The sequence below is a fragment of the Dermacentor albipictus genome, chromosome 1 (assembly GCF_038994185.2).
Source record: "Dermacentor albipictus isolate Rhodes 1998 colony chromosome 1, USDA_Dalb.pri_finalv2, whole genome shotgun sequence".
Lineage (NCBI taxonomy): Eukaryota > Metazoa > Arthropoda > Arachnida > Ixodida > Ixodidae > Dermacentor > Dermacentor albipictus.
In genome coordinates, this window is record NC_091821.1 from 104,880,625 (window position 1) to 104,952,713 (window position 72,089).

Below are 72,089 nucleotides of genomic sequence, written 5' to 3' on the forward strand. Positions count from 1 at the left end.
AGAGAGGACGAGCTACGCCGGCGGCGACAAGGCCTAAGATCATCCGGGACAAATTCGATTTCTCGGCATCCGGAGGCAATTCTCCGCCGCCCTTTTCTCTTCCGAGCAGCTCGCCGCGGTTTTCCTTTGCCCGTCTAGCTTCTTTCTACTCTCGCTCTTACTTTAACGAAGGACTCTCTTCTGACGACAACGAGCTGTACCCATCGGAAGAGCGGTGGAAAAAAAATGAAACAACGCGACATACAGAGAATTTCAGTTGCGCCTTGGCAACGAGAGGAGTCCGCTAACCAACTTTGTTCTAAATTGGCGAAAGCGAATCGAGATGTCGACCCGGTTGAGAAGGCCGTCTTCACAGCGTACAGGCTCACAAGCATTCGCTTGAGACATGCTTCTCAAAGCTTTGCGACGTATCAGAAGGACAGCGGGCAGACATAAAATACAAGTAGGGAGAAAGTAAAGTTCCTGACACGCTATGACAGCCGTTGAGACAGCACGCTACTACGGCGTCATGCCCCTTGAGCCAACTGTTACTATAGTCTTTTTGTCGGCGATAAGTAGCTCTACAGTCAGCTTTACTTGAAATTCAATTAAGGCTACCCTCAAATGGGGGGGGGGGGGGGGGTGACCATGCTTATATGCCTTGTACGAGCTGCTCAATTTCAGAAATGTCAACAAGCGGCAAATATTTATAACTGAAATATGCAGTCTAGATAACAATATTATGTCAGTATGCGTAGTCCTCGCACAGCATACAGCTACACAGGTACCACCATCAACAGGTAATAGATGAAGGCCCAACTTAAACGTGTTTTTTTCTCGCGATTTAATAAAGTAACTCTTTCCTATGCCCACGGAAAAAAGGAGGATAATAGAACAAAACCACAGCTACACAACGTTGCACCCTGTAAATATTAAAGTAAAATTAAAGTAAAAAGTAAATATTCCCTGTGATGCTCCCTTTCAGAGCTCTTTTATGAAGACGCAACCGTGTTTCATTCTCGTCGTCCACCAACTGCAGTGCCCTCGCTACGCGAATAAACGAGTGACTCTGGAGAGCAGACCACGTCGGCTTTTGAGGTCTCCTCAACCCAAGATTTTTTGCCGGCAAGTTAGTTTCTATAGCAAAGACAAAGATTGATCTACCCCTTTGTATTTCTACCTAATCACAAAAATTATCACGGTTATTTTTTTTTCTTCTTCTGAAGCAAGACCAATGCACTTGGCGTAGTTGATGTACTACATCGCTTGCATCCAATAGAAAACGTAATGTACACAGAGTGCCTATGGTGTGCAATGTGCAGTGCTAGCGTAATACTTTCAATTAGCATTTTTTCAGAAAGTTGCTTCTTTGTTGCGGTGCAAAACGCTACGTGTAGCATCTCCATTCTTCAATAGCCAGCTTCTCCATTCTTTAATAACTATATCTCCCTTTCAACCTTGTTACTTACCTTCGCCTTCGCCAGTACATTGCAATATCTTGCCTTTCCCCTTTCTCATATCTCTCTCTTTTAGTCCACTCTAGCACATGACCGTTAACGCGGGCAGCTGTTTTTTGCACTCATTCTTTGTATATATATATATATATATATATATATATATATATATATATATATATATATATATATATATATATATATATATATATATATATATATATATATATATATATATATATATGTGTGTGTGTGTGTGTGTGTGTGTGTGTGTGTGTGTGTGTGTGTGTGTGTGTGTGTCCGAAGTGATCGTTTTGCTGAGCTACGTAGTTATATAAGCCGCTGTGAGACGTCATGTCGCCTAGCATGAGACCTAAACGCGATGCTAGGGCTTTGCGCATTAACACCCATCGTCGGAGTACGCCTTAGTTAGTCTTTCGCAGTAGAGGTAACAGAACAAAAGTATTGGACCAGGGCAAAGCATTGATCTCACCACACTCATGCACTTAGTAATTTATAGCAGCGACAGAAACTTAATGCAAAGCCAAGAAGCGCCACCAAAAGTAAAAAGAAAAACGGGATTCATTTCGCTCCTCGGCTTCGATGAAGTGGCACTTACAGGGTTTCGCAGCTATCATGTACTAGGCTTCAGAAATCACCGAAGCACAACTAAGCAAATTAGAGTTAGTGCACGTCGTTAGCATGGCACGTGGAGAAGCCACCTTTGTTTTGTTTTTTATATCTCAATCATGATCATCGCGCGCCTATTTTGTTGTCCGCAGCAAGACGAAGACCTCTCCCACGCCATCCGATTCCACCCTGTTCCTGCATATATCTTCATCTCAGCCTACCCTGCTGCCCTAGACTGCGCTTCACCTAATTTGACATCCATTCTATTACTCCAATGGATCACCGATTCCCCGCTATACGCATTACTTGCCCTGCCCAACGTCACTTGTTCTTCCTGCTCTCAACAAAAATATCATACACGCGCATTTTGCCTCTAATCCATATTGTCGCCTTCTTGTCTCTTCACGTTACGCCTTCGATACTCCGATCCACCGATCGCTGTGTTCTCTATAACCTCTTACGTGGTCCTGCCTTCGTTCCTACGTTCTCCTCTCGACATATACCAATCTACGGCCCACCTCTACTGCTCCTCGGTTGACTCTCGTCATGCCTCTGAAGGATCTGCAGTACCTGGCCGCCTTCATCAATGAACCCATGGACGAGCATTCCTGGCGGTACCATGGACTGAAGGTCCACTTCCGCTACTGCTATTGCTAATTTAATACTGCGTATCTCATACCGTGTACCTTTAATACCGCGTACCGCGTTCACTATACAACCTGCAATATTTGAAAGAAGAAAAAGAAAGGCCGAGACATCTCTATCTCACTCCGCGACGACCGACATCTGCAACGTCAAAGAACTGTCTTGCTGCTTACTGCTGCGGATATTTTCTGCTAAGGAACTGTCGAAGATATCGGCATGCATCCCATCTCTGCTTTCCATCAGGCGCGCATTGCGCAGCATCCTTACCGCAGTACCATCGCATTAGGAACGCATTAGCGTCGACAGTCATCCTGAGATGGGCTTTGTCAAATTGTTATTGCTGCATTAACATTCTTTTGGTACTTCACGCCCTTTTCGTGGGTGATCTATCTATGCTTCCATCTGTCTATGTATGTTTGTATCTAACCGTTCTTCCGCCTACCTGGGCCAATGGGTAGGCCATGGTCGAATGGATAGTGCATCGGACTGCTGTGCGGAAGTAACAAGGTTCGAAACTAATTGGACCAACTTGGATCACTCAGTATGCGGCAATGTGTACATACGTGCCGTCCTTCAATGAACCTCTTTCCCGCAGACATGGGTCCCTGTAGGCGCAGGACTGGGTGAGTGTCGCTTTTCGAAGAAACTCTTCGACACCGACCTGGAGTATTGCTTCTGCGCAATTCGGTCTGTGCGGGTCTCCAATGAACCTCTTCGATGCCAACTCCTGTCACTGTGCACGTGCCAGTAAGTGTGTGCCGCTCTTCGACTACCATCTTTCACGCAAACTTGGGTAAATAGGTACTTGCCACTGGGAATGTACCCAGGTAACAGGTCACACCCACGTCACAAGGGTTTCTCAAGGAGAGCAATCCGACGATTAGTAGGCTGCGCCACAAATGCCCTGTATATGTGTCACTTTTCAATGAACGCCTTTCACGCCAATGTTTTAGCTAGCTGCGCCATGAATGCACTTGGTATGTGCCCCTGTTCAATGAACCTCTTGCCAGCTTGGATCACTGCGCGTGTGTCACTTTGTGCGGCAAGTGAGGGAACAATTCACAGAGTTCGCAGGCACCGGCCCGCCGCGCGTCTCATTTCTCTCAGGCCACGCGTGGACTCCACCGCAGTGCCCCTATAGATGGCGCAGCGTGCCCAGAAGAAAGCACGAGAGAGGAGCTTGGTTTCCACATGACGCGATTTCATGCGTTCGCATTCTTTGGGTACTTCACGCACTTTTCCGGGGCTATCTATCTATCTATCTATCTATCTATCTATCTATCTATCTATCTATCTATCTATCTATCTATCTATCTATCTATCTATCTATCTATCTATCTATCTATCTATCTATCTATGTTTGTATCTAACCATTTTCCCGCCTACCAGGGTAACTGGACAGGTCGTGTTTGGACGGGTAGCACCCGGCCACGGCGGCCGCATTTCGATGGGGGCGAAATGCGAAAACACCCGTGTGCTTAGATTTAGGTGCACGTTAAAGAACCCCAGGTGGTCAAAATTTCGGGAGTCCTCCACTACGGCGTGCCTCATAATCAGAAAGTGGTTTTGGCACGTAAAACCCCATAATTTAAAAATAATAATTTAAAAGGTGGACATCGTGATCGCCTACGCAAGAGCTCGAGAGGATGCAGATGTAGCTTCGCTCCTAGCTGTGTGCGGCCAAACATCCTGGGGCGTAATCTTATAACGGTTCGCAAGGTGAACCAGTCACCTGGCCAGTCGTGATTGGTCAAAACTTTGCTTGCGTCAGAGGCCGTCAGAGACAGCGAGGTGGCACCGCAGACTATGATTGCGTCACGTATCTGTCAGACATTTTCAAAGTGAACCCATCGATGGCTAAAAGCAGAACGGGCAAAGAGGCAGTCCACTTTGGGTTCCGTTGCTGTGGCTTGGCTGTTGGCTTGCGAGCCTGGCCACGCGCGCCGGTTGCGCCACCTCGGAGACACGCGGGCGTCGCGCGTGCGGGCGTTCGTTGCGCCGAAGGCTACCGCTTGCCCTTGTCGTCCGATTGGCGTTGCTCCTTCGGTGTCGACCACGGCTGGAAGTTCGATACGCATTCGAAGAGATGACGCAAAAATTATTTGCACCGCCCCTGCCGGCTTTCTAAGCATACCTTTTGCAGGCTACGCTACGAACTAGAGGAGACTCGAGTGCAAGCGTACCAGTGGTCATTCCACGCATAGGAAGGAATTGCGCGCTGCGGTTCGTCGCCATCGGCATGCAGGTCTGTCGGAACCGAAGTATCAATCGGAGTGGCCTAGATCTCTGTTTCCGGCACTGTCCACGAAGTTTCTCTAGCAATTACTGTTTTGGTTGGTATAAGGGCTGGGTCAGCTTTTCCGTGATCTCCGCTGTCAAAGCCAATGCCAAGGAAATATTTGCATGGTGAGATCAAATTCCCTGTGCTATCGCCAGCGTGAATACCTCGCAGATCGCCATTCGTCAGTCAGAAGGGTTCAACCTAGGATGCTCTAGTGCTCCCTTCGTGCGGCTGATAAAACTGTGCGCCAGGACGGAACGATATCGTGGAGATCTCTTATTTGGCAGCCCTAAAAGCTCTAGTTCAGGAGTGCCGCAAATTCGGCCTCAATTACACGGCACAGCGCACATCGTCAGCGCCACGCTATTCGATTGTACTTCACGCAGGTAATACAGGGCCCGTATATCGTAATGTTCGATTTCAAGTTCCATTGCTTCTATAACGCGACGCGCCGTGAGGCAGATCGCAGCGATAGCGGCAGCGCGGCGGCGAGCGAGTCATGTCCGAGCCGATGACAAAGGGCGAAAAAAGAAGGATAATTGATATAGTCGGCTGGTAATTAAAGGTGACCCTATAAGAACCGATTCCCGGTTTTGTTGCGCTCGCTACTTAGGAAGTGCTGGCAGTGCATTTCTGGTGCGTGCATCGTTCAAGCTCCTGGCAGCAGACGACATAGCGCTGCGCTCTGCCAGCTCATTTGCGCTTGCGATATCACCTGTCGGCTGAGAATGAAAAAGAATGACATTAAAGGGACTGACAGCTGGCCAGAATGCGTTGTGAGACATTGATGGAAATGAAATGACTATGATTTATAGTGATAAGAATCCAGCACGCTGTTCGCGATTTGAGTAGGAATTATAATTTTAAATTGGCAAAGAAAGTCTCAAAACTAGTAAGTGGCGAGATCTTGGTACTTCGGATGTAATCTATAAGATTACTGTACTTAAGTCGACTGTTATTCAGTACATCATAATTATTACTTAAAATTGCAATTTGGATATTATCAGACACTCCCGCATTATTCTATGCCTCGGAAATCAAAAACGCACGCGTGGCTACGACAACACGCTGAACTACGTATCACGTGTAAATGCGTTGTTTCGTTTTCGATCAGATTGGTTTCGTATTGACTGGTTATATACCAAAGCAGTTGGACAGGAAACCACGAAAACACGTAGCTATTATCGCAGAAATCATTTACCAATTCGGAAAACATGAATCGCAGGAACATTGACTTGATCAACAAAATTACGGTTTGTTGCAGCACGGCCACGCTTGTCGTCTGCCTCCAACTAATGCCGGCGTATAATCGCTATCGCGCTCACCTATCAGCGTTTTCAACATGCTTCTAGTGAACGATTACATCATCACTGCAGATCGAAAAATTGTGATAAAAAAATGTTCAGTGGCATTTCCCGCCTTAGCATTTCATGATTAAACACTCTGACCGGTAATCTTTCCATTGCACTAAAAAAATGGGTACCATGAAAATTGGTTGTCAGATCCTTTAATAAATTACCTTAAGCATTGCGTAAACGCCCGGCACCGCCTGTTCATACTTTATAACTTGCCAGATAATATTTCATTTGCATTCTATATTTAATTAGCAAGCTGAATCATTCTGCAGTTAGTCGATTAACTCGTCATTTGATGACCTACACTTCAGAGGCGGCACCCTCTCGTCTATTGGTCGCGTCCTCCCCTTCCACCTCCGGCTTGGGTGTGGCCCGTTTAGTGATGTAAGCGGCGAAGTGAACGGTTCACTTTCCGAACCGCTATAAGATTCCGCCCGAGATCGCCGTGTGCCGGTGCGTGCAACGTTCAAGTGCCTGCAACCGCTTTCGCTCCATCTGGTCTGTGCAAGTCCAGAAAAGAAAGCGTCCTACCAACGAAAGCGACGAAAGTGACATTGATGTTCTAGCGTTTGGAGGCAATAATCCCCAAGAAAGCGAAAGACACATCGCAAGGGGCCCCGGAAAACGCGAAACTTCCGCTCTTTATAGGCACAGGTGTCAGCCATACAATCTATGCCTGCATGAAGAACTGAGAGCAAGTGACTTCCAAGATGGCATACCGAGCTGGACAGATAGAGCCTCTCGAGAACCCTACAACAGTGGAGCCGACGTGTGCGGAAATATTAAACTACTATAGAGGGCAGAGAATCAAGTATCCTCCGCCACACACACTACTTACACAACAGGAAGCAGCCGACTGGAGAAGGCTACAAACCGGAACTTTCTATAATCTACACATACTAAGTAAAATGTACCCGACACAATACTGAAACTCCTGCCCATGGTGCGGAGAAATACCAACTCTTTACCACATAACATGGGAATGTAAGCATAACTACACATTCCATAAACATAAAAACCCGAGTGCGGAGCAATGGGAGGGCCTGCTCACCAGCAGCGAGCTCACCGCCCAAAGGGCAATCGTGCAGCACGCGTGCGAAGTGGCCAGGCTCAGTGGAGCCCTGGAATAGGGGCACACCCGTGCTGAGAAGCCAGGCAGCAAGCGCAAGACGGCTCGCCGCTAAACCCCTTGATAGACCAATAAAGTTTTTCTCTTTCTCTCTCCAAGATGGCCAACACTTTTGCAAATTTGTGGCTAATTTAGTGTTGCCCTAATCCGGTAGTGTTTACAAAATGTTATTTGAACTGATGAGGCACAGTTTTGTAGGAACTGCAATGTTAAATTACGCAATGCGCATTGTTAATGTATCAACAACCTACATTGCCTTCAAACATAAGCATGAAGTAGGGTGGTCAGTAAAGCTGTGACGCGGCATTTGTCAAGGTCGCGTTTTTAGACCCTGCTTTAGCGATGGAACTTTCATCACAGGCAAATGCACGGAGTGTGTATTGAAGGGCTTGTTGTCAAAAATAGAGTGAGCCAGAAAGCTCTTTATTGAAATGCAGAAAATTCTGCAGGTATAAGTCGGCGCCTACATGGTACTCTGCATAGGGAAGGGGATCGGGGATGGAAAGGACCTAGAAGGAGGGGCCTTTTAGGACCTTATATATATATATAACAAGAAGTCAACAAACAATGACACCAAGGATAGCATAGGGGAAATTACTTGTAATTCTTTAGTGAATTAAAGAATGAAATACATGGAAATGAAAGTAGACGAAAATAAACAACTGGCCACTGGTAGGACACGAACCAACGTCTTCGAATTGCGCGTGCGATGATCTTACCATTTGAGCTACCGCGGCGCCGTTTCCCCATCCACATCTACTAGAACTTACCCTAGGAGGAATTGCCAGCAAGTCAGTCTTTACTCAAATGCCAGTCACCCCTCTTCTCCTTCAGCTCTCTCTCTTCACACACACACACACACACACACACACACACACACACTCGATCAAATACTCGATCAAATCACAATACTCGATCAAACGTTCTTGGGACGTAGAGCATATTCCACTGCAATCACAAGTTCTCTCGACATTTTCCCCCATTCCCCAGTTTCTATCGCAGCCCAGCGTTTAAGGCTTGGCTGTTCATTAAGCAAAACTTTTCAGACCAGTTGATAGGATGGCGTGGAAATAACCAGATTCGAAATGGTGGTGGAAGTGGTATATAAAAAATAAATTTTTGGAATCCTAAACTGCCAGCATCGACAATCTAAAGCGGCATGTGAAGACATCTCTCCGGAGCATTCTGCCGGGCATGCTGTAGTGTTTTGCCGACGAAATGAAGAATTGTTTCCTCCTTTGTGTTCAAACAGAAGGAAAACACTACGAGCACCTAGTGTGACTGTGGTGCCCCAAAGGTAAAAGAATAACGCTTCTATGGATGGTGACTATTAAATGGGCCAAGTGGCAGCCTACAAACGCCTCGTGTGTGTGCAATGTGAGTACAGCGTGTTTTGCTTTCTGTTAAGTGGTTTGTAACGACGAACAAAAATTCAAGAAAACAGCGCGTGTTGACACTGCGACATTGGGAATAATTGTCGGACTTGTGCAACCTTGCGGAATCAAATCCAAGTTTCAGCGATGCTGTTAGCCTGGATATACACTTGCAAACCCCCTTTTGAAAAGTTATCAAACCAATACACCCTTTAGTTCCTTTGCGCGTCAAGTGTTGTGGTAAAGCATTGATATTCTGAGGGAAGCTTGCACTACAAAATTCCAATTTCATCAGCATGTTATCCAAGGCATGCTCCCTATTCGTAGGAGCTTTCCTGCTAATCTAGTTGTTCTCTCGCGACCATTCTATGAAGTCGCGAAATGGATCCGAGCAAGACTGCAATTAACGAAACTGACGCAATTTCTCACAACGCGGGTAATTTGCGTCGCACTCGTAACCTTGCCCCCATCCAACTACATTTATCGCTCCCAGATTAACCGCAATTTCCAACTCGCTGAGCGCGGGATGAAATCTCGGCCACGGCGACCGCATTTTGATGGAGGCGAAATGCGAAAACACCCGTGTACATAGACTTAGGTGCACGTTAAAGAACCCCAGGTGGTCGAAATTTCCGAAGTCCTCCACTACGGCGTGCCTCATAATCAGAAAGTGGTTTTGGCACGTAAAACCCCATAATTTAACTCGCTGAGAAATTTGGTTGTTATTATAGGTTTCGGCTTGTGCTTATACGTTGCTGTACACGCGTTCGTTTTTACGTGTGTTTCGTTTACTCTTGGGGGTGTCAACTTATTTTTCGAGCGTTTATTTACGATAACAGGTTCCCTGTAAAATATGAAATCGAAGGTAATTATTGGCAAACTGCACTGCAGCCACAACCAGTCTTACTCTGCAGTGCTCGTGGATTTCCATGGATGAGTGCTAATCACTACAAACAAAGCCTGACAAGCACGCACGCGTAATCCGACACCACCGAGCACTGTTTTCAATGCACTGCAGGTATTTCAATTAGCGGTAATATAGGATAATCTATTTATTTTTTTTAGTGCGAAGGTAAATGCCTCAGGGCATACAAGGGTATGGGACGGGGGTGAATAAGGATGATTACATGAATAAAAAATATATAGGATAATTAATTAGCGCTCAAAAGCACGTCAAAACGTTAATTATATGGTACATACCACAGTGAATCACAGTGAGCTTGTGGTCTTTGTATTCGTCGCATATTAACATGGGTCGCTTTTTTGTAAACCTGCAGGCTCACTTGAAGAATCCAGCTTCGAGCAAAGTCGAGAGAATGGCTGGAAAAAGCTGACGCCAAACTCTCGTCGTCGTCGTCGTCGTTGTTGTTGTTGTTGTTGGTCGCCAAATGCTGTGCCAACAGTGTTTTCATTCAGAGTTTTCCTTCTCCTGCAGGCCTCCTTCGAAAAGGATCCGGTAGATAATAAATCAGTGTATGCTATGCAGAGCTGCACTTTTGGCGAGCAAGCCTACCTGTCGATCCTGGAAGAATATTTTCGCGAAGGCAACGATCTTTATTACACAAGCGAAGAAGTAATTAAAGTTCTGAAGGCATGTGAAGACCACTTCAATCACATTGTTGCTTGTACTCACACGGTCTTCAAAGTGAGGTTGCCGGTGCAGGCTAGTGATCAGGCATCTCACTAGAACTCTTTCTAACCCGTGTGTGGAGGCATGCCGCCAGCACAAGAAGATTGTTGAGAACATTCTGATCACCAGCAACGCTCAACTGAGCTTGCGCATACTTCTGCTTGAAATTAAATTAAGCACGAGTGTTGATGGGCGTGGGCGCAGAACGTGCTCGGGAGCCAGCTTCCAATAAATTTTGATGGATTCAGTGCAACTATAGTCTACGTTTGCAATTTGTTTAACGTTTTACTTCCGAAATAAATGGCTAGGGGTGGTGGTTGCTCTCCACGCTGCATCATGCAGTGTGTATAGCCTATAACTTTAGAACCCGCCATGGTTGCTCAGTGGCTATGGTGTTGGGCTGCTGAGCACGAGGTCGCGGGATCGAATCCCGGCCACGACGGCCGCATTTCGATGGAGGCGAAATGCGAAAACACCCGTGTGCTTAGATTTAGGTGCACTTTAAAGAACCCCAGGTGGTCAAAATTTCCGGAGTCCTCCACTACGGCGTGCCTCATAATCAGAAAGTAGTTTTGGCACGTAAAACCCCAAATATTATTATTATTATAACTTTAGAAATTCAAGAAGTGATTTAAATTAAGCCTGCAAACATTGTGCGTGCCCGGTGTCCCCCCCCCCCTTTGCTCCCCGGCTACGCCCCTGATCCAACCGATCCTGGTGATAACAAAGGCGGAGCGTCGCTCGGTGCACTGACCAAGCGTCAAAAGGAAATAATTGGAAGAAAATCGTTACTCTATCCCAGCTTTAGTAACTCGCACGGTAGCAGAGGTATAGACACCTTGCGCTAAGTATTTCGACAGTAGCGTCAGAACACACAGCCTAGCGAGCGGTGGAAGTAAAAATGGAGGGATGCGCTTCTCGGCCCGTATTCACGAAACTATTCATTCGTAAGCACTCTAGCCATTGACCGCCCGTCTAAGCTAATAATATGTCCAGCATCAGGAATGGCTGGAATTTGCCCTTAATAATAATTACGGCGTGAGAGCTTTTTGTGAATGCGGGCCCTGATTCCCGATGACGCTTCGGAACGCGCGAGGCAAGGGGTGCGCTTGAACACGGGAGCACGAGCATCACCAAGCGTGGCTTTTGTACTGGGAAAATCTCAGCGTTAAGCACTCATACAAGCGCCTCTTGGCATTTGGATGGTCGTCTCATTCTTTTATATATATATTTTTTTTTGCGCAACCCTATCGACTGGCGTCGGCGACACTGGTAAGATTATTGAAAGAGTCGCAGCACGTCCTCTTGCTGGTGCAGGGTATATCTATAAAGCATAGTACAAAAATATATTTCTCGAAGCCCGTGATTACCTCACCGAATGTTACCAAGCCACTTGCGAAGTTGCCAGTTCTGTTGTGACTTCACAAACGAAGCCTGAAGGTAATCAGGCCAGAGCTGTTGAAACTCGACAAAAACTACAGATAATTGTATTTTTCTTACCACGTTGGCTACATGTACTGTCCTTGTTACTATCCTTTTTCCTTCTGCTTTCTCTTCTCGTTCTTTTTCGTGCGTCTCGTGTTTATGTGTGCGGTGCCTCCTCAATTTCAAGCTTCTAGTTACGAACATACAACCTTCAGTTCCGAAAAAAAAAATTGCAGACAGGCTTGTTCCCGAAAAAAGTGAAGAAAAATAAAGGACTTTCATGATTTTCATAGCCAGCGGTGCGCAAGCAGCCCTACAGAACTTGTCAACACTAGTTTCTGCACCAGGTAAACGCATTCGGACGAAACGGAATACCTAGGACATTACGCAGCATAACAGTTTGCATCGTCTGCAAACTCTCGTATACCGAAATGCCTGCAGGTGCAGAAAATATCAAGCCTCAAACGTGGACTACGCTCGCTACACACGCATCTGCATCATGGTGTGCGGTCCTGGTTATTTTTTTTCTTTCATGTCTCTCTCTTCTTTTTTGGCGTGCGCGAAAAGATTCACGCGACCGTGGAACGCGCCACAGACCGCTGGCGCGCGCGAGAACGCTCGCTATCCCGCGGAGACAACTAGAATGCAAAACACGGCGCGCCCGCGCGTTCTGATCAAGCCGAGCATTCTTGCAGAAGAAGACCGCGGTGGGCGTTGTTTCCAGTCGACAGGCAACCGACATTGCGCCTCGCGCAATACGCGCTTCGGAGCTGAACACTCGCTGGATGGGCCTAACGAGAAATCATTAGTGCCGCTGCCGTGCCAGCGGCCCAACTGCACACGCGCGAATAAACAAATTCCGTCCATTTGCACGCTGGCCGCGCTGGCCGCAACGTAAGACACAGTACATAATTAACAGACACGTAGCATAATTAGGAGAAACAGCATTCATCTACGCAGTCTCTAAAAATTGGCCAAGCTTAATTTAGCGGTCGCTCGGCGCCACCTGTTGCCCAAGTACGCCTGAACTGCTCGGGCGCGATGCCAAAGTAATCGGAAACTCATCGGAAGCCTCACGCGCGCGCGCCAGTCGTTAAAGTCGGCGCTGCACTTAACGACGCCGCTCTCGCTGCGTGCAACCGCATGTCTCGCGGGCGCGCTCGAGCCGACCACGTCGCGATGCTCAGCGCGCGACGAAAGCGGCATTGAGCCGAAGACGCAGCACCGCGGCTCATTACACGCCACTGCTACACGAAGCTGCCGGGCGAGAACACAGGCAGAGGAGAAAAAAAAAAAACGTCGCGCTTTCAAAGTGGGACCAAGTGACCAAATTTCGTGGCTCGTGCGCCGCGCGCTATTCGTCACGCACACTGTGTATGCGCGAACTTGGCCGCACAACGCAGTGCCGCTGGAGCCACGAAATACGGTCTTTATTCCGCTGTCGCCGCCAGCACAAAATTTTCGGAAGCTCCAAGACAGGTACACAGGATTGCAAGCGCCAGCGAAGCTGCTGCGCCGAATAACCACTAGGGCGCCTCGCAAGATGAATGAAAATGCTGTCTGATTATTTAATGCGATCATCAAGCGCAGGCGCGCAAAACTGCCGCGACTGCGATATTTTACACGTAGAGACGCCGGCGACTCATACTCGGTCAGAAAAAAAGGAAAGCAACATATTCTTTTTTAACATCCGTGTACGCTTGAAATTCCAAATTTAATATTAAACGATCTTCACAAAGCTGACCAGCAGTGTCGTTTCAATCGGAATCATTAATATGCCTCTGCGTGCATGCAAGCGCGTGTGTGTTTGAAGATTGCTGGTTACAGATAGCGCAGTGTCATTTCTTCCGCTGAAATGCGTTAATTACTCGCCCTTCAAACTATAGTATACAACTAAATAATTCACATAGTACTGCGAACAAATTTCTAGCTAGTTAATTTATTTATAAAGTTGGCAGAACCCATGTCGCGATGACTGTACGGTACTGCGTTTAGCATTGAATCAATACAGCGACACAACGTACTGTCATCGTCGAAACGAGTTTGCACTGCAGCGGCACTCCTCTTTAGCGTTTGGATGGATGGATGGATGGATGGATGGATGGATGGATGGATGGATGGATGGATGGATGGATGGATGGATGGATGGATGGATGGATGGATGGATGGATGGATGGATGGATGGATGGATGGATGGATGGATGGATGGATGTTATGAGCGTCCCCTTTGGAACGGGGCGGTGGGTTGCGCCACCAAGCTCTTGCTACTATACTGCCTAATATTCTACCTAGTTTAAACAATGAAAAAAGACACAAAAAAACACTATGAACTACCACGCCCAAATTTTCTGATCCCCTATTGCGAACTGTGCTTTTGTACGTCTGCGTCTTTTGTCGTTTCCCTACTTTTCTTCCACCAATCCTCCAGTCGCCTCTTACTAATGTCTATTGCGGACATGTTTGCTTTACCACTGCTCCCTCTGAACCCAAGGGCTTCAAGGAGGCCAGTGGTGCCTTAAAAACACTTGGCGCCATCTAGCGGCGCCGCCGCGAAGCCTGTGCGTGGCCACCGAAATGCGTGGCGCGCCGGTGCCTGCGAATGCTGAGAAACGTGCCATGCGGCAGCCGGGCTCACCACCCGCGCTTCTCTCTAAACATGGAGCTGCCGAGAAGTCCGCGCGTGACCTCCGAGACGAGACGTGGTGCACCGGCGCGTGCGAACGCTGATAATTGTGCCCTCGCTTGCCGTACATTCAGTGACACATACTCAGTGACCCAAGTTCGCGAGGGGTTCTTTGAAGAATGGCACATGTCCAGTGCATTCATGGCTCAGCTCTCTAAAGCGTTGGCGTGAAAGACGTTTTGAAAAGCAGCAAATAAGCACTTCATTTGGGACGAAGCTTGCTAAAGTGTCGGGTTGCTGTATGTGAGGAATCCGTGTGATCTCGGTACGATTCCACCCAGCATCGGATAAATTTCAAGGGTCTTTTCGCTCATTGTGGAGCGACCCACGCGAACTGGCACATACCCAGTGACTCAAGTCGGCGTCAACGAGCATCATTGAAGAGCGGTACATGCCGGTCAGTCCCGCATCTACAGTGAACTATGTCGGCGGGAAAGATCATGATGATTTGGGATTTTTATGGTGCGGGAGCCGTGCAGGCTATAATGCACCAAGCACATGCTTTTCAGATTACCTTATTTGTTCAAATGCGGTAAAATGGTGTAAATGGCCAAGTAAAAATATAAAACATGAAGGGTGCTACAGTTCTTGTAGGATTCCTGTGGCTTTTAAAAAGTTAAAAGTATCTTCATATGGCACGAATGGTTCATCGCTCAATAAGAACATGGGATGAATAGGGATTCTTTTTTCGTAAAAAATCTTAAAATATCTTTGCCTCCATTTTTCTAATCCGGGACATGTTATTAAAATGTGTAGCACGTTTAAAAATTAACCGCAGCGTTGGCATGTTGATTGTGGTTTGTTATTTATTAAGTAACTATGAGTCAGCCTTGTGTGACCAATTCTTAAGCGGCATAAAATAACCTCGTAAAACCTTTGTCTGTAGCGACAACTCCGCCATTCTCGTAAAATAAGTTTTATGCAATATGAAGCTCGTTATGCTTTGCTGATCCCGCACTTTCTGCCAGTATATCTCAACTGCTATTCTTAAAGTAGCTTTCTAATCTTGCCAAGGTAGGCCAACATCATGTAGCTCCAAATCTTTGGTACGGGGTGCCATAAAATCTGCTCTTTCATTCCCGGGAATTCCTACATGACTAGGAATCCAGCATAAAGGGACATCTAAAGCTCTCTTGTGATATTTGGTGCGTTGATTCTGTATTTTCTTCAGTAAATTATTTCTAGATGGTACCCTAGATTCGTGAGCTTGAAGAGAGCTCAAGGAGTCGCTAAATATGACAGATTGATCATTTCCGCTTTTTAGGATGTCTTCAAGCGGCGGGAAAGAGCTTCGTTGAAGAGCGGCACATGTGTATACATTACCACACACTCATTGACTCAAATTGGTCCGACGGATGGCTTCGAACCCTGTTCCCAAGCACAGCAGCCCGATGCTCTAAACTTTAAAGCGTAGACTACACAGTGACCCAGGTTGGCGGGAAAACGGTTATATACGAACAGACAGATAGCTATCTAGGTAGATACCTGGCACCGGAAAGTCCGTAAAGTACCCTAAGAATGCTAAACCATTAAAGGTGTCGCAAATTGTGCAGCTGAAGCCACTCACGACTCAAGCCACGTTCATTTCTTCGAAGCCTTGAGACCAGACCCCCTTACGATGTATCCGTTGTGGAAATGTCCGGCGCATTGCACTGGCATCTTGTGCCATTTTCAAAAACGAAAGAAAGAAAGAAAGAAAGAAAGAAAGAAAGAAAGAAAGAAAGAAAGAAAGAAAGAAAGAAAGAAAGAAAGAAAGAAAGAAAGAAAGAAAGAAAGAAAGAAAGAAAGAAAGAAAGAAAGAAAGAAAGAAAGCCTTATGCATCGCCTGGGAAGAACAAAGTGGAATACCAATGTATCTCGTTGAAAGTGTGAGGACCAATATCTCAAATGTGGTGCTGGTCTTCAGATTCCTGCCAACTGCAATGTTTCGAGTACTTCTCGGTTTCACTTCAGCACTGCCCCTTCAGTTCTGTTTATCTTTTTATCCCCCTTAACCCTTCCCCCTGCACAGGGTAGCCAACCGGAACTACCTCTGGTTAACCTCCCTGCCTTTCTCTGCATTATTCTCTCTCTCTCTCTCTCTCTCTCTCTCTGCACTGGCAACATGTGTTCTTATGTAATCAGATTGAAAAATAATTGGCTACATATTGTAAATTGGCTAACTGCACATTTCGATTCCAGTAATGCCACCTTTCAAAGTATTCCAGCAATAAAAAAATACAAGCTAGCAATTTTTCAACGACCTTCTTCTTTTCTATTGATTTATTTATGTATTTATTTATTTCCTTGTTTGTGTGTTTGTTTGTTTGTTCCTTCCTTCTTCCTTTCTTTCTTTCTTTCTTTCTGCTTTTTGCAAAGGATACAAGCAAAACAAAAAGGTCGCCTGATATAATTTTAGGGCTTTAATCTCAGCTAATCTTCATGTAATTTTGCCACCTTAAATCTTGTTATGGGCGACAGAGATCTATACATCTACTGCAAGTTTGCCAACAAGGGGCGCGCTGGCGTACGCCTGGGGAGGTCTGGGGTGTTAGCGTTGCCGTTGTCTGCTACAGTTTAGTTGAATGGAATTATGGGGTTTTACGTGCCGAAACCATGAATCGATTATGAGGCACGTCGTAGTGGGGGACTCCGGATTAATTTTTACGACCACAGGATCTTTAACGTGCTCCCGATGCACGGAACACAGGTATTTTTGCATTTTGCTCCATCGAAATGCGGCCGCCGCGGCCGGGATTCGATCCGGCGACCTTATACTCAGCAGTGCAACATCATAGCCGCTAAACCACCACTGCGAGTTACCGTTCCGCTGCAATCACGAAACCTCAGCAGTCATGGAGGCATTACGGAATCAGGGTGTAGATGAGCCATATGTAAAAATACTGGAAGATATCTATAGCGGCTCGACAGCCACCGTAGTCCTCCACAAAGAAAGCAACAAAATCCCAATAAAGAAAGGCGTCAGACAGGGAGATACGATCTCTCCAATGCCATTCACCGCATGTTTACAGGAGGTATTCAGAGACCTGGAGTGGGAAGAATGGGGGATAAAAGTTGATGGAGAATACCTTAGCAACTTGCGATTCGCTGATGATATTACCTTGCTTAGTAACTCAGAAGACCAATTGCAATGCATGCTCACTGACCTGGAGAGGCAAAGCAGAAGAGTGGGTCTAAAAATTAATTTGCAGAAAACTAAAGTAATGCTTAACAGTCTCGGAAGAGAACAGCAATTTACAATAGGCAGCGAGGCACTGGAAGTCGTAAGGGAATACATCTACTTAGGGCAGGTAGTGACGGCTGATCCGGATCATGAGACGGAAATAATCAGAAGAATAAGAATGGGCTGGGGTGCATTTGGCAGGCATTCTCAGATCATGAACAGCAGGTTGCCATTATCCCTCAAGAGAAAAGTATATAATAGCTGTGTCTTACCAGTACTCACTTACGGGGCAGAAACGTGGAGGCTTACGAAAAGGGTTCTACTCAAATTGAGCACGACGCAACGAGCTATGGAAAGAAGAATGATAGGTGTAACGTTAAGGGATAAGAAAAGAGCAGATTGGGTGAGGGAACAAACGCGAGTTAATGACTTCTTAGTTGAAATCAAGAAAAAGAAATGGGCATGAGCAGGACATGTAATGAGGAGGGAAGATAACCGATGGTCATTAAGGGTTACGGACTGGATTCCAAGGGAAGGGAAGCGTAGCAGGGGGCGGCAGAAAGTTAGGTGGGCGGATGAGATTAAGAAGTTTGCAGGCACGGCATGGCCACAATTAGTACATGACCGGGGTTGTTGGAGAAGTATGGGAGAGGCCTTTGCCCTGCAGTGGGCGTAACCAGGCTGATGATGATGATGATGATGATGATGATGATGATGAGCAATCGCTACTCGTTCGGCAATTTACTCTCGCCCACGATGATGAAAGCATACCAGGTAAGCGCCAAATGTAGCGATATCAGGATATACCTCTGTTACTTTACCTGAACGCTTCTCACAGCGTAAAAATGAAAGGTAGCAAGAAAGAAGCAGCTAGTTTCAAAAGTATCAGCTAAAACTAAGAGAGAAACGTTTGGAGCCGACTTCTGGTGATTAAAATTTTTCTGTTATTCTTTATGAAATAAAAGAAAGGAAAAATATAACAAAAAAGGGGAGCACGATGGGCGCACAATACGCTTTGCTCTCGGTCGCTTTTCTCTTTCCGCTTCAAACAACAGACGTATAGTAAGGCATAGGTAAGGGACCGCTCAACGACAACTGCGCGCAGATAAACGTGTCTTGTCGCCCCAGTAACAAAATACAGTTAATGATGAGATGCCACGGCCGTTGAATGATTTGAAGTGTATGGAGCAGTTTGGGGAAAAGGCAGGAGCGGGGGGGGGAGGGGGGGGATAACCAAGTGAACTCCAGTTAAGTCCGCGTCAAAGGAGTAGCTTTTCTCTCAATGACGCGAGCGGTTGATCTGGCGAATGCAACGAAGATATACAGCATCGAGAGGGCCAGCAGCTACCACTTGCGGGCAGCTTTTGCGTCCAGTGTTGCACGAAGGCGTGCGAAGAAATCTAAGACTCCACCGAGCTTTCTTTTCATTCTTGTGTAAAGAACCGGCGTCATCCAGCAGTTACCCGGCACTTTTACCGGTGTTGATACCACAGAAGTGTCTACGTGTCTCTGTTCTATTATGCTGTTTCTCATGGGTAATATGTTCACCGTTTTGATAGTTCATTGTGCGGTGGAATGCTCCGGACCACCGTCACCTGCACTTCGCTACTGGAAAAGGCAGGACGTGTGTCAAGTGAGCTCCTGAACAAGACTGCAATGTGGTGAACGCGGTTCAAATCATGTATCCGTGAGCTCAAAGAAGTCGACGTAATGTTATAACGCATTTCTCTCGCATTTACCGCTAAATCGCTACTGATCTTTTTTGTTTGCTTTTTTCGTTTCTCTCTCTCTCTCTCTCTCTCTCTCTCTCTCTCTCTCTCTCTCTACATTTTCGTATTTTCCCATTGGTGAGTACTGCGTCCTAGGCTCCATTCCTCCCAGCACGTCATTACCAATTTTGCTACTGTCTATTGACACTTTCCAATCAACTGCGTTACCGTTGATACATTTTGCACACATTGATGCGACATGCGCTGAGCAGCTGTTGACAAAGCGCCTGCATTATTGGTCAATGTTGAAATAAATTAAAGCGCATCTGAAGTGCTTGTCAACGTGCATTCCAACTGGCTGGGCGCATTGGGCTGGTCTTCTGCCGTCAGACATGTGTCTTAAATACACACCTGGATTGAAATACTGTTGATCCGTTCTGCGTGGTCGCCTAAGAAGTAGAATATTTTCAAGAAGTGCGCACTTCAGAACTGCGATGAGTAATAAGATTTTAAACTGAAAACATTTTTGTCCCGTGTCGAGGAAAAGCCGGTAACCCCACTCGGACATCGCTTGTCAACACCGCCACCGCAAACTGCTTGCGTCAGCAACATGCAGGAAGTCAGCACGCCCTCATCACCAATGCCGTCGTGTGTTTGACTGCAGTGCTGTTGCCTTTGTTTTCAACGTTCAACGGCTTCGCTTCCTGTCCCTCATTTATTCATTATCACAGCCTTCCTTGTTTCTGCGGCTTCTTTAGTCAACATGTATCCACGCTCGGGTATCCCGCTCGCTCAGCACTCAAACGCCTTGACCGATGAGTCTCCATTGCGTGCCTTGACCATATATATAGCGATTGTAGGGAAGACTGCTGCACATTGGCTGCACCATTTTTGCTGAAATAATTGGCTTACCGAAACCTTTGTACGTTTCCCGCCCTTCCTGCGTGTTTGGAGTGTTACGATCAAGTTGGTTAAAAGTTTAGTGGTCAGCAGAGTGACATACTCGCTACCTTACCACTTGATGAACAAGCTAGAAAGAGAACAAGCAGAAACCATACTAAGGAAGGCGTACAAAACGGCACTGCACCTACTGAGGAATACTTCAAACGACAAGCTACTACAGCTAGGAATACACAACACGTTCAGCGAGCTGGCAGAAGCGCAACTAAACACACAAATAGCGAGACTTTGGCAGTCGGCTACAGGAAGAATGCTCCTAAAGAGACTAGGATACGATACGAAAGGGGCAATAGATCGTGAGGCAGACATCCCAGACAACGTCAGACAAACCCTCAGAATAAGTCCAATTCCACGCAACATGGATGCGAACCTACACGCAGCCAGAAGGCAGGCAAGGGCAGATTACGCGGAAGGCCACCTGGCAACACAGGAAAACACGGTGTACACGGATGCAGGGCTATACCCGTGGGACAAGCACACTAGAACACACAGAGTAGCTACGGCTGTAGTAGACTACATGGGAGAGACAATCAGTTGCGCAACCATAAGGAATTGCACGGTAGCGGAGGGGGAAGAGGTCGCCATAGCGCTTGCAGCGACCGAAGGCTACCGAAGTAACAGATCACTAACCATATTAACAGACTCCAAAGCTGCATGCAGGCATTACATGCAGGGGAGAGTCTGTAAAGAGGCCCTGCGAATCCTCCTCAGAGCAGGAACCCTCGGAAATAAAGTGAAACATAAACTTTTCTGGATACCGGCCCATACCGGGATAGAAGGGAACGTGAGAGCAGACAGTCTAGTTCGCGAGATCACATACCGAGCTGGACAGATAGAGCCTCTCGAGAACCCTACAACGGTGGAGCTGACGTGTGCGGAAATATTAAACTACTATAGAGGGCAGAGAATCAAATATCCTCCGCCACACACACTACTTACACAACAGGAAGCAGCCGACTGGAGAGGGCTACAAACCGGAACTTTCTATAATCTACACACACTAAGTAAAATGTACCCGACACAATACAGAAACTCCTGCCCATGGTGCGGAGAAATACCAACTCTTTACCACATAACATGGGAATGTAAGCATAACTACACATTCCATAAACATAAAAACCCGAGTGCGGAGCAATGGGAGGGCCTGCTCACCAGCAGCGAGCTCACCGCCCAAAGGGCAATCGTGCAGCACGCGTGCGAAGTGGCCAGGCTCAGTGGAGCCCTGGAATAGGGGCACACCCGTGCTGAGAAGCCAGGCAGCAAGCGCAAGACGGCTCACCGCTAAACCCCTTGATAGAACCAATAAGTTTTTCTCTCTCTCTCTCTCCGTTCACTAACTTGCGCGCGCGACGCACATCCATGCGAATATAAAGTACCGCACGTTTCGCCTCGCATGCAAGCTATGTAAATTACCATTTGCTTCCTTCAGTAAGTCCTACGCCTTAAGATATTCATTAGGGGTGCGTTACGGCAACGTTCGTTTTCTGAGCCTTACTTTCTTTTACTCCCTACTTTCTTTTCTGCTGTAGGCCAACGAGAAATGAAGAAGTCGATAGATATGTTTGACATTAACCTATCTACAGCAACCCACCTAAATGACAAAGGTGCTACAGATGAGAAAATGATATATCCTTGAAAACTAGGCACAAGAAGCCTGGCTCAGATGCAACATAGCTGGAAAATATTTATACCATTAAGGACTCTGTTACATCGAAGCTTTCATTGCGACTAGATGCGCAGAATCACTTCCTATCGAAAACATCTGCGAAAAATATCGACGGCGACTCGTCGGGAGGACCACTGGACGCAGCGCAACGGTATTTTAAATTAAGTGCCAACACCAGAATCTGATCATGAAGCACGCCGTAGTGGGGGACTCCGGGTTCATTTTTACCGGCTGGGGTTCTTTAACGCGCACCCAAAGAATGGTGTACACGGGTGGTCTCGCATTTTGCCCCCTCCGAAATGCGGCCGCAGCGGCCGGAATTTGATCCCGCGACCTCGTGTTTAGCAGCGCAACTCCAAAGTCCTTACCCCACCACGGCGGCTGGCACAATGAAATAATGAAGTGAAAAGAGTGCCACAATATTAAGCGAATACGGGGAAATGTTCGGCATGTCTGTGGGAAGTTCTTAAAAGTGTGTGAGTTAACTAGAAGTGCTGTAGGAAATTATGTTATATTACTTGCGTGTTACTACCACCAAGGCGTTTGAGTGGTGGCGCTGGCTAACAATCTTAGAGTTAGTTCTAGTAGACTAACATACCCGCCGTGGTTGCTCAGTGGCGATGGTGTTGGGCTGCTGAGCAGGAGGTCGCGGGATCGAATACCGGCCACGGCGGCCGCATTTCGATGGGGGCGAAATGCGAAAACACTCGTGTACTTAGATTTAGGTGCACGTTAAAAAACCCCAGGTGGTCAAAATTTCCGGAGTCCTCCACTACGGCGTGCCTCATAATTAGAAAGTGCTTTTGGCACGTAAAACCCCATAATCTAATCTAATCTAGTAGATAAACATAAGTACCCCTGAAAGTGGAAGGGGAAACGGCGCCGCGTTAGCTAACTTGGGGTGCTATGCAGGACGCGCCGAGTTTGGCGAAACTCGGGATCTTCACGAGCTCTGGCGACACCCCAAGATGAAAGCACGAATGGTACCGAGACACAGTTTATCTTTCGACAAGCCTCCAGTTTCATTGGTTTATCTAGATTCACTCTGGCTGGCTATCATTCTTTGGGCGTTGCCTTCAGGGCGGTCGACAAACTGGGGCTCACGTTATCATACCGTCGGTGCATCGTCGTGCCTTCTTTCCCTTGTTTGTCGTTCCACCGAGTGCATTACATGCACAAGCGAGTTATAAAACAAACGCATTTAGTACAATATTATTAGTTAGTTAAACGTGGTTTAGAAGCATTTTAAAACTTAGAACATGCACACTGAATGTGCATTAGACTAATTTGTAATTTAGTACGCTTCGCATTATACCACGAGGAGGATGTGGTGGCGTCATCACATCCATTCACCGGGCGAGCATGGCGGCTAAGCATCGGAGGCGCCCAGTGTAAACAAACTCGTACAACGAGCTTGCAGTGCGCGACGTAGTGATCAGGCTCGACGATTACCACTATTTCTTGAATAATTCTGTTCCTCCGTGAGCAATCTTTCCGTGCACCCCGAAAGACTGCCAATAGCTTCGGCGATTTTACAGATCGCAACGCGCACCTACTGTTCACGACGCAGTGCTGAAAAAACAAGTTGTCCGGTGCTGCTTCTGCGAGTGCGCTGAGTTCCTCCATTCTGCGTGCTGCGAGCGTCACGAACATTACATAGTGTGGGCAAAAGGCAGACATCCTATATAGCTACAATGCCACAAGGAAGTAGTGCCGACGATGGATCTCGCTACCAACACAGTGAAGGAGACATCGACAAACTGCAGATAAGTATATTTCTACTGTTTCATATTTAGCCTAATAAGAGTGCACGAATTAAACCACTTTCGTAGTAACGAACTGAATGTCCAGCAGTTTAAAGAAGGCAGTGAGAACCAATGAGTGTTCGTGCTTTTACATGCAAGTGGGCCCGCGAAAATATGGAAAAGATGAAGGTAACCTTCACTAACTTGGTGAGATAACAGAAATTTATGAGTGACATTAAGCCCGTAAAATTTATGGAAGAGTATCTTTATGCAGGTGAAATATGAATAGCAGGTACTGATATAAAGTAGGGAGCTTATACGAAAATTTCATGGGTTGAACAGCACATGGAAGGCATTACCGAATCGTGATCGCCACGTTACCCATATCCTTGAAAAAAATGTTTAGAATCATTGCATGCTACCGGTTATGCAATATGGGACATAAACCTGGAGGTTAACAAAGAAACTTGAGATGTCAAGGACTGTGCAGAAAGCGAAGTAACAAAAGTTGTTGGAGATAGCATTAAGGCAGGAAGACAGTGGCGTAGTAAACCGTGGCAACTGATATGCTAGTTGAGATTAAGAAAAAAAAAGAGGAATCGGCAGGCAGGCCATGCACGTATTCAAACACTTGTTGCCGATTCATAACAGGTGATTACATAAGCATGACAGAATGGATGTGAAGAAGAGAACTACAGCCGAGGATGGTAGAAAATTGTGTAGTGGGACAAAAATATGATGTTTGTAGGCATAGGATGCAATGAGCTCGTATAAGACGGGATTGTAGGGTGAGGCATTTGTTTTGTAGCGAACAAAAAAAGGTTTGTGGTGCTGACAGTAGAGACTCGTGAAGGTGCTGGCACACTAATCAACATGACAATTGGCTCTGAAGAAAACCCCAGTTATGAAAAATAAAGCAACGTTGTCCCAACGCATTGTTTTATTATGCATACTACACTAGAGGCTTCCACATTTAAGGGCACTTAGTACTAATAGTGCAACGAGCATTTTTCTTTGTAAATAATGGGTTGTATGCGGCTGATTCATTCCAATACACTTTTTTGCAGCAAAACATTCTGCTGCTGGAGGCACTCACCCGCCTGGTGGCAGTAGGCGAGCGCCAGGCACGTGCTCTTGAGAGTGTGGAAGAGGTCCAGAGGGCTGCTCTGCAACAGTAGTATCGGTGCTCCCACTGCTCTCCTGTCGAGCCCACAGAAGGCACCTTATAAAGGAGCTTTCAGTTTAATATTTTGTTTATTATTCAAGAACATGAATAAAATTATTGCAGTAAACATTGTGCTGTGCATATTAGGAGACTTGTAACATGCACTTGGTGTCCCTTAAAATAGGCAAAAACGTAAGACAACCTGTGCCAATCTTGGACCATGTAAATAAAAAATACACTAATGCAGCATACACGCCATCGTGCTGTTTGTTCTTTCTATGTGCAAGAATACAGTGCGTGTTGATTAGCCACAAGATGAACGGTGTGTGTAATTCACAATGAAGACAGGAAACAGCAGGAGCTTAACAATGCTATCACCTATAGACTGTGCATATGACTGCAACACTCCCCGATTCAAATGTGCCATTACTTGCATGTTCGATACCACATATTCTTTAACATTGTCTGATAACTGCATGTACTATATTTCACACATCTTAAGCACTTGCATAGCACACTTCTGATGTATCCATTTCATAGGCCAAATAATTGTACACTTTGTCCTTTTGTGTTGTATGAAAAGCAGCATCCTTTACAGTCGGATAAAACTTCAGAAGACAGGAGAGGCCCCACCCAAATGACCAAAGTGCAGCAGCCGATTGCCTCCACGTCTAAAGAAATAGTCCCTCTCCAACGAGCAGGTATTAGTCTGTCCGGCGGCACGATGTCAGTCTAGAGTGCGTGCCCATTGGTGCAGGCTTGTGTTCACCTGCGTTAAAGTGCAGATTCCGCAGCCTCCTAAAGTTGTATCCGACTGTAGAAACATGTAATGCCTTGCACCAGTTGCATAGACTTTTGCAACTTGATAGCACACAATGATCAGGAGCAGAAATCTATAAAGGCATCCAAGCAAAGCTGGCTGGCCACACTTCCATTATGAGGGGCTGTAAAAAGGTCTCGCCAAATATTCCCATGACATCCTTGAAAAAGAGGTGGTGTTTGGCACTTCTTTAGAATCAAAAACAGATTGCACTGAATCTTGTGTAGCACGTTAAAACAAACTGAGCTTGGTTATCTGCACAGCATGTAATTGGAAGTTGTGCTTCACATAGGAAACAAACTGCTCTGTCCAGTACAATATTGAGGCCGGTATGGCACGTATTATGTCAACAGTGTCTATATACAAATTACACTTTTCACAGGCTATTGATTTCACCATTATTTTTGTATGATGGTTCTTTCAATCAGTGCTTGTATTACATGAGCAGGTGGATTTGAAAGCAAAGCTTTGTTTGCAAACCTTCCGACTTCCATAATTGTGTGGCAAGGAACTGGCATGTTGTCGAATAGCTAACACTTCCTCGGTCCTGCACCAAAGAAGCCCAATGCTCTATTTGAAGTTGGATCGCACAACAATTCAACGGCACACAAAGAAGAGTAACACACACAACAAAGCATTCTGCTGTGTGTATTTCCCTTCTTTGTGTCCCGTCGAATTGTTGTGCAATTAAACTTCAAGCTTCTATACCAATACACCGTCTTCAACCTCACTAATGCTCTAGTTATTAGGCCACAATGGTGCACATCTTTGAAATTTCCCAACACAAATTAGCTCTCCAAAAAAACACAAATGTTAAATTTTGCAGCACAGGTGTATGTATGCACGTGCCATATTCTTTACCACTAAACACATAGGAATCAAAGGGGCAAGCATTAACCAGCCGTGCCGCTGCCGTTACCATTATCATCATGACACCAATGGAAAGACAGTGCCACGTTTCAGTAAAGGGAGTGCCGGATGGAAAGGTGTGACAGCGAGGGCTTACAATAAAAATAACTGTTACGAGACATGTTGAATGCCAATATAAGCTGCATGTCGCTCAGCCTACTTTGGCATTGCGGCAAGCGTTTACTCATTTGCGCATATCACGTTTTGTGTAATCATTGCTCTAAAGCTGTACAAATGGTCTATTTGCTCTGCAATTTTTATTTTTATCATGGTGGGTTAAAGACCCACTTTTCATTGGCATCTGCACCACATTTCTCCCGATATGTAATTTTGCCTTGGCGGTTCATGACATCTTCACGTACAGAGAGTTATGCAGAGCATTGGATGTGCATTGTTCTACTGCTTAAGAATTAGATCCCCATTATGAGACGACAACATACAATTTATCCATCCAGAATAATGCCACCCCCCCCCAAAAAAAAAGAAATACACTGAACCTCTGGCACATGCATCGACAGTGAACAGAGCAAGCAATCTGAAGTATTTTCTGCATGCAAGCAAACACACTAAGATTCTCAATGCATTTTCATTTCGCCACAAATGCATGGGCACAACCGGCTTGGCGCAACATCCACATCTCGCGCTGCAACAAATTGTGCAATGCCTCGCTGATTCATAGTGTGGCCGATAGATTACGCATGACCAAAATTCAGCATTGCGCATACTTAGTAACTTCACCAATGAAGAACCCCAAGTTCTTTATGAGATTAAGATTCATAGGTTACTTCACACAATTTGTGATATCCATTTATCTATTTATACTTAATTAACCTCTTTCCCAAGAAAGTGAGCCATTTGGAAGGCACCCTGACAAACAAGTAGAACAATCGGCAAAAAGTCATCAACTAGCGAAAAAGTCAGTATCATAAGCAGCCGCATGTGAGATGTCGCTAACACATAATTTAAGTCGGCTACACAGAAGTGACAAATTTGGCAATATGGCGTGTCTAAACATTGCTTCAATGTTAATCACAGTAACGCTGACATTGAATGCGCCTTAATTCCTATGTACGTTCCGTCGACACACCCGACTACGTTCGTAATGTTCGCACGAAGTAAGAAGCATTCTTTTATATATGCACGCTCAACTGCAGTATTCTGGAAAACTAGCCACAGCTTACGCACTGCCGCATCGATAAGCGCGTCAGACACATCTCTGACACAGTGGCTAACAGTAGTCTGATGGCGTCTAATCAAACGCTCGGCGCCGACGCTTCCCTGAAAACTCCCAGTCCCGTAGAAACGGAGGGCACAGATGACTTGCTCTACGACGGTGAGCGAATGAAGCCCGCCACGCTGTCTCCACAGACGAGAGTCTTCGCCTAGCTCGTCACACAGCCAGCGCACTGATGTCTTCCACAGGCGAAAATGACGATGAAACTCCCCGTCGGTCATGTAGGTGAACGGGTCCGGACGGTCATACTGACGCTTGCTGCCGCTGGATGCAATGAAACATGCTGCTGCAGCCGCCGCCATGTTCCCGAGTTGAACTCGGAGGGGGTTTCGCGATGTACGAGTTTAGCACGAGTTCGCCTGTCAATCAAAACCAGGGGTCACGCCCCGCGCGAGGCATGTAACTCTTGTGCGCGCACCCACTACAGTTGGGCCACGCCCAACTTAACTTCCGGCAACAGCGACGCGGTGTCGAGCTGAGAGGCATCAACAATCTTGACCGCCGACATAAAACACGCACAACGCACTGTCATCGGTGATGTACTGAGCACCACTATCAAAAACAAAGCGTTTACTGTCGCTGGCTTATGCATACATCTTCTCGGGCTGAGATGACCGCACAACACGGTTTTATTGCCTGTATTGTGGCGCGTAGCGCACAGTAAATAATTATCGGCACGTCTCTGTAGCTGCTTGCAAGGCGTCGATGCGCCGAAGGGGACGACGATGCCGAGGAGTGCGTATTGCAGCAGTCGTTTGAGATGGCTGCTCTGTCATCGGTGATGAAACGGAGCCACAGCGTCGTAAACACGATCAGCGTCCGAGAATCGCTCGCTCTTCTAGACCCAGTGCAATGGCATTTCTTCATCACAAGCACTGCGCACTCAACGGTTCCAACACCTCTCTCCGTTCGAAATCCGATTTCATAACTGCACACAAGAGCCCTCACCTGCCAAAATGCGAGTGCTGCGGTGTCGTTACGATATCCACCTGCGATCGCTGCTGGTTCCAGCAGAGGTAATCCGCAAGCACCTTCGACTGCACAACGCACTCATATACTGCGTACATGCGCTCAGAGGCACCTTCACTGGGCAAGCGATGACAAGCGATGAATTGTGTCGCTGGGGAAGCACGCACTTTTTGCAATGTATCGCAGAGGCTTCGCGCACAAAGATAAACTGGTACATTTTCACTGAACTGAGTCACTACGCAGTCTAAAATAACATACCGCCATTTTGCAGCGACAGTCATTGTGTCGTTTTTAGTTGGTAAAGCAGGGGCCTTAATAGCCTAGTGAAGCGCCTGCAATGAACAGCCGTACCACGGCGCTGCGTTTCTATTCCCCTAATAGAGAAAGAGTGGCCATGACCCTCCATGGATCATGACCGACTTTATTGAGAATAGCACTGCAGCGCCCCTAGGCGACTTATCACCGTATGAACGCCCTCGTGCGACCCGCTTCAATGTACCGCTTCTAAGCTTTCGCCTCACTGTCGCCACTCGCGGCAAGAAGTGCAAAATTTAATAATTTGCTCGATCTCCGTTTGTCATCACAAATTTCTAGCGTTGGAAACGAAAAACAGATACCCAAAGAAATAAAAATGTTCGTTATTTTATTTGTTGTATTTTAACGTATTCGTTTGAGTGAAAGTGTAGGTGCAAGAATGCGCCGCATGTACCCTATTCGCATTCGATGGAGGAAAGAAAGATGGAACCCGAAAGAGGAGGCACGCCCTTGACGCGCCCGGGAAAGGCGTGGCAAGCGGCTCACGGCAAATGTGCAGACAGACAGCGGGACAGTCACGGTATCGCTAAGTTGCGATAATCCGTTGATAACAATACGAGGCGCTGGCGCGTTTCGTTGTGCAGCCTTCTGCGCTTGAAACGTGGAAGCAGCGCGCCACGCAGGGCGCGCTCATGTTGTCATACGCGGCTTTTTGTCCACATATTTTTTTGCTTGCACCTTCGGCGCGTTCCGCGCTATCTCCGTTCACTGACTGCCGTCGAGCAAACTCGGGTAAAACTCGGGTGAACGAGAAACTCTGCGCATCCTGCATAGCACCCCAGGTAAGAGCATCGCACGCGTAATGCGAAGACGGAGGTTCGTATCCCACTTGGGGTCAGTTGTTTTTTCATCCACTATCATATCTTTAATTCAATTAATAAGTACAAGTAATTTTCCCTATGCTAGCCTTGGTGTCTTTGTTGGTTTCTTTGATATGACTAATAAAAATCGGTCCCCTCGGTTTCCTTTCTTGTAGTGCGTTAGATGTGGTTTTTAAGAGAGTGTCGTTTCATAACTATTGCTGGCATTGGTATGAAACTTGGTGAATACTAAGTTAACCTTAAGAGAAACATTTTAGTGAAACCTTGAAATTTTATCTGTTTTGAGGTCGCCATAGGTAGTTATCAAGTTAGTGCTAGTAGCGCCTTTCTCGATGATTTCTTGGTAACTGAAACGTTTGCGAACTACCGAGCACATTAAGGTTACACTTTGCAAGAATAAAGTACTCGTTCAGAGAACTGTATTCGGGAAGTTTCAGAGTTGCAGGCGCATTCAGGCCACCGTCGAAAATTCCCGAATGGCCATCGAAACCTTGAAAACGATGCTTGAGCAGTTAAATAATTTTTCGAATTGTTGCTGTAAGCAAATGCCTAAACGTTTCTCTTCGATACGTTCTGCAGGTATACAAGAAGTTCTCCGCGCTTATAATCTGCCGCTACAAGGTTTTTTTTTTCTTTCTGAGTTTAGAAGCGGCAATTTTACAGCTGTAGTTGTAAACAGTAGCGCGTTTAAAGACTCCAGCGTCAAAGCAACACCCGTGGTTATGCGTGGCGCGCAAAGGCGGCGAGGGAACAGGGTGCACGAGGCGTTCGAAATATTCCCGCAGGAACCGGAAGCGCAACTTTGGCAGGAAACCGCTCTGAGGGTATACAACAAGGCATCCTGTCAGCCGTCACGACCTCTTTGCTTCTTCGCTGGAGTGTGGGTCGCGATTCCGCAAGGTCGCAAAAATATATACGCTTTTTTTTAAATTATTTGTGGTTTCGAGAGCCCTTTAATATAGTAAACAATATCCGACACAGCAGACTTGAAGAAAGTATGTCTTCAGAAGCGAAGAGAGAAAGCAGCGTTTATAGCGTGCGCTGGACCAATGTAATGGAAATATTTTTTTCACTCGATTCGGTTCTTTTCTTATCATCCGCCGATCCCAGTGACAAACGTGGGTGGTGTGCCGCTGGAACAAGTGCCGAAAGGCGTAAAAGAATACCATTGGAATATAATCGTTACGTTACACCGGCCGTGAAGTAGAGGGAGACGCGACATGCTCGTACCACTGAAAGCGTAGTACGGGCAGTAAGTTACAATGGTACGTACTATCGTGAGCAATATGAGCGGGTACAAGCGAACGCGTGGCAAATATCCTCGAACCCGACATACTCTCGACCTGCAAAATGTATAGTGACAGCTCGGTAAGGCGAAGGTTAAGGGAAGCCGCACTTCGAAGTCGCATCGCCGCTCAGAAGCACCTTCTCACAGCTGCCAACAAAACTGCTCGCCTGAAGTTCGCTGTCGATCATCGCAGCTGAAGGGTGGCGGATTGGAAATATGTAATCTTCTCCGGCAAATATACTTTCTCGAGCCACTGGTACCAGCCGAAAAGAGTGTGGCGCATGGAGAACACACGCTTCTGTCCGCAGAACCTCAAGGAGGTGGCTGCAAGCGGAAGCACGTCAGTAAACGTGTGGGCGGCTATTTTGCGTGCCGGCCGAAGTTTCCTTGTAAGATTCTCTGGGAGAGTTACGAGTGCTGCGTATTGCACATTGCTGGAGCACGAGATGACCCCGTGTGGATTGAATGGTCCACACCCGGATGGGTACTGTATCAATTCCAATAGGACTTGTCTCCTGTGCATACAGCAAAGGCCACGACACGTCTTTTAGATGAACGAGGGGCAATGCGCCTTGAATGGCGCGCGGAGTGCGCGGACATGACCATAATAGATCATGCTTGTGCACGTATGAACGCTAACCTTTCCACGCTCTCCTTGGACTTGGCGACAATTGATGAACTGTGGGAAGCTATACAAGACGAGTGGAAACGTCTTCAAGGTGACACAGCTTTCGTTGAGGCTCTCTACGGGTCTCTGCCAGAAAGAATGGAGGCCGTCATTCAAGCCGGCGGAGCCATGACCGGTTATTAGCCCACCAAACGCGCAAGAAAAGGGCAAGCTAATGCTGATATAATGGTGTATTTTTTTATGTGCATTCAAAGTTTGTTACCATGTAGCAAGCGCTCAATCAAAACTTTTTAATCGACTGCTGCATGCAACTTCTCTCCGTTCACGAGAACCAGGATAGAGTAAAATAGGTATAAAAAACATTACTGCTTTTTCCTGCGCGTGAACGCTGTTACAGGCGCTATAGTCTGGCAGGTATCACTGCCAGACGTTCCGTGCGTGTCATAGAGATAAAGAGAGAGAGAGAGGCATTTTGCGCAGAACTATAAGCAACGCAATACCACACTAGCTCTGCGTGCTATAAGCGCCTTGCCATCGCTAGTGGCCGGTGAAACGCAATCAGCTGTCGTTAGAGGAGTGCGCCGTGTCTGTTTCGACCGGCGGTGGCGGGGTGGTCGTTTCTATTCGGCGGCGGCGGTGGCGTGAAAATCGAAACTGCAAATTTAAAAAGCCGTTCCGCTACATTCTTCTTTGCTAAAGTGGTTGAAATTCTGGCCTTTTCACACTAAGGACTGAAAGACCCGAATCTGTACAGAGGTGTTGAGAGAAATACAAAACTTTTGTAAGCCTCTTACTCATCAGCCGAGATATTAAAAAAAATGTTGGACACATATCTAAAAGGGTCTGTGTTGAGCGTGTTTGTACATTCCTTTCTCCACGAATATGCAGAGCCTTGCTGTTGCGTCGTAGATGCAATTGTTTTCTGTTTTACCATGCCTGTGTTTCAATGAGATATTTTTCCATTGAGCAAAGAGTCAGTGGATTCGTCTAGAATTGCTAAGCCAGCTTCGACGCCGTGACACTCTCTAGATATGTTAACCTTGCTTAAATTCCCTTGTTCTTAATGAGAATAAGTTTATACGATATGTTTTACGTAAAAAAAAAAGACCTCTTCTATGACCAACTTTTGTTGGGTTCAGCCCTCAAGCTGTCAACCAATCAGAAGATGTTATAACGCACCTTCCTGGACAAAAATGGAAATAGCTTGTTCTGATTATTACTCACCCTTTGCTTATGTAACGTTTCTTACAACGTCATTTTTCCCCGAAGAAAAAAAGAAGCGAAATAATTTTTTTTCTGGAGCAGGTGAGAGAGAGAGAGAAATAACTTTTATTTATATAGCCGGCAGATTGGTGGGAGGGCCAACCCCGCCTAGATGGCGGCCAGAAGCCCTTGAGCTCTAGCGGCATCCTCGGCCTGCTGGACAGCCAAAAGTTGGTCTTCGGGGGCCGAGCTGAGCAACACGGTCTCCCACTGCTTCCGATCCTGAATTTTTTAGCCCTGTTGGGGCGCCCGAGGGCAGGCCCAGATAATGTGATCCAGGTCCGCCCTTTCTTGACAAAACTTACAATTGGCCGAATATTGGTCTGGGTAATAACGAATATAAGTCACCGGATTTGGATATGTGTTTGTTTGAAGTAGGCGCCATGCCACCACCTGCTGCTTATTAAGTGAAGGGTGTGCGGGAGGAAAACGCACCCTCCCCAATCTGTAATGATTAGTTATCTCCCTGTAGCCAACCATCCGGTCCCCTGTCAGCCCCAGCCGCGGCGCCCCGGTGGCTCGGCTTGTGAGTCCTCGAAGGTGAACAATTTTTTTTTCAGCTGAGGTATGTTATGATGCGGTAGAAAACAAATTTGCTCAATTTGTTAACTCATCACAGGGTTGAATTAACGAATTGTGGATTAGTGGAGATGCAGGAATGCTCGGATGCACAATTATGTCCGAAAAAAAAGAGTTCGTTTTGAACTTGAGCGACGAAACTATACTATAATTCAAAACAGCTATCAGTGTCAGTTCAATTCAATTTTTTATATGAATCCTACAAACAAACAGCACCATGCAGGAGACGAAAAAATATTTTTTTTTTAGTTCTAGAAATTTACAAGAACTCCTTCGAATGCGAAGGCCGGAATAATGCGAAAACTTCCAACCGTCATCTTAAACACATCGGGGCCAGAAATTTCTCTTGCTACAAGTTCCATCTCTCACGTTGAGGCCGCTATCAGACATATCGCCGATTCTACCTGCATCTACACTACCCACGACCCTAGAGCCTTGATTCCAGCGTTCCGAGGCCGGTGTTTCTTCTAGTTGCGCCATATTACGCTTTTGAAGGAAAATTTCGGAATCCCACGTTACGCTGACTTGTGACGACACGCATGCGCAGTCGCGTGGAGAGCAGGGTTACTTTTGTTTGTATTGTGTTGCTCAATGCTTCCCTGCTTGACATGACTCTATGCTTCAGGCAGGCAAAAGAATTAAAAAAAGACTACACAAAATGTCAAACGAAGCTGCACTGATTTAAAACAGAAATCTTTAATCCTACTCAAATGGCGCGCCGATCTCGCCGACAAGAAACATCGGCGGAGGCGGCGGAGAAGCCAGTACAGTCGGCGGCGGCGCGCCACGAGACGTTCGTTTGAGGGATCGCCAACCGTTTGTGCGCAGGCGCGAGTAAGAGCGGACGTGAGAAGAAAATCTGGAGGCGTTTGCTCCTCGAATATATATGGGGAACCAGCGCTGGAGTTTTCACGACGCCTGCAGCGGCGCCCTGGCGGTCAGAACGTGCACAATGCAGCCACTCCCGCGGACGAAAATTGTTACTGGTATAGTGGCGTTGCGTGCACTGAAAGCCGAAGGAAAACAAAAGGACTCCGACGATACTGTTGCGTATACAAGTGCCGCAACTACGTCGGGATGAGAGAGGATGTATCCTTCTGCGTCTTTCCATCTAAACCCTACGAACAAGAACAGAGGTGGCGTTGGATCCAAGCAGTCAGGCGAGCGGAGTAAGTTCCCGTCTTGTCGCTCTGTCAAGCAGGGACGGGCTGGTTTCTAAATCGAATTTCGCGTGTGTGCTTGGTTTATGCGATAGTGAAGACGGTCAGTCGTGGCAGCCAGTACCAAACAGCAGAATCTGCAGTCGGCATTTCATCGGAAATAAAATAAGCAATAGCATGCACCATCCGGCATACGTACCAACCATTTTTCCTTCGCAATACCACCGCCAAGCCCCTTCCAATGCCACCGCACCAAGCGAACGATACGAAAGGTAAATATTATCCATTCATTGCCAAGAATTATGTGGGAGGGAAGCTGTCCTGTAATACGATTTGTGTGCGCATACTGCCGGCGCACGCGCGACTAAGCCGCCAGTGTGTTTTTAAAAATGCGCAAGCGGATGAGGACTCGGCGCTGAGATGCATCCGGTAAATTTATGTAAACAGTGCTAAATGTAGCCAGGATGGTCACAAATGTAGCCAGGGTTGTTACGGATCAAGCAGCGGAGCACTCAAACCTTTGCTTGCGCGAGTCAGCTGATGCGATAAAGCTTTCTTCTCTATTGACTGCTGTGGCGAAGTAACATCAGAATTTTTTTATGTCCAGCCAGAGAAGTATGGAATGTCTTCAGGCCAACTAATACTTCCGAAACCATAGCGCAGCACGACCGGCGCCATAGCTGCTAGATTTGCGAGGCCGGCTGCCACACAAGCATGGCAACGGCACACGGCGCAACCGTTAAAGAAACACACGTGCTCGCCGCGACACACCGTGAAAAATATATAAAGCTTAAAAAGCTTCTTTCGTCATTTCACTTTATGCCGCTAGCTTCTTTACGAAAACTGTCCACTTGAAGTGGCGCGAAAACTGAAACATACAAATGGCCGCGGACGTGTCGTCTGTCGAGCGGCTGGAATATGCCTCGTTTCGTCGCCAGGGCGGCGTACAACACACTCTTTTCGACGCGCCGCCTATCCAGCGCTGATTCCCCATATGACTCTGCCTAGGCACTACGGAGGAGGTTTCTTCACGCGTGTTGATTGCATTTGTCCCCTAGACATGCCGGCATTGCGGAGTGCGGTCGAGGATTGTTTACGCTCCGCCGCTGGCTGCCCGCGCGGTGAGGCAGTGGGCACGGACACCCCATTTGGTGATCGCTTGGTCTTAAGGGGCAAGGTTCTGACTGGTGTTGTATAAGTGGGGGTCGCTTTTTTTTTGTCGCGACAACAGATTGGATTTTTTACAAGCACTGCTCCAGGTGGGCACATGTAACCGTCAAACGGAGTCCTCAGGAGAGCACCTGAGGTTATAATGAAGCAGGTGGCGCAGGATCTCCAGGGCACCCAAGGGGTAGCGGGGGGATCAAAGCTGGAAGCAGGGCGGCCCGTGGGTTGGGGCCGCGGAGGCCGAAGCGTGCCAGGGGCTGTTCGCTTAAAAAATTGGCTGTCAACGATAGCGGAGAACCGATCTTATACACCCCTGGCACGCGCAGGCCTCAGCGAGCCCCAACCCACGAACCAGTCCGGGTTCTAGCTTTGGTGTCCCCGTTGCTTCTTTGGTGTCCTGGAGGCGCCGCCAATAATGTCAAATAATCACACGTTGTTACAATTAGCAAGAAACAAAATTGAATAAATATAATTATATCCATCCGCCAACTTGTGGCGCTAAGTTCAGCATTTCAGCAGCCCCGCGACTTCTGCAATACCATTCCGCTAGAACTGCCTCTGAAGGTACGTCGAACAGACTTTATCGCGCCTTCGGCGCTGTTGCTGAGTCAGTCATCGTCACCGGGGGCCTTTCAACGACTTGCGTTCAACCGTGGTTGCTAAGGCACTCTGCCTTCTAGATTTCCAATATATGCGGTTCGGACTCTACTACGGTCACTACTGCCCCCACAGAAACATCTGTGATGTTATTGACAAGGTACATCTATGATCAGCAAGCTATGACAAGCTATGACAGCTATGACAAGCTATGATCAGCTATGACAAGCTATGACAAGCTATGAGCTATCTATGACAAGCTATGATCCGCCACGACTGACTTAGCACGAGCGCCGCAGGTGCGAGACAGTCTCTCCGACACAGCGGTCACCAAATAGGGCGTCAGTGCGCGCTACTTCACCTATTTTACCGCGCCGGCAGCCAGCGTCCGAGCGTAAACAAACTCGACCCCACTCCACAATGCCGGCAAGCCTAAGGGCAAACGTCTACAACACGCGCTAAGGAACCTCCTCCGTAGTGCCTAGGCAGAGCCATATAATTAAGGAGCAAAAGCCCCCAAATTTTATCTCTCGCGGCCGCTCTTACTCGCGCCTACGCACAAACGGCTGCCAATCCCTCCAATGAACGTCTCGTCGGCGCGCGCCGACGTCTCCGAGCTAGTGTTGCCATGTCAGACGAGGCGGCGTAGCCCAAAGCTAGAGAACTTTTATCCCAAATGTAGCCAAACGCAAAAATAGCGAAAAATATTGTAGCCAGATATAGCCAATTTTATTCAGAGTTTTATTTGCATATGCATTTTCGCATTCGACTACGGCAATCCTTTTTTGCACAGCCCGTCGTAACAAAATGTCTGTGATGCCGTGACGGTCGACCCTTGACATCAACAACAGCTACCTGATGCTTGCCAGTATTTTCCTTCCTCCATGATGCTTGCGCTAAGAACACTTTATGGTTGGCCCCGGAAATTCTTAGGTTCAAGTGAATCACTGTAGAGGGCGAAAAAAATCGACCACGCCAAGAAAACCACGTCTACTCCGCAGGGCAGCCATAGTGAGCGCACATTTCCCCGCTAGAGGCCCCGTAGCAAGCACAACTTTAACCATAAATAAACTTTCTCTCAAGCCTATAACAATGTTTTTGTTATATCACGGATAGTACTCCGTTATTATTTTCAGTTATATAGAATAATATTAACTACGAACTCTGTTATTTCGCTGTCGCGCGAACGCAAAATATTGTTCAGCATCATGCGCCCAGGGTAGCCTAGGATAGTCCCATGCGCTCCCACCGCTTATTTTCCAACCACGGTGGCAGCTACAGTTTCCCTTTTCTGCACTTGCATTGTACTTGTTGATCGTACATCACGGCAGTGTTAAATCTGGCCAGAAAGCGGTCATCTGGCTGGAATTTTTCGCAGCTAATTTAGGAGTCGTAGTGCTTCTGGGGAGTCTCGTATCGCAGTCTTGGAATCCCTGATGGTTATGTCCGCTTGTGTTTGTCCGCTTGTGTTTTATGTCAGCAAGGTGGAGAGAATTACTTCTCTCCACCTTGCGTGTTTCCACAGAAGTACTACGTCATCCGCTTGTGTTTGTGCAATGGCTAGTTAAAGCATGCATTTGCAGTCCAGCAGACAAGGAGGTCATCAGATTTCTTCACCATATTCCAGCAAGCAACTTCGCCGCACGAGGCATTGACGAGGTATCCGTTGACCGGCCAATAGGACAGGCTGCCGAGATGGCTCGAAAAAGATGGACCGTCCAGAACACAATAGATTCCGGTGCATGCAGCAATCTGCAAGGCAGAGCATGAGATTTTGAGGCGTGTGCATTCCATGCTGCCGCCTACGACTACGTACTGTTGATGATTCCTCTGAGGGTTCGCGAAGAATATCATATTTTTTCATACTTCTTCAGTAATATATTACGATTCACAAGATCAAGAGCCTTCGATAGGTTCATGAAAGAATCAGTAGCTAATATTTCTTTCTATGTTTGCTTTCGTTTTTTTCTACGGTCTTAGGTAGGGCAGTCTCTGTTGACTTTCTCTTTATATACCAATATGGCTCTTTTGCATCAATTTTGTGCATTGCAAAGGACTTGTGTACGTCCTTGCAATACACAAATGAGTCAACAGTACCTTTTAAAAATTTTGGAAAACGGAGAAAATATGGATATCGGACCCTAAGGCGCCGAATACGAGGGGGCTCCTGGGCCCGAGCCCCCACCGTACTTTTCCGGAGAGGGCTCAGCCCCCCCCCCCTCGGCGATGCCGAAGCTTACCCTCCACCCCTCCCCCACCTAACGTGTCGTTGCAGAGTTTTGTCAACCACATCATTTGAGGTTTCATTTGACTTGCCTCGACCTTTTCACTTAAAATTTTATTGTCGCTAATAGCTTACAACATCACTGTTGGCGCGGACATGCATGGATTTCAACTCATAATTTGCTTTATTTCTGCAAACCCAGACAGTTGGAGAACAAGCGCATTATAACTACCAGTGGTGGCTGCCTTATCCGTATTTTCTCACTTCAACACTGTTTAAATTAACACTGTAAACACCATGTACATATACAATATATTGAAGTAAATACACAGGACCAAAGTTTATTATATTTTTGAGGAGAAGGAGGTAGCCAATTAACAATTATTTCTAAATGTATGGATAGCTTATGCCGAGAGAATGAATATGTTGCTGTATGCTCACCTCGTTTCAAGATGCTTTGCGTGGTTTTTTGACCCTGAAAAAAACATGTAGACTTTAGTGACCCCTTCGGTAGAGTCTTTTATCAACGACGTGTGAAATTCATGTGATTGATATGTACGTGTCTCAGCCTCGCTTCTACTTCCAGTAAATTATAACATTTATTAGGGATGGAAACATCGCCACTTAAATGCAGAGGTCATAAATATATACAGGGTGCCCCAATGAACTATCATGCACCAAAATTTTAAAAAATGCAATGCTTTACTCAAAGAAAACCTACTGCATATTGTTTTCAGCACAGTGGAGTAGCGGCCAGTAATTTTTTCGTTACTGAGATTTATTAGGTAACTGTAATTAATTATCTAACTCGAGACGTACTATCATAATTATCAAAATGTCAATGAGACATTTGTCGGCACAGCCAAGGGACATCTAACGGCGGTATATTCAGCGACTTACTCATTGCGTACTATTTTTTCTCCGAGTAGTAAACAAACCCTGCGAAATATGGCGAGTACCACTTGACTGCGCTGCCACCCGCATCATAAAGCAGCGCCCTCGAACAGGCTCCTTCTGTGTTAGGCGGAACGAAATGAAGGAAATGAAGAAAAAAATCACCGGCCTAGCACTTCGTACAGATGGTTAACCAGCGAAGCTGAAACGTGCGGCCCCGGTGTTTATCACTGGGTTATTCCCGACGGTTCATTAAACGACGGCTTGGTAGGAGGCCGGATCCTCGGTACGCAGTTGCTGCTTGCGCTCGGCTGCACGAGCGTGTTCTCGTGCCCGGGCTGCAGCATTGGGACGGCGTATACGAGCTCGTTCACGGTTCTCTTCGCAGCATTGCTGATCGAAAACTGCCTGCTCCTCGGGAGTACGTATGACGCGTGGCCTACCCATTTATGTAGCCGGAGAGAAACTGCTGCGCGCCCACTCGGCTGCGACGGAGAGCAACGACGTCACAGCAGCACACAGCAGAAGCCAAGCACGAAACTGGCTGGATGCGACTTTTCATGCGCAACAGGTCGGAAGGCACGGGTCTATAAATTGGCCGGCCAGGTCACCTGATCTCTCTCCACTCGATTTCTTTGAGGTTACGAGAAAGATAGTGCTTACAGGACCGAGACGGACGTCACATTAGTTCAAGGCACGAATAACATATGCCTACCGTCGTATTCCAGAGTCGCTCATCAAGAAAGCCGCTAAAGATGTGACAAAGTGGACTCAGTACTGCGTAACTGCAGAAGGAGACTTATTCGAACATCTCCTCTTGGCAGCAGCTGATGTTCAACGGTGCTTACGAATTCATAAATAATAAGGGCACATTGAAATCTGATGCATATTTGTTGGTTTGTTTTTGTGCAGGCGTCCAGATTGTCATTTCGGCTCATTTAGAACTGCTATATTTGCTTTCTTGAACGCATCGATTTTGCCTTTTCTCTACAGGTGGGTCGCTTCCCAGTCTGTTTATTTCGCTTTTATTTTTTTCCACGACACTGTGTTTTTGCGGCACCTATGCACTATCATGAAAAATAAAACCGTCACTTTAATTTGGCTTTGGTGCGAAGCTAATTCCCGCCGCAAAATTAGCTGCGCGCGCACTCTGTCGATGCGGTGCAAGCAAAGCCGGGACTTGGAACAAGCCATGTCTATTACATTTCTTTTCGCGTTTCGTGCTTGGTCAGAGTGGCGCTTCGGCCACGCCATCAATAGGCTTTTGTTGCCGATGGGATCAGTCGGCCTTGAGAGACGGATAAGTGTGACGTAGATAGGGAGGAATAGCTGCAAAGCCGCGAAACCTGCTGTTGGTGCTCCTTCCGCACCATTATCAATGGGGATGCGCTGTCTCTTCGGATTTGCGATAGGCAATGCAGTTGCTTTCAATTAGCTTATTTGAGGGCATTGCTTTATAAATGTGGGTGGGAGCGCAGCCGCGTGATATTTGTCATATTTCGTGAGGTTTGTTTGCCAGTCGGAAAAAATTGCACGCGATTACTACGTCACTGAAAACACAACAGTTCTTCTCGAATTACATACTTAATTTCAATCGTCGAATTGAATTTCAGGAACGGAAGAATTACTGGCCGCTACTCCGCTGTACTTGAAACAATATGCACTAGGTTTTATTCGAGTAACGCAACTGCTCCATCTTTAAGTCTTGGTGCATGAAAGTTGAGGCACACTGTATAATTCACTCAGTACCCGAAATGAGACCAAGCCGGGTCCACTCGAAATCAGAATCAACAGCAGTCACGCGCAGGAGCGCTTATAATTGAACTCGCAGAAACATAAAACAAAAGACAGAGAGAGGCTGCAGTTTCGCCGGTAAAGCGAAACACTATTAGTGATAGCGAAGTATACGACAATTACGCGAAGGAAGATTACACCACCGAGAGGCGGCAGATTCTTGGTGGTGGGAGAGGACACAGGCTGTGAAATTGAATTGCCTTCTACTATGAGGTCTTGTAAATTCTCATATAAAGTGGTCCCTTTAGTGAACAATGCTTGTCACACGAAGTTTCTTGAAAGTCTAAGAAATATATAGACCTTGGCCTCATTTCGGTTTCTGAGTGAATTATGGAGGATGCCCTAACTAATATATATATATATATATATATATATATATATATATATATATATATATATATATATATATATATATATATATATATATATATATATATATATATAATGGAGTTAGGAAAGCTGGTTGAGCCCCAGCCCCCCCCCCCCCGCCCCTCCGGAAAAATGAAAACTTTCCGCCTATGCACTTGGGAAATTCTTAAATCTTGCAATTTACCTTGCAAAGAAACATGTCATAATTATATGACAAAGGGCCACATATGCAAACCGAGCAATAGTTTAGCAAGACCACGGAAACCATACAGTCTCGTGCAATGACGAGAGGTAACTGTGGCGCTAGCGTCTACGCGGGAGCTGCAAGCAGGGCAGTTCAGCCAGCATGGGAATGATGGGTAGTACATGGATTTGCCTAAAGTTCGTCTTTCTGGCGTTAAAATGGCCTCGTGACTTTGCAAAGTGATCATTTTTAAGAAAGCACTGCGTTATAAACAATCAAGAAAGTATTATTATAATAGTCCGATGGAGGGAATGGTGCATGTACCATCCATTCCTGCCATGGTCGCTGAAGGATCGCAGCCTCAGAGTTTCCTCCAGTAGTTGTAAGAAACTCTACGACGGAAAGGGAGTCTGAACTAGTAGATGAGTTGGTTTTTAAGGAGCGAATTACGTTATAAGACCTCTTGTGGGTCAGTAAGTTGAAGAAAGAAGGAACTAGTACGCCTACTAGTTGTCAATTCGGAGTCTGATTGTGGATTATATACTTTGGTTGTGGTCAGATTAGAAGTCATAGTTTCACAGTGACTATTAACGATTTCCACAGTTACAGAAGGGTCACTTGCTATTGTGCCATTCACAGAGATACAACCTACGCTATTTCTAATACACGTGTTTAGTGCAGTACTTATAACTTTCCATGTTGTTTGCAAGTCACTCTGCCGCTGGCTTGATTTTTGTCTAAAAACGACCTCGCTTAATAATTCTAATGAAATTTTTCAGTCGTTTCTCATATGCCCTGTAATTGTTTTCTAAACTAGAGCTTTGTGGGCATTCGCTTTAGTTTCTTAAACATGTTTTTGTGGATTATCGACCTCACGATGCCAGTTGTTGTACGGGATGCGGGGGAATAAAAGTATGTCCGTCATCCCGATTGGCTGGCATCAGTTCTTGCGAAAACCTCTAGCGTAAGAACGTTTTTGTGAATACGGGCCCTCATTACGAAAGAAGCGGTCCGCACCACGAAAGCGGAGACCCTGCATGCCTTAGTTCCTTCCAGGGCTGAAACTTGTCGATCTCTCGAACTGCATAGCGTAACCGCTTGTTGGCGCTCCAAGCGGGCCCGCCCCTACCCTATAGCGTCAATGAAGCATAACGCCGTCGATTGGTGCAATTTGGTTTGGTCTTCCGTTACTGATGGCGGGGACATGCCCACTGTGGGTCATGGTACACAAGCTGAATGGCATTAGAAAATGAACTTGAGTTACTGCTAAAAACAACAGAACTTGTGGGAAATAATTGAAGGAATGAAAAGTAGCGTATTATACTAAATATTTGCCAGGAAAATTGCCTTGAACAACAGTAAAAATTCCTCCACGGCTGAGCAAGCACTCCAATGACAATATCCAGGAGGGCGGACACCAGAAAAAGAATGTCCGGATTGAAAAACATTTACTGCAGTTTCTCTAAACTTGGCTTTGAAAAAAATGATTTTTTTTCTTATTGATAAATACGGCAACAAAATAAGAAAAAGAACTTATCCGTGAGCTAACTGTCTCTACAGATTGGGCATAGGGGAAGTCCAGCCCTCGGAAGGTTAACGTTCAAGACAGGAATCCTACAACAAAATAAAGTAAAAATGACATCATACTTTTTTGGGGGGACGGGGGTGTGAAAGGAATTTCTCTCCAAGAAAATGAGAGGTGTCAATATATACCGAAATTAGCTGCAGCTAGGTTTAAAAGGTATTCGGCAAGCACGCCTCCTGAACCAGTTGAGGCAGGAAGTATCGATAGAGCAGGACCACTCGCCGCTCTCAACAGGCTGTCAGGCCACTTAGTTCATAAATTCCTGGCCGCTTACGGCCAGGAAACGAGACAAATTTATTTGAGATTAAGTGATTAGGCACTAGAAAATATGCACGAAAAATGTGAGAACCACTACTTGACGTGAGCGATAAACACAACTATAAATAATTTTGTTTGCGTAGGCCTAATACCACGGCTAAATCTGGCCTCGTCATCTTCCTCATTGAAATATACAGCGCCCTCATCGTCATAACCATCGTCTGAATTCGAACGCTCTATCCGCAGCCATGGCCTGCATGTTCAACGTCTAGCGGTTCCACTTCCTCCCATTTTTAAGCAACCTGACGGTCTTTGCCAGCGCTGCTCAATTTAGTGATGAAGTTTAGGGCAAGACTCCGCACGTACTTCGTCCATTTGTTTTAAAGCGAAGCCGTCTTTGCCTGCTTAACTCCATTTCACGTGTCGTGTCTGCGTCTGCGCACGGTTTATATAGTGCTGAACATTGACCGACAAAGCAGTGTCAGTAAGAGCACTTCTGTTCTGCCTGATAAAACAATAAATCACCGCATGAAGCCTGTAATCATAACATCGGGTCTTATGTAATCATATTTGAAAAACGCACAGACCTCTTACTGGAATAGCACATAATATTCATCGGCTGCTTTGATTTTCCAAAATTTGTTATATTTGGGTTACACCATTATTGGGCCTCTCTTCACTACTACCCGCAGAGACAAAGCAACAACGCGCGCATTAGATCCCATAGATGAGATGAATATTTACAATTATTATTAGGGTTTTAATTATATTCGAGTGCTGATTGCTTTGCTATCGTGTGCGTATCATAGCCACGCACGCTTATATCGCCTTCCGTTTCTCTACCACGGGTGCGCTTTAAAACCACGGCGCTGCAATTTTGCTGTCCTTTCCTTGATTCTTCTCCGCCCTTACACTGGCTCTCTTCACTAATACACGCAGAGACAAAGCAACAACGCGCGCATGCGATCCCATAGATGAGATGAATACATACATATATAGAAAATTATCAGTCATAGCTCTCGTAGTATAGCCTTCTGGGCCGTTTCCTTTCATTTTTTTTTCTTTCGAAAGTAGTCTTATTAGGGTTATTATAATTACACGAAGGTATTTCGCCCTCGTCAGCAGCAGTCCTTGAGATAGCTATTCTGGCGGCTAGCTCCCCACGCTATGCGTGCCGCCCTCGCACCTTTTTAAGCTTTTCCTAGACGCTAGAACTGTACTATTGTGTCCGCGCAACCTTGAGCGATAGGAAAGCGCGTTTCCCCCTCTTGGCCGGCGGAGAAGGGAGGCTTCGTTCCGGCCGCGAAGCCCCCCCACATCTCAGTAAGGTGCCTGGTGGTGGTCTCGTGCTGACGATGCCCTCTCGGTGAGCGCATATTTCCCCCCTCATCTTTGCCCCCCCCCCCTTTTTCCCAACATCGCGGACAACATCAGTCCCTTTCCACGTAAGTATGAGGCTCGGAGCAGGAGCTATGGCGCTTGAAAGTAACCTGGGGCCTGACGAACCAACCGAATGAGCTATCTTTCCGGGCAACATCCAAGGGTCACGAGTTCAAATCAACTGTCATGTTCCTTTTTTTCCCCTTTTTTCTATTTTTTTTCTTTCTTTTTAATGTATTTTCCTTTATGTTATGACTGTACGGGAACCCTCTTAAAAAAGCATATACATCCTCAATTAGGTATGACGACACATGTGCAAGTCATAAATACCAATAAAACTTGGTGCTGGGCTAGTTGGTGATGCATTCTTTAAAACTGATGGTAGCGCTAAAAAGGAACGGACACACGAAGAAAAGACGACACGACGACGAGGAAACGCTACTGACAACTGGTTTTATTTTTCGCAAGAATTCTATATTTAAAAGAATCACAACACATGCGCACAACCGAACTACACCAGCCTTCTTTATCGCCATATCAAAAAACAATGTCATGCACGCGAAGCGAGATGATCTCGCTTCGCGTGCATGACATTGTTTTTTGATATGGCGATAAAGAAGGCTGGTGTAGTTCGGTTGTGCGCATGTGTTGTGATTCTTTTAAATATAGAATTCTTGCGAAAAATAAAACCAGTTGTCAGTAGCGTTTCCTCGTCGTCGTGTCGTCTTTTCTTCGTGTGTCCGTTCCTTTTTAGCGCTACCATCAGTTTTAAAGAATGCATAAAGACCAGGTTCTCTAGTCGAGTGCCATCCGTGCGGTATAACCTATCTCAGATTGGTCAACCTTGACTGATCAATTAGGGCACCACTGTAGGTTAAATGAGGCGTACAACTCCTGCGGGACCCGCCGTGGTTGCTCAGTGGCTATGGTGTTAGACTGCTGAGCACGAGGGCGCGGGATCGGATTCCGGCCACGGCGGCCGCATTTCGATGGGGGGCGAAATGCGAAAACACCCGTGTACTTAGAATTAGGTGCACGTTAAAGAACCCCAGGTGGTCGAAATTTCCGGAGTCCCCCACTACGGCGTGCCGTATAATCAGAAAGTGGTTTTGTCACGTAAAACCCCATAATTTAATTTTTTAATTTAACTACTGCGGGGACGGTAGAGTATCTGTCTCCCATGCAAGAGGACCGTGGTTCAAATCCCGGTGCCGCGCTAATCTCCACCGGAAAATACAAAAAAAACCGTGTGTTGAGAAAATTGCACAAACAGGCCTGGAGTGCGGCCTGATCCCGGCGACCAGAACCGGTAACGCACTCTCTCACCAGAGCAGGATTGGCCACTCTGGTGCAGTACTTGGCCACAACCTCCCATATGAATACAACGATCAAACCCCGGCCCTCAGTCCCCAGCAGCCGCGAAGCAACTGACCGCGGCGGCGGTCAGATCTGTGACGCTGCAGAGGGTGCTAAGAATACCTGGCTCCGGACAGGCCGCCATTGGAATCTGAACCTGGCAACGTTGAACGTTAGAATGTTATCTAGTGAGGCGAGTCTAGCAGTGTTATTGGAGGAATTAGAGGGTAGTAAATGGGATATAATAGGGCTCAGTGAGGTTAGGAGGACAAAAGAACCATATACAGTGCTAAAAAGCGGGCACGTACTGTGCTACCAGGGCTTAGCTGAGAGACGAGAACTAGGAGTCGGATTCCTGATTAATAAGGAAATAGCTGGTAACATACAGGAATTCTATAGCATTAACGAGAGGGTGGCAGGTCTTGTTGTGAAACTTAATAAGAGGTACAAATTGAAGGTGGTACAAGTCTATGCCCCTACATGCAGTCATGATGACCAGGAAGTCGACAGCTTTTATGAAGACGTGGAATTGGCGATGGGTAAAGTCAAAACAAAATACACTATACTGATGGGCGACTTCAATGCCAGGGTAGGCAAGAAGCAGGCTGGAGACAAGTCAGTGGGGGAATATGGCATAGGCTCTAGGAATAGCAGAGGAGAGTTATTAGTAGAGTTTGCAGAACAGAATATTATGCGGATAATGAATACCTTTTTCCGCAAGCGGGTTAGTCAAAAGTGGACGTGGAGGAGCCCGAATGGTGAGACTAGAAATGAAATCGACTTCATACTCTGCGCGAACCCTGGCATCATACAAGATGTAGACGTGCTCGGCAAGGTACGCTGCAGTGACCATAGGATGGTAAGAACTCGAATTAGCCTAGACTTGAGGAGGCAACGGAAGAAACTGGTACTCAAGAAGCCAATCAATGAGTTAGCGGTAAGAGGGAAACTAGAGGAACTCCGCATCAAGCTACAGATCAGGTATTCGGCTTTAACTCAGGAAGAGGACCTTAGTGTTGAAGCAATGAACGACAATCTCATGGGCATCATTAAGGAGTGCGCAATAGAAGTCGGTGGTAACGCCGTTAGACAGGAAACCAGCAAGCTATCGCAGGAGACAAAAGATCTGATCAAGAAACGCCAATGTATTAAAGCCTCTAACCCTACAGCTAGAATAGAACTGGCAGAACTTTCTAAGTTAATCAACAAGCGTAAGACAGCGGACATCAGGAACTATAATATGGATAGAATTGAACAGGCTCTGAGGAACGGAGGAAGCTTAAAAACAGTGAAGAAGAAACTAGGAATAGGCAAGAATCAGATGTGTCCGTTGAGAGACAAAGCCGGCAATAACGTTACTAATATGGATGAGATCGTTCAAGTGGCTGAGGAGTTCTACAGAGATTTATATAGTACCAGTGGCACCCACGACGATCGTGGAAGAGAAAATAGCCTAGAGGAATTCGAAATCCCGCAGGTAACGCCAGAAGAAGTAAAGAAAGCCTTAGGAGCTATGCAAAGCGGGAAGGCAGCTGGGGAGGATCAGGTAACAGCAGATTTGTTGAAGGATGGTGGTCAGATTGTTCTAGAGAAACTGGCCACCCTGTATACGCAATGCCTCATAACCTCGAGCGTACCGGAATCTTGGAAGAACGCTAACATAATCCTAATCCATAAGAAAGGGGACGCCAAAGACTTGAAAAATTATAGACCGATCAGCTTACTGTCCGTCGCCTACAAAGTATTTACTAAGGTAATCGCAAATAGAATCAGGAACACCTTAGACTTCTGTCAACCAAAGGACCAGGCAGGATTCCGTAAAAGCTACTCAACAATAGACCATATTCACACTATCAATCAGGCGATAAAAATATGTGCAGAATATAACCAACCCTTATATATAGCTTTCATTGATACGAGAAAGCGTTTGATTCAGTCGAAACCTCAGCAGTCATGGAGGCATTACGGAATCAGGGTGTAGATGAGCCATATGTAAAAATACTGGAAGATATCTATAGCAGCTCGACAGCCACCGTAGACCTCCACAAATAAAGCAACAAAATCCCAATAAAGAAAGGCGTCAGACAGGGAGATACGATCTCTCCAATGCTATTCACCGCATGTTTACAGGAGGTATTCAGAGACCTGGAGTGGGAAGAATGGGGGACAAAAGTTGATGGAGAATACTTTAGCAACTTGCGATTCGCTGATGATATTGCCTTGCTTAGTAACTCAGGAGACCAATTGCAATGCATGCTCACTGACCTGGAGAGGCAAAGCAGAAGGGTGGGTCTGAAAATTAATCTGCAGAAAACTAAAGTAATGTTTAACAGTCTCGGAAGAGAACAGCAGTTTACGATAGGTAGCGAGGCACTGGAAGTGGTAAGGGAATACATCTACTTAGGGCAGGTAGTGACCACGGATCCGGATCATGAGTCTGAAATAACCAGAAGAATAAGAATGGGCTGGGGTGCGTTTCGCAGGCATTCTCAAATCATGAACAGCAGGTTGCCACTATCCCTCAAAAGGAAAGTGTATAACAGCTGTGTGTTACCAGTACTCACATATGGGGCAGAAACCTGGAGGCTTACGAAAAGGGTTCTGCTGAAATTGAGGACGACACAACGAGCAATGGAAAGAAGAATGATCGGTGTAACGTTAAGGGATAAGAAAAGAGCAGATTGGGTGAGGCAACAAACGCGGGTAAATGACATCTTAGTTGAAATAAAGAAAAAGAAATGGACATGGGCCGGACATGTAATGAGGAGGGGAGATAACCGATGGTCATTAAGGGTTACGGACTGGATTCCAAGGGAAGGGAAGCGTAGCAGGGGGCGGCAGAAAGTTAGGTGGGCGGATGACATTAAGACGTTTGCAGGGACAACATGGCCACAATTAGTACATGACCGGGGTAGTTGGAGAAGTATGGGAGAGGCCTTTGCCCTGCAGTGGGCGTAACTAGGCTGATGATGATGATGATTATTGGGCCACGGGCTATGTGCTGCTGGATATGTGCCCATTCTTGGCCGATCCTCCAGAATGGGTATGTGCCACTGGTATATAGATGTGTGTCGCACTTGTCTGCGCATACACCTCTCATCACCATTCATCCCTGGACAAACATCATGCGCAGCCTTCGTCCTCGTTACATCGCTGCCTATAGACGTCTCACACTGTACATCCAGCTGATTTTTCGTTTTGGATTCCGACATAACTTGCGAAACAGTGTAATGCATAAACCGTAAACATTGCGCACATAGCGTTTTGTTGTACAGCATTTAATTATTCGTTTTACTAATGTTTCTCTTCAGTTTCCCTTCACAGAGATTACAAGTAGGTTGGGTGTCCAAAATATTTTCGCAGTCAGGATACTTCGTGGCGCTTTTAAGTGGGCCGCACGCTATGCCAGCAGCACCAAAATTTTAAGGGTCCACGGCAGTCCGTTTATGTGATTGATTGATTGATTGATTGATTGATTGATTGATTGATTGATTGATTGATTGATTGATTGATTGATTGATTGATTGATTGATTGATTGATCCAGTAATTAATCTAAGCTCAGGTTTTTGTTCCCTTTCTGACTGCTTTTCTCCCTGATGACCGGCGACAGACCGTTTCTGGTTGCCGCTGTGCGAAGGACGACGCAATTTTGCGAGAGTCAGTCTGAAACCACACCGACACCATTGATGTTTCACGTTTAGTAATGACATGAGCTATTTTAAATCACCAAGTCGTTACACGAAGATGTCCCGGGATAATAACGTTTCTCGGTCATGTAGCTGTGTCTCTAGACTCAATACGCGATTTGCTTGTAGCGGGCTGTTGTGCTTGTAGAGGGCTGCTGTGCCTCTAGAGATGCGCGACTCTCACTGCTTTCAATGAGAGAAGGCGGACGCTGCCTCGTCAGTACTGCGACGCCCGACTCCCCCGGCCAGCGTTTCGTACGAAAGCGATATGCTCACAACGTCATTCGACTCAGGCAGGGACGCTAGTATTTTTCTTTTCGCTTGGGTTGCCACGCGGCATAACGTCATAATAGAGCGAACTGCAAGTATTTCGGAGAGGCGCTGTGCTTCCAGCGGTCGGCGGGCGAGCGCCCGACACATAACAGCGGCAAGTCACCGTTCCGCACCGCGACCCTCGTGGCACTGCGGCTATACGGGAAGCAGTTCTGCCGTCTGCCCGCCATACCATATTCCTGTAGGGTTGATATATCTCCATTACATTCACAGAGATACGGCCTGTGCTTCTTTTTCCCGACGTATCATCCGCAGTTGGAACGGCGAGTTTCTCAGTGTACTTAGCGTGGGGCGTTTAGAGATACAAGACAATGAACTTCGGGTCCGACTTGATGTTCTTCCTTCCTCCTAGCAGCCCATTCCCGCCCGGCATTTCAGATGGGCCCTCATCTTTTCAGCTGCCTCGCAAAAAGCGGTGCCGTTACAAGCACATAATTTCTCTTTATCGTGCTTCAACAGTTTTTACGCGCGCGTTTGTGTGCGTGTGTGCCAAAACTTAGTGCGCAATGCGTGAGGAGAACACAAAGAATTCTATATAGTGATTTGAAAAAAAAAATACTATATGCTGGCGATTCGACTCGAACTCGCACTCTTTGATAGTAATATTGCATAGGAGAAAAACGATTCAATAACTAGGCCATTTACAATGCTTTTGCACGCAAGCTACCCCTGTAAGTAATATAACGCAACGTGGCAGCAGTGATCTGTCAATTCCAACAGCTCCATGTCACAATAATACACCACATGTTCCTTGTTTTTTTTTTCGTTTGTTTGTTTGTTTTGAGACAGTTATGTTGTTATTGTCCGTGGCATATAGCAATGTTCCGCCCCTTCAGGGGCATTACTCAAAAGCCCGACGTTATCCCAAGCAAGGCGTCTAGGAAACTATTAACTGGGGCGCTGACTTATTCCGTTGCGTATTTTGGACGCGTACATCTCTGAACTTAGGCTCATGACAGACTTCTAACTCCGACGCTTAGTGTAATACGAGTGCGAATCAGAAAGCATTTGCCCCTGTTTTTTATTATCCAAAATAAGGTACATACAGGTAATTAAATATACGTACTATTATTTCATTTCAATTTCATTTCATTTTATTTGGGCCCATTTACAAGCAAATGGGGGGGGGGGGGGCAAGGTAAAAGCTGCTTATGGCAACTTGAGTGGTCCCTAGCCCCCTTTACATATTCGCAGACCGGTGGCAAAGAACACTTTCAGAAATGAAAAACAAATAACAGTGGGTTACATCGATTTGAAGGGAGTAATTACATTGCTTTCACTGTGAATACACGTGGTTTCACTGTACCATGGTAATTTAAATCATAGTTTTCGCCAGACAGATGAGCTCCGATGGTGTCAAGGCATGGATTTCAATGCCGGCTTTAAGAGTTTAGCAGCCGTGGGAAGTCGTTTACGACCATTTGATGGCCGTAATTTGTTCTCAAAAAAGCTATGGGCCATTTTTCATGGCTGCAAGTGTCATATGTGGGTGTATTTTCTTTTAATGTTGCTATATTTGTTATTAGGTTGCTTCTATCTTTTACCTGAAAGTAGTAGGTGCGTAGGAGAGTTTGTTTGTAGAGATGATGACTTTTTGTTATGTTGTACTTGGTGAAAAGACCTTGAGTGTGTGAGTTGTACGGCGCATTTGCAATAGCGCGTATTATTGTTTTTTTTTTTGCATCAGTAGTATTTCAGAGAGATTGCAAGGTTTGGCCCATACAAGATGGCAATAATTTACATGCGAGGCAAACAGTGTATTATAAATGATCAGTTTAGCTGACGTTGGTAAAAGGTACCGATTTCGATGTAGTATACCTGTTATGCGGCTTAGCTTCTGGAGTATAAAATCCACGTGAGCGTCCCATTGTAACGTGTCGGTAAAGTATACGCCAAGTACTTTTACCGCGTCAACAACCTCTATATTCTCATAGTTGTAAGATATCTTGTGGGTCAGCGGAGTACACGTACCTATTGTTTTAAACATGACTGTTTACGTGTTATTGGAGTTTACTTTTTAAAAGTTGTCCTGGCTCCATTTTGAGAGATGGGTTAAGAAAATGTTCGCTGCACCAATGAGGCCTGTATAGGAGTTGTTTGATAAAAAAACACTTGTATCATCTGTGTAGGTTATAAATTTTGCTTCTGGGTGGATAAGAACTATGTCGTTTATGTAGATGTTAAATAGAAATGGACTGAGGATACTTCCCTGAGGGACACGTATATGTATATGTCATGTACATGATATGCTAGTGTTTATGGACACATATTGCTGCCGATTTCTAAGGTAGGATGTCATTAACTGAAGAGGAAGGCCCCTGATGCCATATCTTTCAAGATTAAGTATTATGAGGTCATGATTTCTGCAGTCGAAGACTTTTGTGAAGTCTATGAATAGACCAATTACAAGTAACTTATGTTTGAGACTTTCAGAAAAAGAAAAAGAAATTTCTAATTCAGGTAGCTTGCTGGAGACTGATTGAATGTTCATATTTATTTATTTATTTATTTCATGTACCCTCAGTGCCATCGGCATTGGAGAGAGGAGTGGTTAAAGGCATACAAAACAAGAAAAAAATAGGAAATGTGGTACAAGGAATAGGAGAATTGCAATAAAAAGTTAACAGGTGTGTCTACTGATACAATATTAGCTAAGGCGTTCTTGAAAAGCTGGTAATCTTTGATGGTGGCTGTCAGTGCGGGAAGGTGATTCCACTCTGCTGCTGTACGAGGTATAAATTACTGAAAGAAAGCGTTAGTTCTGCAAAATGGGACACCGACCTTGTAGGCATGATCTAATCGCGATGATGGGTGACGTGGGGGAGGGATTAATTCGCTACGCAAGTGTGGATGATGAAACATCTTATGGAACAGACAGATACGAAACGCATTGCGACGTGAGGCTAGGGATGGTAGATTATGGCTTGATTTCATTGAAGATATGCTAGCGGTTCTGTTATATTTTAAAAAAATGAAGCGAACCGAGTTATTTTGGACCATTTCTAGTGAATGTATTAGGTTTCCATGATGAGGGTCCCAGATGGATGCAGTGTACTCTAGTTTCGGACATATTAACGTTTTGTACAATAGCTGTTTGAGGGATGAGGGCGCTTTAGAAAAGTTGCGGCGGATGTAACCAAGCATACGATTAGCATTGTTAATTATGTATGTGATATGTACAGATCAAGTGAGAGTGGAAGTGATGTGTACACCAAAGTACTTGTACGAGCCTACCGATTCTAAGAGGACATGATCTAAGGAATAAGTGGGGATACTGTTGCAAGTTCTGGATACCCGAAGAGATTTACGTCTTGTGATGTTAAGTTCCATTAGCCATGTTTTACACCACAATGAAATAGCGTTCAGGTCGGACTGAAGAGCGGTTACATCGTCACTGTTTGTTATTTCTCGGAAAATTACGCAGTCACCCGCAAATAAATGGATATGAGAGGGAAGAGAAGAAGGCAAATCGTTGATATAAATTAGAAAAAGAAGAGGCCCGAGGACGGAGCCTTGTGGGACGCCGGAATGAACAGAGCTTGAGTGGAAGTTAAGATTATTGGCTGACACGTATTGCGAACGGTTATTAAGGAAACACTCAGTCCAAGCAAGAAGTTTGTGGTCTATGTTCAGGAGCTGTAGTTTGTGAAGTAGCAGTTTGTGACACAGTTTATCGAAAGCTTTGGAATAGTCAAGGAAAATGCAATCTGCCATTGAACGAATATCAAGAATTAGCTGTAGCTTATGTACGAAGGAAGCGAGCTCCGTTTCACAAGAATATGTTTTTCTAAAGCCATGCTGTGAACTTGAAAAAAATGAGTTTGACTCGACAAAGTTAGCAAGGTGTGAATATGCTGTGAATAGCTGTGAATGCTGCAAGATCATGGAGCATGTAATATCAAAAAGCTTGTTCAATTACTTGGAAAATGCTATTATCCTTCTTCCTAACCAACATGGTTTTAGGCAAAATTGTCAACGGTTACCCAACTCACCGAAACCATACACGATTTTTCAAGCGTACTTAACGAGAAAGGTTAGTTAGATGCTGTTTGCCTCGTTTTCTCAAAAGCGTTCGAACACGTTCCACACCCTGAACTTCTTGATAAACTGCTTAGTCTCGGCATTAACATTAACATTGTCAAATGGATTCAATCATATTTATTAAGAATGTAGTTTGTGGAAATGAATTGTGCGACAACCGGAGTGTTGCCTGTAACGTCAGGAGCCCCTCAGGGATCGGTGCTGGGCCTGTCTTTTTTCTCAGTTATATAAATGACATTGCAGACCAGATTAACCCCGTTATCAAAGTTCGACTTTTTGCAAACGACTGTTTAATGTATACCGCAGTATTCAGGCGCAATGACCATATCGTCTTAAGTTCCGCATTTAAAAGTATTAGTGACTGGTGTAATAAGTGGAAAATGAAAATAAACTACAGCAAGACTAAGTATATAAGGGTAACCAAGAAGATAAACAATATACACTCCTTCGATTATGAGATAGATGGTAAGGTCATAAGCCGCGAAAATCACATTAAGTACCTTGGAATTACCATATCCAGTGACCTATACTGGAAAGCACACATAAAGAACATATGCTCATCAGCTGAAAAAAATCTCTGGTACTAAACCTTGCTCCTCAACAAGCTAAATTAGCTGCATATTTAACGCTTGTTCGTTCCACATTAGAGTACGCGAGCGTCGTGTGGGATCCGTTTCAAAAAAACCTCGTAGATAGAATTGAAAAACTTCGAAGAGCGGCAAGATTCATCTTGTCAAAATATCGTTCAACCGACTCCGTAACTGCAATGCTCAGGAAGCTCAACCTACTTCCACTTTCAGAACGCAGAAGGATAGCTCGACTAAAATTCCTTATCTGATTCGCCATAACTGGTTTAACCTTAATACACAGCAGTACATAAAACGGCGTCTGTCTCGGAACACTACGAAGCAGCAACCTAGAGCAAATTCGACCCATTTCAGCACGAATAGATGCACATAAGTACTCGTTTTTCCCCAGAACAATAGAGGAATGGAACGCGCTACCACCTGAATTACTAACAGTAGACAATCTAAATAAATTTGAAACCACACTAACTAAATTCTTTACTTCGGCTAGAAGTACATAGCTGCTACTTTAATAACGGTACTTTGTCTTACTTATGTTCCTGGTTAGCAAAACGTGAACAAGGTGGATGCAGGAGCCAACGTTTCGACAAGTGGACTTGTCTTCTTCAAGGCGACGTACGCTTTCCTCGCCACAGTATATATAGGTGGGGTTCTTCTAAAGGGGAGAGGGTGTGAGGCGGGAGGGTGTGGAAACGAGGGAAGGTGTGTTAGCGTGTCGAATTGAGAGTAAAGGAACGCTGTGCACAAAATCAAAGGGCGCCTGACACGCCGGCTGAAAAACAGATCCATCTCCCACATTCCCCGTCTTTTCCCTTATGGTCCTGGTTGTAACACACAGGATTAATCCAGCGGCTGTGGTACATTTAATACCACCCTATTGCAATTTTTTTTGCTGCTTCTTGATTTTGCATTGTGCCTTTGCCTGTGTATATGCCTTATTTGGTCTGTTCTAGACTGCGGCAGCGCTGCTATCTTGTATTGTTTGTCTTGCAACCACCCTGTAACGGTCTTCGGCCAACAGTATTGTTAAATAAGTAAATAAAATAGGATATATTCCAATATGTTGCATGGGATACTGGTTAGTGAAATAGGCCGGTAATTGAGAGGAGAATGCTTGTCACCTGATTTATAAAGTGGAATCACCTTACCGACTTTCCAATCAAGGGGCAGGTATCCTGTGTCAAGCGATTGTTGAAAATGTTTTGCTAGTAAAATAGATAAATAAACAACAGTGCTGTGCAAAAATTTCACGGAAGTTAGGTCATGGCCAGGAGCAGAGGAGAGACGCAACGATTTAATCACGGTTTCGACGCCACATGGTTCAATTGTAATTGGAAACATAGCCTGGTAATCATAACAAGGTGCAGTGGGTGGGGAAACATTGCAGGTTACAGAAAAATTTTGGATAAATGTTTCATTGAGCACGGACGCGATATGATCACAGGATATGGCATTCCCAGAGTTATCTACAAGAGCTATGGTGTCGTCATCTGTTTGGTTAATAACGTGCCAGAATTTCTTGGTATCATTTGTTAACATGGGCGGCAGCGCGTGACATAAAAAATTGTTTCTGGCGTTTCTTAGCGCTGGTACATATTCGCTTGAAGCCAATCGGTAGGCACTCCGACGAGCTTCACTCGAGGAAAACTTTGCCTACCTGTACAATCGACTCTTCTTATTTGATAACCGTCTTATATGAACATTATACCAGGGAGCGTCTGGTTTGCTAGTTACGATGCGAATGGGAATGTACTTGTTGGTTAGGTAAGTAACTTTTTCTACGCAGAATGCCCAGTTAGTTTCTACTGTACGACTGTCGAAGTCCTGGAGGAAGACATCAAGGAATGAACATAATTCTCTATTAATCTCGTGAAAGTCTTCTTTATTGTAATTACGGATGGTTACAGTTCTTTTTACATGTGTTGGTTGTGCGAGATTTAAGTGAAAAGAGAGTATTTATTTATTTATTTATTTATTCAGTACCCACAGGCGCCAAAGGGCATTACAGTGGGGGGAAAGGTTTAACAGAACAGATATAAACTTTCACAAATTTTTTTTTTTACCCGACGTGAGAAAAGACAACAAAAGTTCAACAGAACTTACAGAATTTTCAAAACACGGTAACTTATACATGGGCAAATTCAATCTAAAGGTAAAAAGAAATAGGCTAGTTGAGTCACTTCAACAGGGCAAAAAATACATCATTTGACACGACGTTGACGACACTGGCAGGTAACCTATTCCATTCCTGTATAGTTCTTGGAAAAAATGTCTTCTTATACAGTTCTGTCTTGCATGGAACTTCCCGTACCTTTAGCGCATGATCCACGCGTTGTGATCGGTAATGAGGTGGCATTATGTATTTGTCCCTTTCTATACCAATTGTACCGTAGAATATGGCATGGAAAAGTTTCAGTCGCAGCCTTCTGCGTCGTACCTCCAAGGTATCCCATTTAAACTCTTCCTTAGCACTCGTAACGCTGAAATTAACTTTGTATCGACCTGACACGTACCGCACACCTAAATTCTGTACCCTCTCAAGTTTATTAATGTCACGTGCCATCGGAGGGTCCCAAACTACACAGCCGTACTCAAGGACGGACCTTACGTACGTCTTGTACAGCAGCTCTCGTGTAGACGTGCTGAATGCTCTGGAGTTCCTACGAAGAAAACCTAACATTTTCCCTGCCTTAGCGGTTACATAGTTAACCTGCTTCTGCCATGATAATTCTGGGGTGTACCAAACACCTAGGTATTTAAACTGTGTTACTTTAGCTATTAAATTGTTATTCAAGGTGTAAGAGAAATTTATAGGGTTCTTCTTTCGAGTAAATGTCATGTTGACTGTTTTGGTTAGGTTTATCTGCATGCGCCACTTAGTGCACCATTCACTAATTAGATTGAGGTCTTCCTGAATCAGACTGGCATCACCCATGTTGTTAGTCACCCTATATAACAAGCAGTCATCTGCAAAAAGCCTTAGCTGCGAAGTAAGGCCTTCGCCAATATCATTTATATACAATAAAAAAAGTAAAGGCCCCAGGACGGAGCCCTGGGGTACACCGGATGTAACTGCTTGCGGGCGCGACTGAACCCCGTTTACGACCACGACCTGCCGGCGCAGGGTAAGATATTCTTTAACCCATGCGACAACCTGCGGGTGAATTTTATATTTATGCATTTTTTCTATGAGCAATGAATGGGGTACCGTGTCAAAAGCCTTTCTGAAATCGAGGAAGATACACTCAACTGAAAGCCTTTTATCCAAAGCAGAAGCAATATCATTTGTGAATTCTAACAACTGTGTAATACAAGAAAACCCCTTACGAAATCCGTGTTGGGAGGACGTAATCACAGAATTAGTATTCAAATGAGCTACAATGCTCGTGAATAGAATATGCTCTAGTATTTTACATGCGATGGATGTCAATGATATTGGACGATAGTTTGAAACGTCGCTTCTAGGGCCAGACTTATGAACAGGGACCACAATACCTGTTTTCCAGTCATCAGGCAGCGAGGCTTCGAGCAGCGACTTGTCAAAAATTAATTTCAAGTACTTAGAAAGCGGTTCAGCGCATGATTTGAACAGGAAGTTTGGTAAGTCATCGGCACCACAGGCTTTAGAAGTGTCGAGCCCTTGAAGCAACGATTCGATGCCGCGCATATTGATTACAACATCATTCATGTCACTTGTTTCATGCAGCGTAAGCTCGTCCGCAGAAGGCATTGTTGCAGGAGTGAAAACGGAACAGAAGTAGGCGTTGAAGCATTCTGCTTTGTCAGTGTCGTCATGAACTGTGACATCACCGGACACGAGAGGGGGAATATTTACTACGTCCTTTCCGTTCTTTTTTACGTGTCTCCAAAATTCTTTTGGTTTATCTTTTAATCGTGATTGAATAGTTTTCGAATAACTGTCTTTAGCAGTGCGTGTTGCTTCTTTAACCTCTCGAGTTATTTCCTTCAGTTTTTCCTCCGTTTCTCTTGATGGTGTTCTGCAAAAGGCGCGATAAATTTTCCGCCTTTTTTGTGCAAGTTGGCGCAACCTTTTCGTAAACCAAGGTTTGTTTTTGCTTCTTCGCGTCGTCAGTACCCAAGATGGGACAAACCGCTCACGTAGTTCCAGTATCTTTTGCTTCAATAACCGCCACAACTGTTCCACATTCCTACAGTCGGCTTCTGTTTCAAATACAATAAAATAGGCGTCTAACGCTTGATTAATGCAATCTATATCTGCTTTTTTATAATTGTACACTCTTCTGTTAACATGGGTTGTATTTTTAACATAGGCTAGTGACATCGTCGACACGACAGCCTGGTGGTCACTTATACCAGGAATCACGAGTGTTGAATCCACAAGATCAGGTCGATTCGTTAGCAGCAGGTCCAGAATATTGTTTCCCCGCGTTGGCGAGAGGACCAGCTGGTGCAGTGCATACAGATTCACCATATCCACCATTTCTGTATTGCTTATTCCAGTAGCTGTGATAGTATTCAATGTATCCCATTTAATATCCGGTAAATTGAAGTCGCCCCCAATTACCATGGTATCCGCATGCACTGCATCAATTATGCCTTGAAAACACGTGAGAACGTCTGGTGATACATTTGGAGGACGATAAAAGCTACATACTGTAATGATCATACGATTTGGAAGTTCAAGTGTACACAATATGGCTTACGGAAATAAATAAATAAATAAATAAATAAAAGAGAGTAAGAGTGGTCGCTCATTCCTGGAACGCGAGTGATGTTGGAAACTAGGTCGGGCTGTGAAGCGAGAACGAGGTCAAGGGTATTAGCAACAGAGTCTGTGGTGCTAGTCGGTTCAGTTACAAGCTGTTCGAGAGAAAAAAACTCAGCACATTTCTAAAAATTTCTTAGCTAACGTGGAAAGTGGGTGTATTGTGGGGACAGTGTTACACCACGTTATGTTTGGCATAATAAAATCACCAAGCAAAAGTAATGGGCAGTTTGGGTAACGGGATGAAACGATGTTAACAACATCGTGTAATTCGTTTACGAAGTTCTGTGTATAGGTAGGGGGACGATAACAGACCCCAATAATAACTTTCTTGTGATTTAGGGCGACGCATGCCCAGACAGTTTCTAAAGGGGTGTTGACGTGGATGCACTGTGAATGAGTGAGTGAGTGAATGAGTGAGTGAAATAACTTTATTTTGTCCACTAGAGACGTAAGCAAACGCCACGCCACCTGGCTAGGCCCACTCGGGGACCATCAGGTGGAACCTGACGGCCCTGTCGCGAGCCCTCTGGACTGCCAGTGTTTGAGAGGTCTGATCCTGGGCCCTAATCAGCTTCTTCATTTCCTCTTGAGTGAAAGGAGGACCGGCACTGTGAAGCGAAATTTTTCGTGATAGCGAGCAGTACGCCTCCTCCTTGTCGCTCAAAGCGATCGCAGCGATAGATAGAGAAATTATTTGCAATAAGAAAAAGTTCGTGGTCTCGAATTTCCGGACGCAACCAGATTTCAGGTAGTACTACGATATCAGCGCTGCAGGTGTCGATGGCGGAGTTAAGGCAGTCACGTTTGCTGATGATACTGCGGATGTTAGTAAAAAGAACGGATATCTGCGAAAAAGTACCTCCACATCCCCTCGCGCATCCCTACGGACTGCCGTGAGCTGAACTGGTGTGTTTATCAGCTGATGTATAAAAGATAGTCCCTACTTTTGAGTGGCAAAGGACGTGAACCAATCATCATTGGCAATTCATTTCGCCAAAGAGTCAAATAATAGCAACAAGAAGTTGGCGTTCATTCCAATAGAGCACGAAGATCATTTTCATCCTTAACGACATTTGCCGATTCACCGTTTGCCCTGCCGCACGAGAACTTTTCCAGGTATTACTAAGAAAATCGCGAGTACCTGCTGCGGACCTCAGACATCTAACACTTGAATATATTTCGAAAGAATAGAACTCCCCGTTAAATGTGTATGCAGAGGGATCGGTATCGTCGTATGCGTCAGGTGTGGCTTTCGTCGTGCTAACGCATCGAGTCATTCTACGGCTTCGTCTCCGTAACGCCATGACACCAACATCCACAGAACTAGTGACGATCAAAGAGGCAGTTCACTATATTTCACGACAGCCTCCTTACGTATAGAATGACTTCAGTGACGCAAAATCGGCTCAGCAGCTACTTAGAGTTGTTATGTAAGAAAGCTCTTACAGATTGTTGGCTCTTCAAATTGCCGAGCTATACGCTCTAGCGGAAGAGAACGGCCACAACATGACAGTTAAATGGATTCCCAATCACTGTGGTGTACGCGGCAATGAACTAGCCGATGCCGAAGCGAAGAAGGAACTCGAATAACCAGAACCACTGCTTGCGATTCATTTTTACAAGAGCGAACGCCAACTGCCTTCTCCCAAGTGTCATCCGAAAAGGGGCAGAAAAGCCCTGGGACAATAGGGATACTCGCCACAGACGACTTCAAAAATTGGATATGACCATGAAATTGAGGCTACAACCATAACTTCAGCGCAGCTGTGCGTCTTCTGCACAAACTTAGGATGGGGATGGCATTTACGCGCGGGTACGTGCACCTCATGGGACGCACCGAGTCTCCAAACTGTGAGCTGTACAATGAGAATGACTCTGTAGGTCATATGCTGTGTGACGGCCATCGGTGCATGGAATAGCGACAAAAGTTGAGCAATGACCTTAGACGCCTCCACAGCCCACCATTGTCGGAGGACGTTATTTTAGGCCCTTTGCCAAACGTTAAATCGATTTTTCAGGCCATTCAGGCATTGCTTCATTTTAAGAACGATGGAACTGGACTGTAGGCTTTGAGTAGACCCAATTGCTTGTTATACGTTTTACTTCCTCCTTCCGTCGTCATCTTCAGCCATCATGCTCCTCTTTCTTTCCTCTTTCTTTGCCTCTTCCCTCGGTGCAGAGTAGCTGGCTAGAGGAATGTACCTCAGGCCCACCTCTCTGCATTTCGTATCATTAAACTTTTCTCACTCTCTATCTCTCTTTCTTTATACATTGAAACGTGTCAAAAAAGATTTAAACGTCGAATTTACAATTCTGAAGCTTTACGAACGAAGCAAAGTGCTCCTAATAGGGTGTCTAAAGCGGGCGAATTCGATGCAATATAGATGACTATTTTATATACGATTACTTTAGAAGTAAGATTCCTGTAATACTCACCTAAACAAAGGAATGTTTCACGCAAACTGCAAGAAAAAGAAATGACCTGCGAGCTTCGGAAGTTCGTAAGCATTCAATGTACAGAAGTGCAGTGTCTGGTTTTGTTGTGCATTTAAGTTATAAACTTGGTGCCATTTTCTTTCTTTGTTTTTGTTATTGAAAATATAATTTTTCGACAACATCTCAACAAACATCTGCTCACAATAGTCACTAGAACTTAACTCTTTCCGTTAAGAGGAAGCTTTAGCTCGGGTGCTCCTATCTAAATACATGTAAAAGGAGAATTCGTGTTTCTCGGCAACAACTGCACCGCATTTGACAAGGTATAATGCATTTAAAAGAAAAACTTAAAATGTAGTGACTGAAGGTTTCGAATTTTCTACTTAGTACCTCAATGTTTTATAAAAAATTGTCAAAAATCGAAAATGTTCAAAAAACGAAACTATAAAGTTTACAACTCTGTAACTGAGCAACGAAAAATTATAATACAATTCTGTGAATTGTATCTAATAGTACATCTAAAGTGGACAAAATTCATTTGTTACACATGAATCTCAAAAGCATAAAAATTGTAACAGCGCAAACACATGCAACCACAAAGTACCAAGGACGAGACACAAGCGCTTACTGTCAACTAAATTTTATTGACGGAATACGGATACCTTGTATAAGGGGAAAGGCAGAAGTGAAGGGGGGAGGGAGTGATACAATCGGGGAAAATGACACTGCGCATCGATGAACGAACGTGCCGGCAGACAACGGAATCAGGCGCAGGAAAACAAGGAAACTAGAAAAACTAGAAAAAAACAAAAAAGTAGAAAAAAGCGATGGATACTAAGATGCAATCAATCAGTAAGCGGTCGCTTCCAAAAACTGAAGCTCTGCACCAAAAAGCGATACAGAGGGGGTGCTTACGCACTTGCTGCCATATTTCTGTATGTGAAAAGCTTCCAAACTGACCCGCGCCGTCGCGTCTGCACTCTTACCGAGAATCTGCGTCTCTCCCAATCTAGCCTCGCAACCTGTGCATGCAATTACGTGCGCAACCAAATGTGCGTACTTGTCCTTCAAGTTGCTGAAATTTCGGGTATGTTCCCCCAGGCGTTCATCAATGCAGCGGCCGGTTTGGCCGACATAAGCCTTTCCACACTTCAAGGGAATGGCGTATTCCACTCCTGTGGAACACTTGATGGATGGCTTCTCATGTTTCAGCTGACAACCTCTTTTTTTCTCTAGTTGCAGATGCGTGGGCATAACTGCGCCAACTTGTTGGGTGCCGAAAAAACAACGGACACCCCATGCCTGTTGGCTACCTTCTTGAGACTGTGTGAAGTCTTGTGCAGGTACGGCACAACCAAACGCTTGTCGGTCTTGCGACGGTCATCTTTTCTTCGTGTTCCTAGTTTTAGCTTCTGAAGGAGGGTCTCAGACACAGCAATCAAGACCGAATAGGGGAACCCCGCCGTCAAAAGTCGGCTGGCCTGATTCTCAAAACTTTTCTGCATCCATCGTTTTTTTCTGCTTCTTTATTTATTTATTTTTCTAGTTTTCCTAGTTTCCTTGTTTTCCTGCGCCTGATTCCGTTGTCTGCCGACACGTTCATTCATCGATGCACAATGTCATTTTCCCCGATCGTATCACTCCCTCCCCCCTTCACTTCTGCCTTTCTCCTTATATAAGGTATCCGTATTCCGTCAATAAAATTTAGTTGACAGTCAGCGTTTGTGTCTCGTACTTCGTACTTTGTGGTTGCATGTGTTTGTGCTGTTAGAATTTTTATGTCAAGTATGCACCAACTCGCCCAGAAAGAAGTTTTAATGAATCTCAAAAAAATTAGTAATATGTAAATACAGTTTTTGCAGAACCCTCGTAAACAACGTAACATCTTACGTAACAAAGTCACGTAAGATATAAATTGACATATCGCATTTGTCAGCTTTCAATGTCTAATGGATGCCGTTTACAGAACCGCGATATCTGCTCTTGATGCAGGGCTGTAAACTTGTAAACTTGGTGCTTCTATTTTTTTTCAAACGTTCTAATTTTTGAAAATTCTTGTAACAAAATGCAGGGCCTAAATCGAAATTCCGCTTCCAACAGCCACTACAATTTAACTTTTTCTCTCAAATGCAACAAATTTCATTAAAATCGGTCCAGAGGTTATCTCAGACAAGCGTTTCTGCGTTTTACATGTATTTGAATAGGCGACGTCGGAGTTGGGCTCGAGCTAAAGCTTCCTCTTGAGTAACATAAATTTCATTCAAGTTTGTTTAACGTTCGCCCAATCAGAGAATTTCGGCGTTTCACTCGTATTTGAAAAAAAAATGGCGTTGGCACCAATCGCAGGCTAACTCTTAAATCCTCCAATGTCCTTGTTTATTCTTTATTGTTAGGGCCTTAACGAAAATTCGAAATTTGTGGATGTCAATTTTTTGAACCGAATACGAATGGAATGGCCAGCTCTGTTTTATTCGTATCTTAAGTTTATATGTTCTTGTCGTACGCCGTCGTTGCCGCTGCTGCTGATATTCACCATGCAGACGCGGAATGGCTGCACGGCACCCATTTACAAGTGATTCTTAATCTGAATGCATGACAGGGACAAGACATTAGGAAAATAGCAAGTTTCTATCGTCTGATTTTTGCCTGTGCAACCTATGTTGGCCCAACATTGAACTCTGTTTCTCTGGAAAACAATAGTTCGTACAATTTTGCTCCACAAACCACCGTACACAACTTACTTGCACCGCGTACACTCTAAGAAACGTTTACATCCTTTGGATTGGATTTTGTCCCCATCGTCATCTGTTTTGCCCGCATTTCCTGTCTTTAACGCTGCAAGCCCGGTACTTCCTAGTCAGGAACGGCTTGCGCGTTATCAGCTTGACGCAGCATTCTCGGCAGGGAAGTAGCGAGCGCCGAGTTTTCAAAAGAGAAAACGCAATCAAGGCAGATGGCGATTATTGTTTGGGGACCATATAAGCCCCAAAGGGTGCGAGCTTTTTTTAGAGTGTAGTTCAAACTATTTCTCTAAAATTAAGAGAACTTTGGCTTGCGTGTGTTTAATTACTATTCAGCAGTGTGTGAGACGCATACACCAATTGAGAGAATCAACAATTGGTGAATTTAAATTGCTCTAAAGCAAGTACTAGAAAAAACCCATCTCCCCCCTCTTTGTGGGCGAGGCTAGAGAACTGAAATGTACACTACTTACTATACGGTTGAGGGAGCGCGCGAAGCGTGAGTGACAGCATAAGAAGCGGAAACTGAAAATTAAGGAATTATCCCGACTCTAATTACGAGAGATGCGGCTCGAAAGACGTACACATCATCTGGAGCACTTAGTGCCATAAATACGTTGAAGCTCCGACATGTACGTCGGGTCCTTTTTTTCCGGGTTTTACATTTGTTTAAATTTGGAGGGTAAAAATCTGGTGCTACTTTTAAAGAGAAAAACCGGGGAGAAATCGGGGTGTTTGCTGTCTGGCAGCACAAAGTTCGTGATTTTCCTGGCAACTTTCACAAGCGATTAACACGTCTAATTATCTCTTTTTAAACAGAAGCGTATTTAAACGAGCGAAGTCAAACACATACAGGGGCGTAGCTGAAAAAGAGGAGGGGGGACACACAATAACCGCGTGTCCTCTCTCCCCCTCCCGTCCCGTTATTTCTTTGCACAAGTATACCTCGCGTAAAACAACGTGAAACAACACCCGCCTGGAACCCCCCCCCCCCTTCCCCAGAAAACAATTTCTGGCTGCGGCACTGCTCACGAGAACATGTAACGACAATGTTCGAAAGTCATATGATCAACTTTTTTATACAAATCCTCCTCGGAAGCAAGTTTTTCCTTATCTTACAAAGCCCTTGTTGACGTACATTATCATACAAATTTTGAGCATTTCCGAGTCCATCTTAGGCCTGTCGGGCTTTTCGTCCTTGTTTGTTGCCCGGTTTTACTGGATGCCGCCGTACGCTATTGGACGAGTAATGAGATAGCAACTAACCCATCTGCCACCCTTCTTTCACCGTCGCAGCTGCCGTTCGCAACGCAGAGCAACGTCGGCGCTGCGTTCTCTTCTCAGCGCATTAGCGCCGTTTACTTGTATGCGAGGTGCGGAAAATGCGATGAGCAATGGTATTCGTCTAAACACGGCTATAACAGAAGCAACGAGCTTTCGTTCACTTAAGCTAAGCAGGCACTGAATATATTACATATGCCGGTTTTCGCTTGAGTGTTTAGCAAAAAGGAAGCATATCTCGCAATCATATGCGTAATACTACTACTAATACGATGTATCTTGACCACTTGCTCACTCACGGAAGGCAGCGTTTATTTGTTTTGTAACACCTGATTGTTGTTATCATTTACGAAGGGCAAACTTGGGGGAGAAATCGGGTTTAACCTGATTTTGACAAGACTTGTTTGGGAGTGCAAAAGTCAGGAATCATCGGGTTTTAGTCAAAAACGAAGGACTCTACTCCAGGCTCCTTAATAGTGAAGTCTGTGCTAAAGCAACCAGTGTCACACCTCGTCACCGAAGTGTTTAGGGAGAAACTGCAGCCACTGAGTCACTTACGCGCTCGCTCACGTGATGCCGGTCGTGTTAGCAGCTACTATTCTCGGTAACGAAAGTTCTGACCTTGTTCTCAGACCCAAATATGGCCGATCCACACAAATGATTACGAAACAAAGATAAGAGAAAACAATCACGTTACTAAGACCGCGTTACTGCATCAGAAAAAAAGAATTGCGTCTATATAGGCTTCGTGTTATAGATGTTTCCACAACAGTGATGTCGGAGTGCGGCATTGGAGCCAGCAGACAGTTGGCGTCGTGACAGGAGTGTTGAACTTCTGCACATAAATCATTCGTGCTTTCTGTGGTATCCATAACCCACGAACTATGGTTTCGGGTGTTCGACTGTTACGGCAAAAATGCTGAATACAACAACCCATAAATTTTCGGATCGGATCGGAAAACATTTATTGGGCTCTAGAAAAGAGATCTTCGCGGCTTCAGACGGCCTCTTCCATCTTCTGATGGATTCTTCTGTCTGCAATCACAGGCCCCATAATCAAGATCATTAAGAAAATCGATACATTGACCACTCTTGGAAGAATTGGTAGTACCCATTGAAAAAAGCAGCAGGTTTCAGTGACTTTTCTATTCCTGTAAAACAGTACTGACACAAACGTTTTGTGCTTTGCTATATTGTTTTAACACAACGCATTCTTTGTCTCAATCCTCCACTTTGCTCCTGCGGTGTATCTCGCCTCCTAAGCGCTAAGCGCCGCTAGGTGGCATGGCGTGTCCGGAGAGTATATGGGTGCCTCGGAGGGGAGTAAACACGAGGAATCAGGTGGCGTAGCGTGTCTGTTTTGGTGTCTATTTGTCGCAACCCTTAACCCCTATTCAAAGAAAATGCTCTTAGCTATCATCATCGACAGTTGCAACGACACATGTGCCGTCAGCGGCAGAGGCTGCATGGGACTGCGCAATCCTCTCCGATCACGGTTCGGCGGTGGTGCCAGATGACGCAATGTTGTGCGACACGCTGCGCTGTGTGGAGGAATCGGGGACTCGATTTATTGTTAGTAACAACCCAAGAGGCAATTATGCCAAGAAAGACGTAGGGGAATCAAGTGTATCTTGTGTAGAATGTAGAAAAAATATGAAAAGGGAAATGAAAGTGGAAGAAAAGACAATTTGCCGCTGGTGAGTGCCTCACTCGCAACACAGCACAGCGTGCGCGATGCTCTGCCACTTGAACTAGGGCGGCGGCTGTCCCTGCGTCGACGACCTGAAGCATTTGTGCACGCGTATTGAGCCGAAGCTTCCTTTGCCTGCCCCTCCGGGTATTGCATGGCTGCTGCTGGTGGCTGCTTCTGGGTCCGCCGGTATCTCGGAGAATGTATTTGTGGAGGGTTATACGAAATTTATACGACGGTTATATGCGCACGTCATGTGAGCTACAGCAAATGGGCTTCCTTAGGTGCTGACCGACAAAGTCTGGTTGCAAACACTACTTTAAAGAATAACTGGCTGCTATATCGACTAGCTTTCCAAAAACTCTAAATAAATGGTTGTTAAAGAAAAAGATTAAAAAGTGCGAAGAAAAGAAAAAGCTGCTGGAGGACTTGTGTCTTGTGTAAGGTAGACACCAGTGGCGTAGCCAGAAATTTTGTTCGGGGGGGGCTACGCCACTGGCCCCATGTGTATATATATATATATAAATGTATATATATATATATATATATATATATATATATATATGGGGCCAGTGGCGTAGCCAGAAATTTTGTTGTTCCATTTAAAAGAAAAAGTTTAATTCTAGTAACTACTGGTTTCAAATTTTTTATTTAGATGGTCAATTATTTATTAAAAATTGGCCAAATCGAAAATTTTCAGAAAACGAAACTATCAAGTTTAAAACTCCATGACTCAACAATGAAAAATTATATCACAATTCTGTGAATTGCATCTAATAGTACATCTACAGCGGACAAAATGGATATGTTACACATGAATCTCAAAAAAAATTTAGTATTGTGGAAATACGGCTTGTGCAGAACCCTTGTACACAACGTAACCAATTCACGTAAGATACAAACTGACATAGCAAACTTGTCCGCTTTGACTGTTATAATAGATGCCGTTTACAGAACCACGATGTCTGTTATTCATGCATAGCTATTAGTTTGTAAACGTCGTGCTTCTCTATTTTCAAACTTTCGAATTTTTCAATATATTTTAAACAATATTCAAGCCCTAAATCGAAGTTGTGTTTCCAACAGAACTAGGATTTAACTTTCCCTCTCAAATGCAACGAATTTCAATAAAAGCGATTAGCAGGATTATCTAAGAAAAGGGTTTCTGCGTTTTACAAGTATTTGAATAGGCCGCGTCGGATTGGGCCCGAGCTAAAGCTTCCTCTTAAACAATTTGTCAAGGGATCAAATCCATGAATAATAACTGCATTGTCATTGCCAAAGATGCTGCAAACGAATTCTTGAACGCTACGCACAGTCAAAACAATAAAATATGTATTTTTTCATAAAAGAATATACTCGTATGTGCAAAAAATATTGCCCAAAATAACTGATATCAATGCTTCCATATTTTTGTCTATTTAAGTAAAGAAAATATCACACGAACTTTAGAACTATATCAGTTCGAAACCAGGAAAGCAGTGCATGCCACTGATATGAAAAATTAAAAGGCAATGAACTGAACAAGTTGAGGACAAATATATTAATAAAACTTTGTCATTCGAGAACCGTGCTTACATTCTTGTATATATGCAATGGCCAGTGAAAAATCTCAATGACGCTGTAATTTGTTTTAATATATTACGCAGAAGCAGCTGTCACCGGTCGTTTATCGTGAGTAATTGCACCGAAATCAGTCGCAACAGAGGGCACGTATAAAAAGCAGGAATTCTGCAAGATATACGAGGGCAAGTCAAATGAATGTGAGCCAACAACGGGGTACTTCTTTTAAAAGTAGTCTTCATGAGAATTTAGACATTTGTCCCATTGACTAACGAGTCGCGTGATTCCCGTCTTATAAAACTCCTTGGGTTGCTGCTTCAAAAAGTCTGTATCTGGTTCCCTTGAGCTGTTTTTTCGGTTGCCCCAAAATGTAGAACTCGCAAGGTGACAGGTCTGAGCTGTATGGCGGATGCTGCAGCGTTTCCTACTTCAACTTTGCCAGTTTTGTATTAACCACATAAGCTACGTGGGGACAGGCATTGTCGTGGAACAAGATGACCCCATTCGTCAATTTTCCACGTTGTTCGTTCTTGATTGCGACACACTGCCGTTCTGGCGTTTCACAATATCGGAAACAATTGATAGCCTCTCAAGATTTAGCAAATTCTATCAGTAATGGACCCTGACGACCGAAAGAAAAGTCAACAACACCTTTCCAGCGGAAATGATGGCCTTTGCGTTCTTTGGGCGTGGTAAATTCGAATGTTTCCACTGTAAGCTTTGCCGTCGTGTTTCAGGCTCGTAGCAGTGGCACCAAGGTTCGTCCCCGATCACAATTGCAAACATGAAGTCGTCATCCTCATTGTGATACCCGATCAGATGAGTCAGGGCAGCGCGAAACTTCTCCGTCTTCTCGCTATGGATCAAAATCTTGGGGATCCATTGCGCACCAAAGAGCCGATAACCGAGAAGCTCATGAATTAAGGCGTGAACTGAACCGTGACTCATGTTCAGACGGTCTGCCAGTTCATCGATGCTTATCCTCCGTTCTTGTTTCATCAGCTCATGAACCTTTGAAATTGTTTGGGGGGTGATTGCACGATGGTTTTGGCCCGGTCTTGGAATGTCTTTACAACGTCCTTCAAACCGTTTGCTCCAACGCTTCACAGTGGTCAATGAAATGCCGTGTTCAACGTAAACGGCAGCCATACAGCGATTAATTTTTGTTTCGGAAACACCTTTAGCTGTCAAAAATTTCGCGATACCGAGCTGTTCAACTTTTGAAGTGTCCATTATGTGACGCAACCATATTCAACCCAGTGTATGAGAGCATTAAAGAACATTTATCTTCACACCTGCGTGTCACTTTTGTAAATGAGACATGCCGTTCTCCTACGCGCATGCCTCGCAGATAATGAACCGAACCATTATTGCGCGGTTAGGGTAGGCGCACTTTCATTTCACTCGCCCTCGTACATTAGAAATGCAAAGAAAAGTCAATGGACCTTTGGCGTCAAATGTTTATAACAACATTAAACCCACAAAGTTCCGCAATTGAAAATTTAAAGCACAACTTTGGAAATGTCAGTGCACGTTTCACATCAAGAGCTTATGAGATTTATATCCGTAAAGTTTCGCAATTGATATCCATGCGCTCCATAGATTCCGTGACCTCAGTGAGATGCCGCGGCGAGCCCGCTCACCATCAAAGCGCCCTTGAAACATTGTGCTCGGATGGGACTGCTTGGCGTTATGTGACTGCCGGTGTATGGGCGTTGCCACGAAATCCAGCCCGAGTTCGCAATCTTCGCGGTTAAATGTCTTTTCGAGCGTCAAAAAGACATTCTAGACAAAATCCAGAGTGATTTTTCCGGCGCCGGGGGTCGCTTTGGTCGGCGGTGCATGGACAGCACGAAAAAATTTCGGGGGGGGCTGAAGCCCCATAAGCCCCCCCCCCCTGGCTACGCCCCTGGTAGACACATATAAACGGACCCGTTCCAAGAGAACACCACTCATTGTAGCATGAACGCTAAAACTGCTACCATGTCAAGACTGCAATAAACATTAAGTTATCGACTAAAAGTCAAAATCACAGATTGTCATGTAGGATCCCCCCCCCCGCGATACCGAAATTTGCTTACTTATTTTGTATCGGCATTGCTTCAAAAACTTTTGTTCTTGTTACACTGCTGAAAATTTACGATACTTTATTTAGCAGACGAAAAACAGCAACTGAACTTTAGCAGTCTGTTGT